Here is a 72,089-nt window from a genome sequence, read left to right on the forward strand (position 1 = left end):
AGTTCACAACTGTTTGGTCAATTTATAATCTCACCACCACCACCACCACCCGACCCCACTTCTCTCTCTCCCCCCCCCCCCCCCCCAACCCAACCTTTTTCCAAAGAAATATAGAAAATATATTCTCAGAAATTGAACTATCAAATGAATTTCTTATTCTTAAAATATTTCAGATTGATGCAACTAAAACAATTTCAATTTCTTAACCAAAAATCCATTTCTTGATTATTTCATGAAATCGATCCAAAATCGAAATAAAAATCATGCCAAAATTGGCCTAAATTTATAATGGGAAAAGGCTAGGTACACTACGTGAGTACCATAAACTAGCACACCTCTCTCCCTCTCTCTCTTCCCCCTTTGAAATTACCCCCTTCCCCTCCTGCATGATAACCCATCTCACACCCCATTAGTGCAACCCATTACTTTACCAAAACATTGCTTTCTTTAAGGCTTTGAATAGTTAATAGCACCTACTCTTTCTGTTATTGTCAACTTTTTCCACCTAGTAATCCAACTTGATGTCACACCCAAGCTTGAGTGGTGTCTTCCCTATCCCATTTTATTCCCTAAAAAAATGCATGATGGTGAGAAAGAAACAGTAATCTACAGAGATGAGCATAATCAAGTTATCAGTAAGTATTTAACCCAAAAGAACAGGCCTAAGTGATTGTCAAACAAAGAAATAAGGGTTTGAGTTTCCCAAGATGCCAGCACAAAATCCAGACTACACTCTGGCATCAGTTCACCCACCAAAAAACTGTAGCACCACCCCCTTAAAATGTCCCATACACTCCCTCCCCTATTTGCTGACTTTCCTGTAATAACCCCCTCCAACACCCAAAACTGCACATGGGTGGCAGAGGGAACCCTGCCCCAAGAAATAATTTGTGGAAAGTTTTAGCAAACAAGCTTTAGATTGCCATAGTTATGGAGCTATGATTATCTTTAAAGTCGTCCTCAAACATGAGAAATTTTGGGAATGCTATATTAGTAGAACACAAAAGTCCCTCTTTTCCTATTAATCACTAATCACCAGCTTTCTCATTAAAAGACAGAATCAGAACATTGCAGCAACAAAGAATAGATAAACTCAAGCAGAATCTTCTCCTATCATATTGCAGATGATCCAGACTTCACTTTCTCCTTCAGGAATGTTCGTATATGTTCACGTTTCCAGTTGTCCAGTCTGCCAAGAACATAACACAATTCAAAGATTTCTAAAGAATGATGAAATATGAGAACCAATAGAATCAGCATTTAACTTAAGTTGACATAAATTTTTCTGTAATACATGTGTGGAGGAAAGATATTTTAAGGGAAAAAAATGCACCCCCATTGTAATAATAAGCACTTCAAAAGGACATTAATCTGGCATGCCAGATCCACCAGGACTAGCCCAAAAATCTAGTTCTCTGGCTTGAGCAAGGCATATAGATAGCTAGTAACAGAATATCCAGGAGCTACTGACGGTTGCTTTTGCAGTTTCACAGCTAGCACTTCCATGGTGATATTTAGTGGCTACCATAGGTTATTTTTTTATGCTTATATCACCAAAACACCATTAAATTGCTAGAAGTGTGACAGCCAAAGCAAATGCCAGTAAAATGGGTCCCATGTTGAGCTACCAAAATAAGACTCTGGCTGTTGTTCAGGAATGTTCCACCTTTTCGGTAAGGAACACAAAGCTTGTTTCTAGGTCCTGACAATAAGGAACCTGAACCTTGTTTCGAAGACAATGGAATACGAGTCTTCAAAACATGGCTCCAGATGGTTATTGAATGGCAGAGCACGACTTGAAACAACCATCATAGCCTGACTTCAGGCTCTTGCAAACAGCCCTTATGTCTTAGTAAATGAGGTTCAGTAACTCATAGGAGCCAGAATAAATGAACAAGAAATACTGACCTAATGGTTTCCTTTTGTTCACCATCATCATCCAACATGATAAGTTTTGGTGGAGAATTGAAAACGCTTTGAACTTTGACAGAAGGAAATTGATCCTTCTCTTCCTCAAGAAACCCTGCAATTTCAGGATAGAATGGTAGTTTCCTCGGGCACACCTCTATTATTCCTCCAGCATAGATAATCTGCAGGTGCACACAGGTGTCTGTCAAATGCTAAGAGAAGATTCAAATCGGGAATGATAATCATAACCACACCTACCATAAAAATAAGTTGTAAAATTAACCAGCTCAATATTATATGCTGCCGATTAAATTCCTTACGAAGGTATCTAGGCAATAGTGTCTACAAATCTTCATGTACTTGCCATTTACCTCTCAAAAAACTCATCCAAAGTACAAAAGATCCACTCTACCCATATCCCAACATTGTTGGCGAACCCTTTTTTCAAAACACACAAACATAACACATGTATTGTTGGTAAGAACCATTGTAGTCCATTATGATTTGATGCTTTGTCAATATCCAGATGTAGCAGCAGGCCAACCCAAGTAGTTGGGAAAGGACTTAGTAGCGTTGAGTATGCGTGTTGAATACAACCTAAACCAATAAGCCAAGGTGTGCAGGGCATTAAAATAGATCGCATTATGGAGTAAACAAGCGTCCTAGGGCAACTATGATAACTGGAAATTAAGGATTTAGGGCTCATATTGAGATGAAATAATGAAACTGCAAGGGAGGGATGTACTATGGTTATGCCAAGTTAGGGTTTACAAGTCTGAAATTAAGTGCACTGGTTAGGCCAGGTTAGGGTTTACAAGTCTGAAATTAAGTGCACAAGTCACAATTGTTCAAAAGAATGCATGACAGTAAGTCTAACAGCAGATGACAACTGGCTATAGTTTTTCTGTTTCACTGAGGGTGGGCCTTGGTGCAACGGCAAAGGTTGCTCCATTGTGACTAAGTGGTCATGGGTTCGAGTCTGCGTACATTATGACCCTCCCCAGACCCTGCAGTGGCGGGAGCCTCGTGCACTGGGTATTGAAATATTTCAATTTCAGCAGGGGGCAAAATAGGGTACCCTGCTGAGATTTTGAACCTTGGTTACAATCTCTTGCACATTTCCCAATATAATAATCCACCCAATCTGTGAATAATAAATTGGAAGCGACATTCCTAAATAGGAAGTCAGGCAAAGCCAAATGCACCACTCTGACATTCCAAAATAGGATACTATATCTTAGTTTTTATTTTAGTACTTTCTATTTTGTTGTATGGCTATTGAGTCATTAACTAGATAGGTACGACTTTGTATTTTCCAGCAGGTTTCTATTTTGAAGTTAGTATCCTTCTTCAGTTTTATTGGCAGCCAAGCAATCTCATCACATCATTGGGAATTGCTATTTTTTGTAATTGATGATAGTTCGTTATAAATAACGGAGGGGCTTCTATTGAAGTTCGAGAAAATAATGGATTTATGCTATTACTGTGAGAGGCAGGTCTGTGGGATGCAGAAACCCTAGTGGGAGACTAGGTGGGTTAGTGGGGTTCTGACCTAGGTTTGAGTGGGAGGCTCAACCATATACTTCTTATTATCTTTTCCTTTGTTTCTAATTGAATTTCACTGCTACAGAGATTTATTTTTATTTTTTTTTGGGGGGGGGGGGGTGTCCAAGATCATCTGAAGAGTGTTATTGAAGTGCGGTTAACACTCAGTTATTTGTTCCATAGATTCCTTTTGTTTCTATTTTTGTTGACCTGCAATAATCCTACAACTGAGAGACATCGAAGTACTGTTTCTGCACATCCCTTGTTGCTGTTGGACAATAGAAGGGTACTCTCTCAGTCCTCCATCAGAACTTGCATTGAAGACTCCATACAAGCCTGCGGCATTTGGAGTGTGGTGTTCTCTGCAGATTCTATTCAGGCCTTGATATCTTCAGATCCGACCACCAATTTCAGTCCAGATTTTGAGGGAGTATTACCCATCTCAGCCTTCTCCTTTGATATTAATTTTTCTCTGATCCAAAGGCTGGATCTGGTTATAGCTTGTTGTTGCTATTTTGTGATCCTACTTTCTAATCCTGAAATCCTCTCACGTCTTTCAATCCAGCCATCAGAATTGACTGGGTTTTTGGAGTATTATTCAGCCCAAAGAGGCCTACCCTCAATAGGAATATCTACCCCATCTGAGTAGATAGTTGCTAATTCTGTTACTACTTAATTTTCTGGTATAAAGAATGCCTTCAAATAACCTGCAGGAAAATAGTAGATAAACTGAATAAACTTCAGATTCTTACTTGGTATCGCAAGGATGAATTGACTAGAGACATCCACGATCAGATCCATTGGTTCATGTTTTTTGCTGATGATATTGTTTTGGTAGATGAAATTAAAGCAGGGATAAACGCCAAGTTGAAATTAAGGAACAAAAACAGAATATATGGATTGTAGAACCCCATATATTAGGGATAAACCTTTTCAACCTGGGATTCAAAAGAATTTAAGATAAGTAGAACAAAAATAGAATATACGGTGTGTAACTTTGTGACAAAAAGGACGGACAATGAGGTAGTGAAAATTGACGAGAGGGAGATACCGCAAAGTGATTATTTTAGGTATCTGGGCCCAATCATAAATAAGGGAGGAGAAATAGAGGATGAGGTTACACAGAGAGTTAAAATACGATGGATGAAGTGGAGAGGTGTGTCCGGAGTGTTGTGTGATCGATGTATTCGTTTAAACCTCAAAGGAATTTTAAAGGACAATCATTTGACTGGCAATGATGTTGGAGCTGAATGTTGGGTAGAAAATATATATTACATAGATAAATTTAGTGTAGCTGAGACAAGGATGTTGAGATGGATGAGTGGTAAAACTAGAAAGGATAAACTAAGGAATGATCATTAGAACTGATTTAGGAGTAGCTCTGATACATGATAAGCTGCGAGAATGTCATTTGAGGTGGTATGGACATGTGCAACGGAGGCCTTTAGATGTCCCAATACGGAGGAGTGATTTGATTCAGATTGAAATGTTGAACAGTGATGGCCATTTGAGAGGAAGGGTGAATCTCTGGACTCTAAAAGTTTTCCCTCAACAGGTTCACCTCCCAGCTCACTTGTTGATATCCTTGGCACTCAACACAACTACTAATATTGTTCTATCTCATGCACAGTCACACAACTACACAGAGCCTAGCAACCCTGACTTAGGCACACACAACTACAGTCACAAATACTGCTGCCAAGAGCTGATGATTACAATGCTGCATGAAGCTGATACACACACCCTGCAACTCTCATTCAAGCACACATTGATGTAGATTCTGGCTAGAGGAAGAGACAGGACCAGGCCCCCCCTTTGGGCCAGAGATGGACCAGCTCGACCCAGCCCAGCAGGGCCAGGGGTCCAAGATGCCCCACGATTGTGACAAGGATCCCCCTTGACTAGTCAAAGATGCTCTCCAATTTTGAGAGGAAGATGATCCACAACTTTGCTAGGATCCTTCGACCAGTCAGCTGGATTTGGTGCACTTTAGTAGTTTCTAATATGTTTTAGTTTCTATTTTGTGGCTGAATTATAAAGCCAAGTAGATTTAGTTAACTTCTCTTTAGTTAGGATTTAGAATTTTCTATTTTAGATTAGTTCTTATTTGGAATGTTTATATTCTATTGTAAGCTAGCCTAAGCTATTAAAAGGCATCACATCTTAATCAAAAATCAGAATTTAGAGAAAAGAATCTTCTGGCCAATTTAGTCATCGAGTATGGGAGTTCCACTTTGCTGCAACAGCTGAGCTAACTGGGTGCCTCCCCCCCCCCCCTTCTTCTCCTACCCCTGCTCGATCTCCATTGCTGCTTCTGTTTGTGTTTACAACAATTCATTAAGAACTCAACCTGAAGATCAGAATCCATTGTCAATTGATTCCAAATACTGCTACTGCTGCTCCTGCAAACTACCCTGCTCGATTCCCTATTGGTTACTGCTGCTGCTTGTGACTGTTGCTGTTTCTGGGGATATCAACTGAAGAGTGAAGACTGCTGAGACCCCCTTTACACTTCTAAGTGCTGCTGCTCTTGTTGCTGGTCAAATAAGGAGATTTCACTCCTGCGGATTCCAGTTTCTGCTACAGTTTGGTTGCAAACTTCAAGGTCCCACAACTCCATAATCCCCCCTCAGTTTCTGCAGAGATTTGGAGCATAAACTCCCCACACCAGGCCTACACTCGATCCTGGTTTGGTGACCAGACTTCCACAGGTTTGTAAGATCTCGACAAACTTTCTAATTTTGATTCCAGTTCATATCTCAGCAACCAGCCATCATAATGGGCTGAAATTTGGAGCACAAGGCCTTCTCCTCATACCCTCCACTCGATCCAAGTCTGGATCCAAACTAGTGGCTGATTTGGTTTTATTTCTCTAAGTTACTAATTTTGATTTCGTTGATATTTTGATGTTCTGCTGCAACCTATCATTGATCCTACTGTAGAGTGGTTCTTACTTGAACCCTTTCTACATTACACGTCCACATACACAATCGTGTGACAGACCTTTCCTCACAATCACAGGCAAGCATACAATTCATGTGGCAAGGTCTACTCAGTGTGAACACCTATCCTACAGACAAGCAGTCCAAAATATACAGACATACATCCATAACACAGAATATACGTGTTTCGACAAATTTCCTACATGCACAGAGTAATGCCCAACAGGGCTCAGCAAATACTCATCACTATTTTCTGATGTAGATCATAGGTCCATGTGTAGCCGCAGAAACAAGCCTCAAAACCAGCCCGGTGTAGTTGTGGGATTCAACTGCTGTGAAAGGCAGCCTGGTCTAATGATGTGGCAGGTTTTTGTTGGTTCAATGGACCATCACATAAGGCAGCCCCAGTCCAGATAGAAGCATGAAGAAGACCAAGACAGAAATTTATAAAAATAAAAATAATAAAAAAGTTATTGTTCACATGAACAATACCCAAGTTACCATTCAGGTGAAAAGGTAATTTGGGGGCACATATGGACAGTATGCATGGAGTACAAGATAAGGACAGCTTTGTTCCTATTTTTATTTAGCTATGTTAGTTTACCTTGTTTCTATTTTTAGTTTCCAGGTTAGTCGTAATAGGAGATTAGATAGTTTCTAAATTCAGTTTTAACAAGTTCGTTAGTACTAGTTTCTAATTTCAAATTTAGAAAGTAGGCTTAGCTTTTATTTAGAAGTTTTTATTTTCTTAAGTTTCTATTCAGTCCTTTGTTTCCTTTTAGTTAGACTTAGTTTCTAATTTCGTTTGGTTTCTATTTTGTAATCCTCCAGTAGCCAAAAGGGGAGTTACTACTTGTAATCATGCCTTAGTTATAAATAAAGGCAAGAGGCTGTATTGATCAGCCAACGATGAGATAAAAAAAAAAAGTGGTTGTTAGCCATGTAGCTGTGAGAGACAGGTATGGTGAGAGGTCGTGGGTGAGAAACCCGGGAGAGAGTGAGAGGTTCAATCCAAAGTATCCTCCTTCTATCCTATCTTCTATTTTTTTCCTCTTTTTTTTTATTGTGTGATCTGCTTACAAGTTCAGTGATCGATGAGTAAATCTGCTGCTGAACATAGTGATCGATCTCCTATTTTGTCCAGAAATTGAATATCAATTTTGAGGATCAATTCTGGCTTATCATCGATCCTACTGTAAAGTGGTTCTTAGTTGAACTTCTTCTACATTATTTTCCCAACATGGAATTAGGAGGCTACACCCAAGGCAAATTTTCAGGCATAAAACCAAGAGGCTACACCCACGGCAGATCAGTTTAGGTAGTACCAACACCCAATGAACATCAAATACATAACAAGATTGGGCTTATAAGAATGCCCTACAATGTAATCCCACATAGCATAGGTCTATGGCAATATAATACAGAATCAAATTTAACAGGCTACAAAGTATAGAAAATCTAATTTAACAGGCTACAAAGTATTAGCCCAATGCCCTACAATGTAATCCCATATAACATAGGTCTATGGCAATATAATACAGAATCAAATTTAACAGGCTACAAAGTATAGAAAATCTCACGACAAGCTCTGCCTCCAGTGTCTGAAACCCCCTGATTTTTTCTTGGTTATCTAATGACATATCAATTAAAAAATTTAAAGCGCCGCTAATACTAACATCATTTGGTAACGCATGTGTGCCATGTTCATAGGGTAAAGATGGATCACCATAACAAGGGGAAGGGGAAGCCATAATAGTGATTGTTAATAGAAAAGATAATTTCCTGGGGGCTAAACCCGTTCTATAGTATCGGTAGGACAAAGGTCCAAACACTTCAGGTTCTGCAAACCAGTGTTTCGCAGGACATCACCACCACTACAGAATATATGGCCATGGAAATCACTAAGATAAAAACAATCATAAAATTAAAACTTCGTACGTCACCACTCGTTAGCGGAGAATCCGTCCTTGAGGGATAGTACCAGAAGATGTGTGTGCAAAGCAAGTGCTATTGATCAAAGAAAAGATCCATCGCTGCACTCAAAGGCGGTAACCCTCATCGATCTACCAATTCGCAGGTAGACTTCTGCTGTGATATGTCGTTGCCGGAGAAGGCAAGGTCGGATAAAACCAAAACAGAAAGAAAAGGAAACTTAAGAATAATTCTTCATATACCTTTACAAAATTACAAGTAGTCGGAGATGAGTTCTCCTCTTTCACTCTGCAGCAGATCGGAGGTCGATCCTCAGTGCTATTCAACGTTCATTAGCAAATTCTATACTCTTGGGGTAGAGTGCGGTTACAAAAGGTGAGAGCGTACTAAGGCTCTGATACCAAATTTCAGAACAGTAGAGAGAGAGGGATAATGGAGATAGAAAGGGTAGAAGGTCAGAGAGGAAGCTAGAGGGTAAGAGGGGGAGCAGAAGAATTCGGTTGTGGTGACCGGAATTCTTGTGTAGCTAGGAGCATGCCTTTGGGTAGGAGATGCTGCTGGCGTTGTCTGGGGTTCTCGTATGAGGATTCCACCAGGACGAGGGGTAGGGAGTAAGCCTGGGGTGGCTTTCTTGCGAGTGCGATGTGGTGTCACAGGCACTTTACCTTTACCTTTATCGGGAGGACGGCGCGGATTCATCTCTGCTAAGATAATCAGCAAGAAAATTGTCAGTTCCCTTAATATGTACAATTTCATAAGAATATTGATTAATTGTGTTGTACCAATTAATTCTTCGGGAATTAGTTTCTCATTGTTAGTTTTGAGAAAATCTCTAACTGCCTGGTTATCAGTGCGAATAAGAAATTTCTCGGGGAGGAGGTAAATCCGAAATCGTTGGATAGCATTAACGATTGCTAAGATTTCCTTTTCATATATCATATAGTTAATTCGAGCTGGGGTAAATTTGCCGGAGTTGTATCCGCAAATTTGCTCATCAGAGGGATTCTTAAGAGGGCATGCTTTTAATACACATCCCCAATGTTCATTGCTAGCATCAGTTTCAAGAATTAAGAGATCACCAGCAAGAGGGAAATAAACAGTGGGACACGAGTTGTGTATCATGTCTTTGATAGCTTGGACTGTCTGTGTGTCAGTGCGAGTCCAGGAAAATCAACATTTTTCTGTAATTTCAATAAAAGACGTTTTTCTAGGGTAGAAAGGTCTTTGATGTAATTACGGCCATAATTAAGGATTCCAAGAAACTGTTGAAGGTGTTTCTTATCAGTGAGTTCTGTTGGGAAATCCCTAATTTTAATAAGAATATGATCTTGGAGTTGGAGTCCATGATCGGTTAAAATTAATCCTAAAAATTTGATTTGGGGTTTCTCTAATTCAATTTTAGTAGGAGATAGGATTATTCCATGTTGTAAGGAATAAGTTTCCAATAATGCGGAGATGCTTGGTGTGTTCGTTGCGGGTTTTGGAAAAGATAAGGATGTCGTCAATGTAAGCCACGCAAAAGGAGAGATTCCCAAAGATAGAGTCAATCCATCGTTGAAAAATCTGAGGTGCAGTACAGAGACTGAAAGGCATAACCTTCCATTGAAAATGGCGGTTAAAGGGTGTGGAGAAAGCTATAAGAGGTTTGGATTCCTCAGTTAGCTTGATCTGCCAAAATCTTGATTTACAGTCAAATTTGCTGTAGATAGTGGCATCTTTGGCTTGGTGAATAAGGACATCTTTTCGAGGGATGAAGTATCCATCAAAAATAATGTTCTGGTTTAAACGTTTGTAGTTTATAACCATTCGAGTTTTTCCACGCTTAATTTCCGCATGATTGCGTACCATAAAAGCGGGGCAAGAGTGTGGACTTGTAGAGGGTTCTATGAGTCCGAAGTTGAGTAACTCAGGGAGCTGTTTATCAAATTCTTCAATATCTGTTTTAAGATAAAGAATAGGTTTGACACGAATGATCTTGTGTGGAGCATCCAGTTTGATAGAACAAAATCGGGGGCTTTTATCCCACCATAAGAGGGGATGATTACTAAAATTTGGCTTTAGAAGGGTGAGAAGCCAGTGTTCCTCAGTAGTGACAAGAATAGGTTCTTGAATTAAACCATTGTCACATTTAGAAGAGTGAGAGGTGAGTAATTTTAACTCAACAGGGCCAGTAGGGTACTGGAGTTGAAAGATACGAGGGAGGATGGTGATAGGCATGTAATTAAACAAAAAATTAGTTCCTAAAATGAAATCACCATGCATAAAAGGAAAACAAGTGATTTTGGGAATAAAAAAATCTCTGTTTCCAAGGGTAATTTAGAGCTTTGTACTCTAAAGTGGTCGAAGGTTCGGAAATGCCACTGACGTAGGCTGGGACGTCCATTTTTTGCCAATAATGGCCAAGTATTGCATTGTGTTTGCAAATACAACCGGTGGCCCCGGTGTCCATAAGGATATCAAGGGTATAAGGCTTGAATCCAGGAAAAGAGAAATGTCCTTGGACATAAGTATATTTTTTCGGACTTTGATGTGTCTGAAAAATAATATCGGAATCTTCAGTAATATAATGGTTGAAGATGGTAATGACAGCGACTGAATTTGTGTCTTTATCAGAAGAAGGTTAATCGGAGTTTTGTGGTCCTTTATAGAACCGAGGGTTAATATAGTTTGGTACATAGTTTGGTACGTACCGGGGTAGGGAAGGTGTAGCAGCTGAGGTTCGAAAAGATGTTGAACCTTGGCCAGACGTAGAGGGTCTATCAGCCGGTAGCATGCTAGGGACAGGTGTTCATCTTTTAAAGTAAAGATTATTACCTGAAGATTGAAGTTCAAACCTTGGTGCTTGCGCTTCACGGATATTTTGAGGAGTATCTAAAATATCAGTAATTAACCATTCGCTAGGGAGTTTAATATCATGCCAGTTAAGCACTCGAGGTTGTATCTCGTGCTCATAGGGACGTGGTTCAAAAAGTTCCACAAACCGTTTATCTGGAGGTGGCAAAAGTTTAGTAGAGGTAACATTGGTTAACTCATGTAAACATTTCCAACTAACCGCAAGATTATGATAGTCAGCTTTCATGCCGGTCCATTGGGTTTTAATCTTCAAAACCACAGAATCACAAACATTAGGGTCATGAATAGAGATAAAGAAATTGGGTTTGAGTTTGAACCAAACCGAACCATTAACAAGGTTGGATTCGATTCTACCTATAAGAGCGTTGAGTGACTCTTGAAGGAATCTCTTATCGAAAATGGCAACAACAACGGGGGTGTCGATACCTTGTCGAAAAATAGCAGTGAATTCAACTTGGATGAGACCAATGTGTATGTATCTCAACTTAGGGTGTTTTTTAACCAATCGTTTGATTTGGTCAGGGTTGAACAAAGAAATTTCAAGACTAACGTCATCAGTAGACTGGGCAGTGGTATTATCACAAGCTTGGTCAAAATAACGCCGAGACCAGAGATTACTAAGCTTGGATAGCTTGTAAACCTCATCATGAGTAACCTCTTTTATTTTATTAAAGAGATTGGGGTCGAAAGAAACGTCTTCTCTCACAAGGTCATTGAGAGCGACAGATTCGAGTTCAGAGGCCGAAATAGGCGTGATCTCAATAGGGATGGATGAGTTTGAAGGAGGTACATGTGTCTCATTTTCCATAAAAATAAAATCAGACTCGTCGTCAGACGTTTGGTCGTCGGATTCAGAGACTAACTCATAAAGAAGTTCAGTGGGGTCTGAAACTTCAGAAAAGAAAATTACCTCATAATTGAATTCGTCACGATAACGAATCATTTTTCGGGCATTTTTGGTTTTGTTGGGACATGCATTTGCAAAATGGCCTTTTTCATTACACAAATAACAGGTGCAATTTGTCTTGTCCCGTGATGATTTTGTGTAAGGGGGTTTTTTCCGAATAAAGCGTTTGTGGGTAAACGTCTTCTTAGGTCTGACGGGAAAGTCCTTGGAATTATATTTTCTCAAGCGATACCGTTTGGTATATCGAGACTTGGATTAGATTTATGAGAACGATGATGAATTGGCTTGGTACCGAATTCAAATTCGTTATTGAGCAGATCTTTACACAAACCTGGGGAGATCTTGTGTTTAAGAGCTTTGGCTGCTCAGGCTTTAAGGCAATGATCCAGAATATGCCTGAAAACAAAATTAATTTTGTTTCCAAGTGTATCAGCGCTTTTGGAGTCATTGATAAAAGCTGGATAAGTAGAATGGCATAATTCATCCCAAGGTGGGGGTAACTTTGAGAAAAACTGGTCTTTCCAATATGCAGATTTTGAGCTATCTAACAGTTGGTAAAGACTCATATTTTTTAGAAAAAGCTTCAAATTCAAGAAGATTGTTAAGCTTGATCTTAGTTAAATTAAAACTGACGTCTTCTGCAAGCTTGTTAGGAGAGTGAAAACCACAAAATTCACTTTTAATGATTTTTGTAAATTCAACCAAAAAATTTTCAAAATTTTTCTGGAGAGTTAACAAGGTGGTTTTAGCCAGTTTGGCTTCTTCAGTTTGATCAAATTTTTTAATAAATTGCAGGACATCTCTTTGGAGTGAACCACTAAGGTATTCCAGGAATTTGTCTGCACTCCAAAGAGCCTTATTATTTGCAATGAGAATGGCGAAAGTTTGTGCCCATTCATTAATTGCTTTATCACAATCTTTAATGGCTATATTGGTAAGGTCAAGGTATGTTCCACCGGAAGCTAACCCATACTTATGAAGGTCATCTTTACGGGTATATAAACCCTCTGTTTCTATGGCAAAAACAGTGTCGTGACCGAAGGTTTCGTGTTGGCCTGTCTGAGGGTGGAAATCCTCATCAGTGTCCAGATGGTCGTTTTGGTCGTCCATCTTACGCTTAGAACTTTCACCGACAGTGGGGGTACTGTGGGGAATAGGTTCTGAGTCTGAGTCTGAGTCAGAAGAAGATGAATCTTTTTACCCCGGACACGAACCCTGGAGTATTGCTGCTGTTGAATGGGGACTCGTAGGTCAACTAGTCTTCTCTAGTGACTGCACCTCTGTCCTAGACCAATTGCCCATGATGATCAGAACGATGGTCATCCATGCTACTGCCAATTGGAGATTCTCAGGTGGACTCGAATTCACCATTACCAGTACTTTGGGATGGCGACATAGAGAATGCTTCTACCAGCCATATCAGATTTAGCACCTCCAACCAGCGTCCTGTTACACCGTTCAGGAACCGGCCCTCATCACCAATGAAGACGAAGCAGCTACCATAGCCAACCACTTCATCCATGCTGATCAGCTGTACAAACAGTCCCTCATTGCTCTACACAAAGAAGCATTGACACTCATCTTCCCCAACGGATGCTCCAAGTACCGTTACCTTGTCTCCGACGGCCGACGAATCTTTGTCACCCAATTTCTTATGGATTACGAGATCCCTGATGAAATTGCCGCCGCCTCCTTTGAGTTAGTCCAGAATCTGCAGACACTCACTCTGTTAGATGTCCCGGCTACTCTCCTTGCCGAAGTCGAAGAAGCCCTGGAAGAAATGACTGCCCATGAACTTGCTGAACAAGTGGCTGCCGAGAACCTCTCTCCAGCTCGCTGCGTAGATTCCGACATCAACCTTGAGTCTGATTAACTGCAGACCCCAGCCGACGTCTGCTTACGTCACCATAGACCCATGAACAGTGCTCGCCGCCCTACGTCACTGCTCACGTCACTATTCATTGACATTACCCCCACGTCAGCAAAGATTCGGATTTTATAAAAATGTTTGAAATCCGACCTCTATATAAGGGAAGCTCCTCTCTTCTCTTAGACATTCTTCCGCTCCCCCTCTTACCCTCTAGCTTCCTCTCTGACCTTCTACCCTTTCTATCTCCATTATCCCTCTCTCTCTACTGTTCTGGCAATACTCTTCTTCTTCTTCTTCTTCCTTCTTTTCTTTCCTTCTCCTTCCTTCCTTTTCCTTTTTCTTTTTCCCTTTTTTCTTCCTTCCTCTTTTCTATTCTTTCTCTTTTATGCAATAAACTTCATCTCCCTTACTGAAATAACTCAAGATAGACTTCAATGGAGTCCATTCAAGCAAGCAAATAGGTAAGGATGGGAGTTAATGCGAACAATCAAGTGGGGAGGAATTTTTGCGATTTTCCGCACCATAGAGGCTACAACCTCTGTGTTTTTTCATTCCCTCTATGTAGAGCTCGTTGAGCTGAGCAATCTGCAATTTGGAACACCCCAAATGGATTCCAAATGAGGGAGATATTCAATTTTGAAGTTCAGCTAATCAGGTTGCTCCAAAGGGAATATTCCTTGGAATATTCAACGGCGTATGGCACGTCACACTACATGGAATCAAGGCAGGCTATCGCATCACAGACCATAGTATTAAACTATGCGCCAATATAAAGTTGCGACCCGGAATCTTTGAGCACATGTATCTTCTCATCCATGCACGGGCGGAACATCGGAGTAGCACCTCTAGAAAGGTGAGTTGACACGTTTTGAGCATACATTGGATCGTCAGTGTACAGCTTCATCTGGGCAGTCGGATCTGCATCCAAAGTTCTAATGTTCTAAGATCCCTTGGATGGGAATATTCCATTTGAATATTACTAATACCCTCTCAGATTAAATCGTGTCCTGTCATTTGGAATCACGATGGTGCGCATAGTGCACCATTGAAACACAGTGTCACATCTCCTTGGGCACCACTTCCATGTGAGATGACACACCGAAGTTCTGTGTCATCAAATCATGTTGCACCAAAGGGAATCAAACTACACTTCATGTTGCACTGGTGCTACACCATAGCAACCACATATGACATCTTTGATTCAATGTTTCGTGGTGTATGATCATCGATACACCTGACCAACCACAGATTTCGCGGAGGAATCTTTCCCAACATGCGTCAACGCATATCAACACATATTTATGCTCGTCAATCTCCACTGCCTGATCGGAATCTTCAGACGTGGCAATATCGTGGCCAACCAAATCTTGATCCAGAAGCAGACGGAATTGCCCCACCAAAGATCACAAAGTATGAGGGGAGACCCAGCCCCAATAGATGAGGATGTCATTGACCTCCTTGTGCAAGTTCCTGCGGTTCAGGACTCAAAGCAGTAGACAAAGAAAGCTAAACCACATATGGTAACGTTTCAAATTTCGCAAAATATTTCAGTTTCGACAACGAAACAATACTAGGTGTGATACCTGGGTCTTACCATGTTTCGGTCAAATTTTGCAATTTCAGTGAAATTTCGACCAGGTTTCGGATTTCGGTATCTTTTCGGTCAAACCCTTACTATAAAGTGCATGTTTCAATCGAAATTGCGCAGTTTCAATGAAATTTCAATTTTCAACCATGTTTCGAGTTTCGGTGTCGTTTCGCTAGTTTTGGCTCCAAAGAGGAAAACTTCCTAGAAAACCTCAGTTTTTTGTGATTTTTCCTTTATCTTTGTAATGAACCATGCATAACATTTGATTACGAAATGGTTTCTAAATTTATGTTTATTTACTCCTAAAGTTTAGTTGTTTTAATTGAATTATTAGTGTTCTAGTACTAAATTTTGTCTATACAACATCGTACAGCATACAACATACACTAGTGACCAAGGGACCAAAGCCAAAGTACCATTTTGGTTGTGTATTTTTACAACCTAAGGTTTCCACTGTGTTTATAGAACATAAAATAGGGTTTACTAGAAGCTTTAGAAGTAATCTGGCCATTTGAGCCTTGAAACTATCAATTGAGACCAGCAACCGAAACCTTCCAAATTTCAACTGAAATATAGCAGTTTCGTGAAATATTTCAGTTCCGATTTCATGAAATATTTCAAGCCTAGTCGAAACCAGGCTTGAAACTGAAACCTTGAACCTTGGGTCCGACTAGAGGGGTAAAGTGTGCAATGTTGTGTTGTGGTTTTATTACCACCGTATACTAGCACATGCCAATGCTAGACAAGGAGGGAAGGGGCCCACCGCATACAAGCTTATGAATGTCTATTTTCCCCAGAAGAGACAGGAGCTCGAGGAGTATATACAGACCTTTAAAGGGACATGGGCAGACTACGGTGTGACTATTATGTGTGATGGATGGATTGGACCTACTAAATAGTCTATCATCAACTTCATGGTTTACTATGATGGTAGGACTGTGTTCCATAATTAAATGGATGCATCCAAGGAGAGGATGATGCCAAGTCAATATACAAGTTGTTGAAGGAGGTGGGGGTAGAGAATGTTGTCCAAGTTGTGACAGACAATGACAGCAACTTTGAGAAGGCTGGGGAGAAATTGATGAGGAACAATTGGTGCTAGCTGTTTTGGACTCCATGTGCAGCCCACTGCATTGACCTTATGTTGACAGCTACCGGGATGAGGTTCTCCCTCAAACAAGTTCGGAATTTCGGATTGATCTGAAATTTCAAGGGAAGATTCCTAACACAATACCTCCTGGAATCCAGTTCATAACCACCCGAAAGAATAACTGAGAAATTAATATTTAATACAGAAAATTACCTGGCGGTAGAAGCAAGACCAGCTGAGATTTCAGACTAGGTTCTCTCAGCAGAAAAGGTTTTAGGAGGTGAACTCCTGGAATTGATGTCACCAATGGTAGGTAAGTATATGCCCAAGGTATGAGAAGAATAGAGGAAGGATGAGGGAGATCAAACAAGTTCGTGAGGGTCCTATAATACCGCTAGAAGCCTAGAACAGGGTAAGTGTGGGTAAGTTTCAGAAATTCAAAAACATGGAAGGAAGAAGATTTTAATGGAATCTAAAGGATAAGAAACAAATAAAGGGATAAATGGATAGCCGAAATCCGTATCCGATCCACGTCCGAATCCGTTTAGGGGCTTCCGAATCCGGAATTTTGGTTTCCGAATAATATCCGAATCTGTCCGAAAGATAATCGGATTGGGATTCGGATAGTTCCATTTCGGATCGGATAATAACCGGTTATTTTTTTATCCGATTATAAATAGGATTATTTTAATATATAATAACATATGATATATTACTATATCACCCCTATTAAAAATTTTATAAACACTTTTTAAAAGGATACTTTGGCAATATCAATCTAATCCTAAGTTCTAACCCAAAGTCCCAATTCCCACACCCTAACCTAATCGAATTCACTTTACCCTCACGGCCTCACAAAGTCAAACTCATCCCTAATTCCAATTTTCATCTTCTTCTCCATTTCTTACTTCTTCTCCCAAACCCTAACCGAGTTCCGCCGCTCTCTCCACTCTCCAGTCTCCAAGCCCACTGTCACAGTGTCACTGTGTCGCTCTTTTCCTCTTCCACATCAATTCATTCTGCCCCAGAGGACTTATCCGCACAGTAAGTGCTGTTTTTTTTTTTAATTTCTGTGTGTTTTTGTGCCATTTCAATTTCTGAAAATGTTGAAACTCTCAGGAAACAAATGTGGAATGCTTAGAAGGAATTGCGCCTTGAAGGGAATCGTCTTCATGGTTGATTGCTTGTTTGAGCCCCCCTGCTCTCTTGCATCCTTTCTTCTACTCTTCTTCTTCCCTCTTCTGATTTCTTCTTCTTCTCTTATTTTTCTGTTTCCTTTTTTTATGCTCCATTCTGGATGGTAGTAGCAGCCCCAGATATTCTGGTTCAACTCCTTCCTCACCAATCATTGTTCCTCAAGCTTTAGGGTTAAGATTCCCCACCTTAGAGCAACTCAAACCCCAAGTGCTTGTTCTGTAAGTCTTCTTCTGCTATGAGACTCGACCCCTCGAAAAACCTTGAAATTGTGATGTCGCCAGATGTGATTTCAGAGCTTCAAATCTCACTAGGATGTTGATACTTGGTGATGCAAAGGCCTGTAATCGGTGGAGAATCGAGTCACTGCCCTTCACCTGAAATTTTGAGTTGATTGGGTTCCTAACAAAGGAGTTCTCTCTATCAAAGCTTGCAGGTGTTTCGATTGTGGGTTCTGCTCTGAGTACCAATCCTGTCGAAGGTACCACTCTCTGTTCTGTGTATGGTATTCAGTTGCAGTTCTCGAAACTTTATTTGTTGCTGGTTTGAAGAGCAAGGCATTTTCTTTCTTCTCTGTAACCTATATATCTGTGACTGCCATAACTAGAATTTTGATTCAAGCATTTTTTATTTATCCCAGCTTTCCTTTCTTTTTTTTTTCCTTGCCCCACTATTATCTTTCAAGTTGAACAATTATAAACAATACTGCAAGGTTCTTTATTTCATTATAGGAATTTTCATTCCAGATCAGCTAAAGCAATAACAAGCAAAAGATAAAATAGCCAGCGAAGGAACTAAACGGATAGTTTTTCGGATCGGATAATATCCGGATATCCGATAAGCAACCGGATTCGGATATGATATTAGATTTTAAATTTCCGTTGGATATCGGATCGGATTCGGATAGGTAATTCGGTAAACGGATTCGGATTCGGATAGTAGTAAATCCGAGCCGAATCCGATCCGTTTACATCCCTAATCGTACCTGATAGGAGGGTACCAGGAAGAAGACAACTCAACAGTCGAGTCAGCCTCTCAACTCTCGCACCCAACAAACTAGACTCAAAACAGAGATCATTCCATCCTAATTGTGTTAGTTACATGCATATATATAAGAACCAAAGACTCCAATCCAAAACAAGAAATAGAAACTGATTCAATCTAGGAAACTGAAAAATGGAAACTATCTCTTATGAATCTACCCCAAAATAAAACAAAGTAAAAAAAAAATTACAATATTATCCTCTACGAACCCCCATTGCACCAAAAGCCAGTTTTGGGACCACTTTGTCTTGGTCTGGGTGTCCAGATTGGGTCATGCTGGTACAGCCATGATAATGCTACATCAGCCACTCAATGTGTTTCCACTTTCCATATAACCTTGTACAGGAAAGGGTTCCCCAGCCTAAATCTCTTGGAAGAAAGATTTTACTTAAAATTGGTCAATACAGCTATTCCTCCAGACCCTGTATCTCCTCCTTCCTAAAGAAAGTCTCATCCAGCTTCAATAACATTGATTCAAGTTCTAGGAATTCAAATCCAGATATATTTGTGTTGCCCATACTCAATTTCCTACCCCTGTTAAAAAACAATTTTGAAGCCACTTTATTCTGGATGATTATGCACAGGAATAGGAGTTGGTTAATGCATAAATAAATGGAAAAGAATAACTCTTACTCAGAAATAATATACGAATTTATTTTTGGTCACAAGATCTCTCAAATTAGGGTTCTGGGGCATCTTTAGCAGAAATGCTTCTATCTAAGGTATATGATACAAAATATTTTTCTACAGAACAAGCAAACAAAAAAAACATTCTGCAATGAACATGAAATACTTATCCCCTCTGTCCACTGCTATCTAATGCACAGTGTACACTTTCTGTTAGTCTGAGATATATATAACAAGTAATATAAACAAGCTATTGACAAACATCTCAAACTAAGACCATAAAATTATAATGATATGCTCATCCACGAACTTGTAAGACAAAAACATTTAGGAAAAAGAAACAACACAGTCAAAACACATGTACTTGGCTACAAGTATGGAACCTTTATCCACATAGGACAATTCACACAATCACACCTTGTTTGAGGCATCATCTGAATCCTCTGTGCAACACTTCCTACAATCAGATACCAATCCTGCAATGAAGCATTCAAATAGATTTAGCAGTCATGCTAGATGTAATATACATTATACTGCACTAAATTAGGATAGCCTATATGCTGTACACATCCACATCCATTTACAGAAATTTTTCGCCAAAAAGAAATTTTAATTTGTGCAGCAGATCCAATTAAATCTGTAGTCAAAACCAATCTTGAATTGAACTGTACTAACATCATTTGGGCAATTCCAGGGGTATAATGACAATGTCTGCCTCTGAATAAGGGATAAGTTTCTTGATTCACAGAACAGAGCACCAACAACCCAATGACTGTGCCCACTCCATTCAATGTTTGTTTATATAGCATACCCAATTTTCAACAACACTCAATTAAAAATACATGGTGCATTAGAGAAGTGTTACTGAAACTTAACTTCCTTCATTCCTCATCTTATTTCAAAGAAAAAGAAACTCTCTAGTTGTAATAACATTGTACATACTCTGATACTCTGACACTTAGTAAATCCCCAGAGTAACCATTTTAACACAATATGACACAGATATGGATATATAATGAAGTTGACAAACCCTACCAATAGGTGTTAGGCTGCAACTCAATACACAAGATCCACAATAGCTACTCAAAAATCAAAATTTAGAGAAATTTAAAAACTTAAGATTCAAGGGTCTGATCATCCCCAAGTACTGGTCGAAGGATGGCCTGATGGGGTGGAATGAATCTCCAAAAGATGATAGAAATCTGATGGCTAGATTAGGCTAGACAAAATAGGAGAAAATTAGGAACTTCAACAACAACAACAACATTTTGTATCCAGAACCCTTCTGTAAATTTCTATATATGAATGCATTTTATTTCCATTTACCAAAAAAAAAAAAAAAAGCAACAAACTCAACCTTATCTCAACTAAATGGGGTCGGCTACATGGATCCTTGCAAAACAAAATTGGAAAAAAATTGACAAAAAGTAAGAGGAATGAAGAAATGAGAAATGAAAGTAACAGGAAAGAGGCACAGCCCAGGAACTCAGGAAAATCTTAGCTAAATGGGGTCAACAACATGGATCCTTACCACCAATAGGCTCTATCCGAGGTCCTACTTGCTACAAGGCTTAGACTACACATGTCATTCCTTACAACCTCTCCTATGGTCATTTTAGGCCTGCCCCCTAGCTCTTTTAGCTCCTTCAATCTGGATCAAATCACTGCTCCTTACTGGGGCATCCCTAGGCCTCCGTTGAACATGGCCATACCACCTCAACCGACATTCTCAAAGCTTGTCATTGATCGGGGCAACTCCCAAATCAGCTCTAATACGATCATTCATTTATCCTTCCTAGTTTTGCTGCACATCCATCTTAACATCCTCATCTCTGCTACACACAGCTTCTCTATATGGCACTTCTTAACTGCCCAACATTCAGCCCCATACATCATAGCCGGTCAGATAACAGTCCTACAGAACTTTCCTTTAAGCTTTAAAGGAATACGTCGGTCACACAGTACTCCGGTCGCCCCTTATCCCAACTAAATGGGTTCGGCTACAAGGATCCTTACAAAACAAATTCGGTAAAACTGACTGAAAGTAAGACGAATGAACAAATGAGAGATGGGAAGTGAGAAATGAGAAAATTAGGAACTTCAATAACTCTTAATCCAGTAGTTAGATCAGAACCAAACTTGGATTGATTGTCTCCTATAGAGTGAGAAACAAACCTTCCAAATATCAGTCCAATCCAAGGGCTAGATGCCCTTAAGTGAAGATTCCTATGTGCAGTAGGAATGTACTCAAAACTATAGTTGTCGCATCGTCACGGCGATCCAAGTCGGTGGAGGGGTGTCATGTCGATATATCGACATGCCGCCTGCCATGGCGATCATCATATCGACCATGTTATATTTTTTATTTTCTCTATTTTTAATGTCATTTAGTATGCTATAATATATAACCTATAACATCAAAAATTAACATGAAAGTGTACTACTAATTTACTATGGTTTAATTCATGAAAGTGTAATATCCATTAGTGTATATGAAATCATGGATTATCAAATAATTGATAGCAATAGTCCTGTTGATAATAAAGTTGAAAAATCATGAGAGTTGAGATATGATTCATATGAAAGTGACTACAAAAGTAACAAAACAAAAAAACAATTACAAGAACGTAATTTATATCGAGTGAATAAAGCTAATAAACTACTCATCTAAATTTTTTTTAAAAATTGCTGATGTGAATATGTGATTGTGTATTAGTCAATAGTGTATTAGTATTTTCTGTTTGATGTTTTTTTAATTTTTTTTATGTTAAGGAAAAAGCATTAAAATAAAAAATGGTTAAAAAAATTTATTGTTAAAAAATTAAGTTTTATAATTTGAAATAACCACGTCGCCCTATATGGCCATATGTCGTGATATGGCGTTCATGGCGGCGCCATGGCGACGACATGGAGGCCATATCAGTCAATATTCTTACATCAACCATATCGGTGGTCAATATGCCACTTCTCTAGCGATATGCCGCCATGGCGACGCCATGACAACTATGCTCAAAACAGGGGTACCAGTGTACCACCATTTGTAAAAACAGTCAATAACTGATGTAAACAATTTCTAGCAAGCTTCCCAATGAATAGATTGATAAATTCTTAGTAGTAGGTTGATGAATCCCAAAGGAAATTAATGAAAGGACTTAGGTATGCAACCATAGGGCAGAAAAAGAAGAATAAAGGAAGGGGATATGATCAGATTTCCCACCTGACCTAGACCAGATTCCCTCCAGTCGATCTCAAAGTCCGACGGAGGTTGATGCCGTCTCCCATAGTAAGCTGAATCTGTCTCTCACAGCTATGTATAGCAAAAAAAAAAGCTAATTTCTTTATTCATAAAAATGTTGGGAACCTTGTGGCTCAAACAACAACTAAATAGAGTTAGAGTTAATAAGAGTCATACTCTAAAAAAAACGTAAGTAAAACATAATAGGAAACCAAAATAGAGTTGTAGAGCTATCCTAACTCCTATTCTGGGCTACCTAAGATGCTTAAAATAACAAACAATATATCAATATGGAACTGGCTTTAATGGGCCAAGCCCATTACTTACAATAAAACAGAAATAAAAGACTAACTAAAGCTCATCAAGGACTAAGTTAACTCAGTTACAGCACTGAGTCAAGAGTGCTTCTTCTTCCTTTGGAACTTTAAAAAGTACCTATCATACTATTTATCTGCATCAGCTCTCCCCGGCTTGAAAAAATTCGTATTCATCATGAATGGATAAGGGGAATGTAGTGCTCATACAGGTCCGGATTGAGACACTTGAGGTCATCAGCGTGTATCCAGGTGCAATGAATTCTTGGACGGGCTTTCCACTTGAGAAGGAAGGAATGGTAACCACCTCCCTTCAGAGTGGTAGCATATATATCATCCACAACATCTTCTATTTTATCCTCAACGGGTGGAGTAAATTGGGGTAATCGTAAGTATGCTCTGTATCGCCTTTGTCCAAGTGGTGACCCAAATACATAGTAAGATCAGTCACATCAACAAGCAATTCCAGCACATAAGCATTTGGTCCTACCTTTTAAGGACCTTATAGTGGCCCATTTTCCGTGGGTGGAGCTTCATGTTGGTGCTAGGAGGAAACCTTTCAAGAGCAATACAAACCATCATAATGTCTCCAGACTGAAACTCCACAAAATGTTGATATGATCAGCCGTCACTTTACAAGAATCATTGCTAATGGCAATACAGGGACGAAAGTCAGCACAGACCTCAGTGCTATGGCGAATAAACTCATCCGCTTCAACACGAATGCGTGTGAGGCAGAAGGGGTACACGATCAACAGGGCACCTTGGTTGAACTCCGAGAACTATCCCAAATGGAGTACAACCCATAGTTCTATTCATCAAATTATTATATGCAAATTCAGCGATGCGATGGATGGAAAGCCAAGTTTTTTCATAGTCAAGAACTAGGCAACATAGCAAGTTACCCAAGCTTTGGTTAAGAACTTGACCTCTGTCTATGGATGAAAGACTATAGGAAATTGAAGCTTTGTTTTGGTCTTCATCCATAGGGTCTCCCAGAAGTAGCTCATAAACTTGACATTTCTGTCAAAGACAATCGACTCTGGCCACCTGTGTAGCCGTACAACTTCCTTGAAGAAGATGGTAGGGATGTGACTAGCATCGAAATTCTTATGGCATGGAACAAAATGTGCCACCTTGGAGAAATGATCAACCACCATGAGTATGGAATCGTGTCGTTCCCGTGTGAGGGGCAAGACTAGCACAAAGTTCATGCTTATATATGCCCATATGTATGTGAAACGAGTAGTAGGGAATATAAACCCGTATTCTACTTAGTTCCCTTGGCTAGTTAATAAATTCGCTTGATAATATGTTCTACATACTTTGCAAGAGGTGTGGCCAATAATATCTGTCGGCGACCTGTAGAAGAGTCTTGTCACAACCAAAGTGTCCACCAAGCCCGTTGTGCAATTCCCGTAAAAGGTGCTGCCATAGGGATGAGGCGCGAATGCAAGTTCGTGTCCCCAAGAATAGGTAACCATCATGGAGTGAGTATTTAGGATCCCTCTCAAATTGTTGCACTATCTGGTAGATGGTCGAGAAATCCTTGTCTGATGCATACTCATCCTGGATATTGGCAATACTCATAGCATGGGCTATGAAAGTGTGTAATGTAAACATTTCTCTACTCAAGGCGTCAGCAACAATGTTCTCTTTTCCAGTCTTATACTCGAGGGCGGACATAAACTCCTGTAGATACGGAACCCATTTAACATGTTGGTTGCACACTGACTTTTGTGAATGGAGATGCTTTAGAGCTTCATGAGATTTGAATACGATGAACTCTTTATCAACGAGATAGTGTCTCCAATGCTTCAATACTTGTATGAGGACATAGAGTTCCAAGTCGTAGGTGGAATAACACTGCTTAGCATCGTTGAGTTTAACATTGTAGAAGGCAATGGGGTGACCTTGCGTAAGTACTCCATCAATACCAACATGTGACGTCAATTCCTAGTTGCTAGCTCGAACACAGAATCAAAATCTATGGCTGAAAAACAAGAATCAGTTATCTTCCGTTTAATATGCCAAAGAGCTTTAGTACCATAGGCGTCCACTCAAACTTCCCTTTGTTTTGCTTCATACATTTAGTGATAGGCACGGTGATGGTACTGAAATTTTTTATGAACCTACAATAAAATGAAGCAAGACAGTGGAAGCTTCGAACTTCGGTGAAGGTCTTCAGTACCGGCAAATCTAAGATACTTTTAATCTTCTTCGGATCAGCCTCAGTACCTCTCAAAGATACAATAAATCCAAGTAATATAACCCTGGATAGCATGAAAGAGCACTTCTTTAAATTTACATATAGCTTTTCAGCTCTAAGTACTCTAATTACATGCCTCAAATGCACAAAATGTCCGTCTTCCTTGTATATTAGTGTATTATTAAAGTAAACATGATATTTGCAAATAAAGGGGCACAATACCTGAGTCATAACATGCATGAATGTGCTTGGCGCGTTGGTGAGACCAAAGAGCATGACTTTCCACTAATACAATTTTTTGTCTTAAATGTGGAAATCCTTTTTTGGTCTTGAGTACATTGCCTGGACGAATGGATATCTGCTGTTATCCACTCTTTAGGTCGATCTTTGAGTAGATCTTGGCACCAGACAACATATCAAGCATGTCATCTAATCAAGGGATCGAAAATCTGTATTTGAAGGTGATCTTATTAATCGCTCAACTGTCGATGCACATATGCCATGTCCCATCCCTTTTTGGTGTGAGGAGTGCTGGCACAGTGCACTAGCTCATATCTTTTTTGAATAAAGCCCATTTTCAGCTCGTCCACTTGCCTTTTCAGCTTGGCATACTTTGTAGGGCTGAGGCGATTTGTGGGCGGATTAGGTAATGTAAATCGAGACTGTGTAAGTCTCAGTATCCTGACTAGCAATAGCACTAATACCGAGATAGGTAAGGGTAGTTTAGGATATGTCTTTTGTTTCTTATTTTCTTATTTCCAGTATGTCCTTTGTTGCTTTTAGTTATTATATATATTGAATGGAGTAGGAGTTTCAACATTAAGTTGCAACTCCCAAGGTTACACAGAACTATCGATTCTCTCTGTTCTCTCTCTTCTCTTTTTCTGTTCTCTTATTGTTTACAAGTAACACTGATCCAGGCACAAAGTTAATGGCGAGCTGGATTTCTCGCATTGGTGGCAGCTTATCTGGAAGTTCCAAAGGTACTAAGTCTGAAAAATCAGTTAATAAGTCCCAAATAGCTTTATGATAAGTGATATCAAGTGACGGAGTGACTAATTTTGTAACCAAAGCCAAAGATAACGCAGGTTTCTTTACTGGTTTGAAGGAACTCTTGCTGAGGTAGTGCTAGTAGCTTGGTTCCACTACACTCTCCTTTTTCCAACTTCTTTTCTTGTTTCTTCATTGGTCTACCGCTGGCTTTTATGCCTTGTTGTGCCATCTACACTGGAACTTTTAAAGCGATGAACATAATTCATTTACCTTTAAATGTGAAGATGCATTGATTTTTCTTTCCTCCAAGCAATACATCATTGTCATAAATCCATGGTCTTCCAAGTAGAATGCCAGTCAGTTGCATAGGAATAACATCACACCAGACTTCCCCATTTGTAGGAACCAACTTGAGCGGAACAGAACACCTTTGGTTGACTTCTAATGTGTCAGAAGAGAAACCATGTAATGTTGTGGATGTTTTTTTTCGTAGGCTAGCCTTATGTGCAAAGGCATGGGAAACTACATTCACACAACTGCCACTATCCACTATTACCTATGCAACTCTGGATCAGCTGGCCATTCGACTATAGAAAATGCAATTAAGCCTCCAATCTTCCCCTTTTGATTCAGCAACCAAAATGGGGATGACTACGTTGATGTTATATGTTTCCATAGCTTCATCATGCTCAACCGCGGGCTGTTCTTCAATGTCTTCCTCTAGGGAAGTCCTTCATTAAACTCAGTTTCATCATCAGCTTCAAGAGTAGCAACAATAGCATTAACACTCCTTGACTTCTTAGGACAAAATTTGGCGAAATGCCAAATTTATTGCAATAATAGCACTTCGTTTCGCTGCCTCCAGTCATAGGAGCTTTTCCTTTATCAACAGTTGTATAGGTGGTGTTTTGTCTTCCCGTATATATGGGTGGTCGAATAGGAGCTGATGGCCTCCTATATTCCCCAGCTTGATTACCATAAAGTCTAATAGGAATCTTCAACAAATCTTCCACTTCCAAAGTCTTTTGATAGCAATCTTGAAAGTCATATATGCTAGTCAGACTCATAGCTCTTCTAACCTTAGACATAGCCCAAGCTTATATCGTGACATCAATTGTATGTCACTTTCTTCAACTCCTGTACGTGCTAATAATAGATCAAACTTCGATGAGATGCATTGCCGTAATATATTCAGCTGATCATGAAGGTGATTCACAAAATATTGTGGAAGATACTTGCCTTTTAACTCATTTTTAATCTCACGCCAAGTAGTAGGGGCGTGCCTTGGTCTTGCATCCTTCGTTCTTGTAGTCTCCACCATTCTCTTACTGGCCAAACTAAACTAATCTTGACTAGTTTCATCTTCCTTGCCTCAGCAATGTCGTACCAGTCAAAGAAATCATCAATAGCATTCAACCAATCAAGGAATGCTTGTGGATCAAGCTTTCCACCATACTCCTTTAACTCCAGTTTTACCTTCTGTGAGTCATCATTGCACCTTGGAGAGAAAACAGTGTTGTTGTCGAAATAGAACCTCATTGATCCTCAAATTATACTGGTGGTGTAGGAGCTCTCTGTGGCATTCTGCCATGGAACCAATGGGAATTCTGTGAAGTGGCTGGTGTTGGATAATGCTCAGCGCTATGATCTTGGAGTTTGTTGAGTTTGTAACATAGTGTCCACACGTTGCTCCAGAGAAACCATACGATCTAATAAGCTTCTGATCAAATCCACAAGTTGTCTCATGCATACTTACTCTTCTCCTGATTCAGAGGGATTGGACCCTAAAGTAGCCATGGCACTGATACAAATTAATGAAATTGACAAACCCTAACAATAGGTGTTAGGCTGCAACTTAATAGACAGGATCCTAAAAAAAAACCAGAATTTAGAGAATATTAATAACTCAAGATCCAAGGGTCTGATCACTCTCAAGATCTGGTCGAAGGAAGGGCTCATAGGGTGGAATGAACCCTCAAAAGGTGATAGAAATCTGACGGTTAGATTAGGCTATGAAAATATGTTTCAGAAATATCAAGCCAATCACCAGAAATTAGGAACTTCAATAACTCTTAATCCAGTGGATATACCCAAAATAGGGGTACCGGCGTACCGACACTTGTAAAAAAAAGCCAATAACTGATGTAAAAAAAATTCAGCAAACTTCACAATGAATAGATTGATAAATTTGTAGTAGGTTGATGAATCCCAAAGGAAATTAATGAAAGAAGTTAAGTAACAAGAGTTGTACTTACTTGCAACTGTAGGGAAAAAGAGAACAGTAAAGGAAGGGGAAATTTCACATTTCCCACCTGATCTTGACCAGATTCCCTCCAGTCGAGGTTGCTATTGTCTCCCACAGTAGCTGAATCTTTCTCTCACAGTTCCATATAGCCAAAAAAAAACAAATTTCTTTATTCATACAAATGTTGGGAGCTTCGTGGCTTGAACAAATAAATAGAGTTGAGTTAATAAGATCAAGGTACAAGGTTTCAGCAAAATTCGCGAAACCTACCGAAATATTTCGGTTTCACAAAGAGTAGAAACGAAACCCAATGTGATCCTGAGAAATGATCAAGTTTTCGACCAAAATTTCGATGTTTCAGCAAAATTTCGGTCCAAAGGTTTGTTTCGAAGATTTCGGCCTAATTGTTACTTTGGCTCAAGTCTAAATACCACATTTTGAACGAAATAGGTCGAAATTTCAACCCATTTTGTTCATTTCACCTACTTTTGACTCAGAAGCTAGGAAAACCTAGTTTTGGTGCTTTCTTGGCCAAATCACTGTTATACAAGGTTGGAACAAGTACTTTGGGAAGTAGAGGAACACAGTGGAAGAGAGGATTTGTTGCATTATTGAAAGGTATGTGCAAGATTCAAACTTGGGGGTTTATCACTTTCTTCAAAAACTAATTTTTTGCAAAAAAAATAGGATAATTACTTGGTTATTGATAATCAATTTTTTATATGTTAAACACCATAACCCGATCTATGATTTCACAGAGCCGGAATTCATTTTCTGTTTTTAAAATATTTTTAAAATTTTCTAGAAAAGAATTGATTTTCCAACAACAAAATTGTGAACAAATAAAAAAAAGGGTTAATACTTAGTGTCTGGAGGTCAATTTTATATATGTTGGACACCGTTGACCATCTTTTGTGATACAGGCGGAGGATAACTTGATTCGGCAACATTCTAGTGGTTTTGATCCGGGCAAGAACTCATTTTGTTAATAAGAATCTAGGACTCTTAGATTGACATAACTGACTTGTTGCTTGTATTGTTGACTCCGCTATATTTGACTCTTTGTAACAAACCATGTATGAACAATGATTTATAATATGATTTATAATTTGACGTCTATTCAAACCTAATGCATATTTAAGTTGTTTTACTTGAATTATAGTATTTTAGTACTAAACATTGTGTGCCATAGGCCATAATGCCATATTAGATAATGTATACAGCATATACTACCAAGTAGCAACGTAGGATCCGAAGTCAAACTACCATTTTGGGTGTATTTTTAAAAATCTAAAGGTTCCACTATGTTTAGAGGGCCTAAAATAGGGTCTCCTAGAAGTTGCAGGACCCAATTTGGCCATTTGGCCCTTGACACCAACTATCGGAACTTGCAGAAAAAAATGCACAGGTTTCGAGCCTAGTCGAAACCAACCAGGCTTGAAACTGAAACCTAGAACTTTGAATAAAAATCATACTCTAAAAGGAAAAGTAAAACATAATAGGAAACCAAAATAGAGTTGGAGAACTATCCTAACTCCTATCGTTGATGCAGGAGCACCATCATCCCAAGCTAGCCCAGCCAACAGTAGGCCTAGCCCCAGCCCGGACTAGACCAAGGCCAACAGGATCAGCCCAGGCCCACAGCAAGCAAGCCTGGTCAGGGTTGCGTGGGTATTTGCTGGTCAATCCCAGTACTGACTCTTTAAGTTCCAGCAAAATGTCTTTAATTTTCTTAGTTTCTAGTTAAAGTTTCTTTTCGTATTCCTAGGTAGAGTTAATGAGATTGTTTTAAGTTGCTAGGTGTAGTAATTGCCTTTTAAATTTCCTAGTTAGCAGTTTGAAAGTTGTAGGTAGTTTATTTAATGTTTTATTGGGTTTATTTTCTAGATGAGGAGAAGCTCAAAAGTCCTTTTGTACTCTCAATGTAACTAGAGGCTTTAGCCTCCACATTTTTTTCTCTATAACTGCAAAACGTAGGGAGGGTTCTCATAACCTCCAGAATTTTGAAATTGCTCTCTTTTGTGAGACATTGCTTGTGGACTCAAGTGGCTGTGGATCTCAGCATTTACATCCAAGGTGGATCTCCTTGGTGGTGGCCTAGGTGGGACTCCTATGGCTGGTAGACTGGTGGGATTCCAGTTCTACATCTATCTATCCATCTCCATCATCATCCATCTTCATCATCACCATCACCAACCTTCATCATTCCTGCACAGCCATTCTTTTCCTAAACCCCCAAAGCTGTAGCCTTCTTCTAGATTTATTCTCTTCCAGATTCGATCTTGGCTTACTTATCCTCTCGGTTTGCATAAATCATGGGCTACCTAAGATGCTTTAAATAACAAACAATATATTAATAGGGCCTGGCCTTACTGGACCTAGTCCACTACCACACTACTTACAACTAAAGTCCATCAAGATTGAGTTAACTCAGTTACAGCACTGGGTCAAGAGTGATTCTTCTTCCACTGGTTGATGCAGATACATCACCAAAAGGGGCTTATTTTAATGGAAATAAGCCTTGTGTTGGGTTATATATGTTTTGGGCCTTTGATCCCATGGGTTTTTAATGTAACAAGCCACTTTTATAAGCCTAAAGTGATGCAGATTTATCACCCAAATGGGCTTATTTTCTTAGGAATAAGTCTAGGATTGGGTTATATACATGTTGGACCTTTAATCCCATGGGTTTTCTATGTAATAGGCCACTTTTATAGGTCTAAAATATGGGTACTAAGGTTACATACGGGATTAGTTAGTAGATTTCTTTTTATTTGGATAGTGGTCATGTGATCACTTAAGTGATAATGTGACTTGGTTAAGTGGTCATGTGACTATTTAATTGTCATTTAAGTTGGGCCGGATTAGGTTCTATAAGTCCAGCCGTGTTTTGAATCTATTTCCTTTAGTATTTTAGTTTCCTAGTCAGTTTAACTTACCTAATAGGTTAAGGATTGGGTTAGGCCTTTCATTTTTAGTGTAGGAGTCTATTTTTGAGTCTTTTATATAAAGTTGTAAGGAGGGCAAACATTGAACACGAATTTGATTAATGAAAAAGCTTTTGATGCTCTTCTTTTCTTCTCCTTTAGTATTTCAGTTTCCTAGTCAGTTTAAGTTACCTAATAGGTTAAGGCTTGGGTTAGGCCTTTCCTTTTTAGTGTAGGAGTCTATTTTTGAGTCTTTTATATAAAATTGAAAGGAGGGCAAACATTGAACACGAATTTGATTAATGAAAAAGCATTTGATGCTCTTCCTTTCTTCTCCATTGAAGATTTGTCTTGTGTTTGATCAAGGCTGGTGGGATTGGTGTTTGATCCAATCGACACCTTGCAGTATGAAGCCCGGGTGATTCGTTTGAAGGAATCGGTGTTTGATCTGATTGACACCTTGTGGTGGGAAGCCCGGGTGGTTCGAATTGGTTATTTGTTTTCTCCATTGCTGTTACATTCAAGTTCTACATTCAAGTTCTGATTTCAAGAGTGATTCTACAGCATCAAGCATTGTTCAAGTCTACAACATCACCTTAAGTTTGATTCAATCTGTTCTTTATCCACAAGTCCAGAACTGAAAACCTGCAACTATTCTTCTTCCCTTCTAGAAGGTCACATGCAAGGTGATTTTCACGAGAATTCTGCCCAGCCAAATCTAACCGTTAGAACCTGCTATAACTTTAATCGAATCTTCCTCAAACCTAAGAGAGACTCGATCCAAATTTCATTACCATCCACCCAGCCGATTGTCTAAAATTACATGTTCACCCCTCTCTCCAATCTCTACTAGGAAACCTACATAACTCCAGATTTAACCATCTGATTTAGCCATAACTTTCAACATATATTCCCCTCCATCCTATCCACACTCAACCTAAATATTAAGCCCATTCAACCACCTGATTTCCTGTTATTATAAACCCTAGATTCCATCATCTTCCACCTTTCAAAACCCTAAACCTAACTTGCTGCCCATCCAAGTTTACACAATTCCACTTATCAAAACATTTCAGGACCTTCACTGATAAACTCCCCTACACCTGCCTAGCATAACCAACACCTCAAACCCTAACCCTAATTTTGACCTAAAACCATATTCTGCCCCAATCGGACTACCAGTTCATATCAGATCCTGTTGTACTGGCTCCTAGTTGGTCTCCTACCAATCTAAGACTACATTATAAAGTATGGGTAATAAGATTGCGTACGGGATTACTAGTTTGTTTATTTACTTAGCTTATTCTTAAGTTGTTTTGGGTAAGTTCAATTGAACCGGTTCTTTGTGGTTCAATTTAAGTTGCAAGTAATTGTTATCAAGTGTTTTAGTTGGGCTGGATTAGGATTCTATAAGTCCAGCCATGTTTTGAGTTTATTTCCTCTATTATTTAAGTTTTGTAGCCAATTTAGGTTACCTTATTAGTTAAGGATTGGGTTAGGCCTTTCCTTTTCAGTGTAGGAATCTATTTTTGAGTCTTCTATATAAGTTTGTAAGGGGGTGTAGCATTGTACACGAATTTGATACATAAAGTTACTACTTCTCTTCTCCATTGGTGAAGAAACCTTGTGTTTGATCAAGGAATCCTTGTGTTTAATCAAGAAAGAAAGAATTGGTGTTTGATCTGATTGACACCTTGCAGTGGGAAGCCCAGGTGGTTTGTGTTGATTGTTCTCTACGTCTTCTGCTACTAATCTATTGCCCTAGAAATCTGATATCAAAGGTTTACCATCAATAAGTAAGTCTGAAACTGAAAACCTGCAACTATTCTTCTTCCCTTCTAGATGGTCACATGCAAGGTGATTTTCACAAGAATTCTGCCCAGCCAAATCTAATCGTTAGAACCTGCTGAAACTTTGATTGAATCATCTCCAAACCCTAATAGACTCGATCCAAGTTTCATACCCATTCAACCAGCCAATTGTCTGAAATTACCCTTTCACCCTTCACTCCTATCCCTACTAGGATTCCTCCATAACTCCAGATTTAGCCATCTGATTTAGTTGTAACTTTCAGCATATATTCTCCTCTAACCTACCCACACTAGACCTAAATATTAAGCACATTCAACCACCTAATTTCCTGATATATAAACCCTACCAATCTGAACCTATCCTTTGGTAAAATATTCTGTTTTGGTTTCTAGTTTGAGCAATTCAAATCTAGGACTTCATTACTGGTACTTTAGAAAGTACCTTTCCTGCTGCTGATCTGCATCAGCATAGGATGGTCCAACATGCACCCAAGGGTCGAGCACTTAGACATGCCTGTGAAGAAGATGAACAAGATTTTTTTTGGTAAGGAAGAAGATGAACAAGAATAAATACCCTTCTTTTGGCACATCAATCCCCATTTCTTACACATTTTTGCCCAGTCTCTACATACACCCATATCCTAAGTATTGGCTGATGGATGGATTCAACTCCCTAGACACATGCCAATATGCAATCCCTGTAGCAGAGAGCATGAGTGTATGTCTTTGTAAAGAAAAAAATACTTATCCCTCCACTCTCTTTTAGCAAAATGAACGATGATACTATGCAATTGGCTGCTGCTTTATATAGATGAACCAATGACCGAATGAAGAGTGGAAATTGAGATTTATTAATCCAATGATATGTTGGTATGATATATAGCATATTGATGTAAATAAGTCGCTTAGAGGGCTTATTCATTGAAAATAAGCTTTGGGTTGGGTTATGTAGGTATTGGGATTTTGATCCCATGGGTTTATTTTGTAATTGGCCAATTTAATGGGCCTAAAATATGGGTAGAAAATAGGAAAACGGGATTTACTTCAATAGTTTAGTTAGAGTCCTATTTTGAGTTTGTTTTCTTTATTATTTCACTTTCTTAGTCAATTTAAGTTACCTTATTAGTCAAGGATAGGGTTAGGCCTTTCCTTTTTAGTGTCTAAGTCTATTTTTTAGTCTTCTATATAAGTTTGTAAGGAAGGCCAGCATGGTACACAAAATTGATTAATGAAATATTGGCTTTAGCCTTTGTTAAAAATCCTGAGATAGGTTGGGTGAGATGCCCAGGGTGAGCTGAGATAGCCATCCCCTTCCCCAACCCCTCCATCAATCTCCAATCAAGCTCCATTCAAGTTTCAATTCTGCCATAGCCGATCTCTTAAAGAAACATATTCAGTTGCTGGAATTTCTCTGCAAGGTTTATGATATTTTCAAACAACAAGTAAGTCTAAAATTGAAATTCTGCAATTATTCTTCTTCCCTTCTCGAAGGTCACATGCAAGGTGATTTTCACGAGAATTCTACCCAGCCAAATCTAACCGTTAGAACCTGCCTAAATTTTGATTGAATCTTCCTCAAACCCTAAGAGAGACTTGATCCAAATTTCATTACCATCCACCCAGCCGATTGTCTGAAATTACCCTTTTACCATCAATCCTATTTCTACTAGGATTGCTCAATAACTTCAAATTTAGTTATCTGATTTAACTATAACTTTCAGCATCACTTCTCTTCCATATAATCCATACTCTCCTAACTTACAAGCCTAGGTCCCATCAAACCCTAACCCTAATTTTACAATTTTCACATATTTGACCTAGCCGAATTATTCAAGAACAAATCCTGGTTATTGGTTCTAGCTGGTATTCTAGCCATCTAGAATTATAATACATATATTCTGATTGGATATAGGTTTTGGTCCCTTCGTCAAACTTTGCCTCTAAGCCTGTGATTATCATAGATGCTTGCGTATTTAATGTAGTTCTCACTCTATTAACACCAATAAGGTTGTCACCAAATAATCCAGGGAATGTGACATTTGTCAATTTGTGGCAATAGATTATTCACACAAACCACCTATTTCTTCCCCATGGAAGTAAATTTGCCATGTAGCAGATCTGAAAGTTGGTTATCTAGGGAATGATATGGATTGGCTATGTGTCAAATTTTAGACTCAAATTCAACCATATTCATGCATTCCTGTATTTTTCAGCTGTCCATGTATTGACGTTGTTAAAGATTATCGAGCTACAGCATGAGTGTTGAAGATTATCGAGCTACAGCAGGGGGGGGGAGCCAATCTCGATCAGGATATCACATCTGCTCGATATCCCCTCCTCATATTTGTTTCCTTCATTTGTTCCAAGAGTGAGGAGTGGTCCTAGTTCGAGTAGGACTGTTTAGTCCTAGTTTATTTATGTTTTTATCTTGATTCCTAGTGTAACTAGGAGTACATAGTTTAGTTCTGATTTATTCATATTGCAACTAGGGTTCCTAACTAAGTTAGGAATCCTCCACTTATTTGGAGTTTCAAGTATATAAATGAAGCATGGGTGAGGGGAACTGTCAAGTTCGATCTCTCTCTTGACAGTTCTCCTCTCTTCTCCACTTCTTCTTCTTCTCTCTCCATTCTCGATTCTGGTTTCTTCATAGTTTCTGCTGTTACAGACATGAACCCTGAAGTCCTGAATTTAAATACTATGTTTTGCCACATGGCTTTCTAGATGGTTGAAACTTTACATGTGAGCAGCAGGGGATCCAGGGTTCCATCTGTCCACAAAATTACAGCCTTACCTGACCTGTCAGTGATAGGTATAATATGTGGCACTGAAACGATCCAATGTCTGACAAAAAAAGCAAGGGATCCTCAATACCTTAGCATATAGCACAGGTCAACCAAACAAACACACAAAAGCACAGAACTTCCATATGATAATTGCTGACATGTACTCAAATTGGAATTAAGCATCACATGTAATGATCTGATTGGTGAATCTAAATGGTAAAAGATGCCCAAAGAGATATTAGACATGTTAAAGTGTCCTTACCAATACATCACTACAAGGTTGTATACTTGTAAGTTTTGCTACTAATCTGGTATTTACGAGAAGGATTCAGTGATTCCATTGGTATGCTTCTCAGAGAGATACTCCAGATGTTAAATGGCCCCACAGAAAGAAGAATTTTGTATCAAAAAACAGAAAGTACTAGTTATTTTTTTATTAACGAAGAATTTATTAGAAAGAAGAAGAGAATGTACAAATAAAGGAGCCCCTCAAAACAAGGCAGGCTCCCCAAAAAAACAGACAAGAAGGAAATAAGAAAATGATACAATTTAATACCCTATCATAGGCAAATTATCCCTAGTAAATAATCTAGGCTGCACAACTCTTCATTTCAACAGATCATCAGCTATATCATTAGCAGACATTTGGCTTCCACTAGAATGAGATATTTGCTTCAGAAGCAAGTGGAATGCTGTCCCTGATCAGAAATCAAACAGCCATGGCCAATCAGAATGTGTTGTCATCCAGCCAATGACAGTAGCACAACCCCCTTCAAGTTCAAAGTCATTAGCCCCGAAGAAAGAGCAATAGAATCCAGCCCGAAAAGTCAGTAAATCAGCACTAATAGAATTTCCTTCAGTAATGGGACCTGTGTGGGCACCGAGAATCCTTCCATCCACATCTCTAAAGACCCCCCAACACCAGAAAGCCCTGGATTACTAGAGAGCAGCCACCAAATTTTAGTTTGATGGACAGCTGGAGAAGAAGCCCACCAGGATCTTGGCTTTAAAAGTAAATCCTCTAAGGTATTATATGGTTTTAATAAGCCTACCCATCTTAAAATCTAACAATTCACACATACCAAATGACTAATTCTAAGAAAATTGATGCATATATAGATTGTCCAACTAGAATCCCCACTTAAATATGAGCAGCATCACTACTTATAATAAAAAGAAAAATGAATGAGCATTAATTATTTGCGGACGCAAGTTAGGAGGATCAATTACAGCGATCGCACAAAACTCAATATAGTTTTCTCTATCCAACTGGATCTGCTCTAAACTCTTAAGTCTCCACAGATTCAGAATTTAAACCGAAAACAATACAGATTTCGTGAATTTAAAAAATGAAAAAAAAAAATCAATTTCTAGGCAAAATCAGTTGATAAAGAGAAAAGTCAGATTAAAAATCGCGAACACTACCATCATCCTTGACGTATTCGGCGAATGTGTTGCAGTCGGAGCAGAGTGCAAGACCAGTAAACCCTAGATCCTCGCATTCCTTCGAACTAAGTTGCTCCCCTGAAACGAAGGGAAGAACAAGAAAGAGAAGTTTTAAACCAAAATTCAACCTCATCTCTCTCTCTCTCTCTCTCTCTCTCTCTCTCTCTCTCTCTCTCTCTCTCGTGTCACTGCAATATTTCAGGCTTCTGACAATGCAAGTTCCGCAACTCCTCCCGAGTTGGGTTCAATGGTGATGGGTTATGGTCTTAATAAGTTCGGAACGGCAATAAAACGGTCATCTACGAAAATTAAACGGATCAAACATCAATAATATTTTTTAAAAATTTGACATAATAAAATACATACGACAATGATACGATACATGTTTAATACACATATTTCAATGGTACAATACATGTTTAATATGCATAACTGGACGTAAAGAAGCTTAATGAGAGAGGTTACGAAAATGATGTTTTATTGCATCTCACGGATAAGCACATGATTATCTATTGGGTAATCTTTCTCATCACTACAAAAGTGAAGTGGATTGCTACCAACAACTGCCTAGCTCAGTTGGTGAGCCGTGGTGCGCTTCATGCCCATGCTCACCAGGAGGTCTCAAGTTCGAGTCTCCTAGCTGGTACCTTATAAAAACTATACAATAATTTCAGGCATAAATAAAAGGGGAATTATTAACATAACAATCTGTTATTTATCCAAATATAACACGACATCAATTACCCTCATAAAACTGCAGTAAACGACTCGATTGTAAATAAATTTACGAGACAAGGGAGTAAAATCACATTCATTGCTCAAAATAGAAATAAAATTGAAGAAAACTAATAATAACTTTAAACAAAATTTCTTAAAAATAGGTTAAATGGTAATTGAACAACCCATATTCCTCAAAATCATCTCCATCACATCTCTCTCACCTCCAATCAAGTGACTGGCAAATACTGCAAATTCCTCGAAGTCCTAGAATGGAGCATTTATTCTACAACAATTTTCTTAATGTTTTTTGATTGATTAGCACCCAGTTATCTGATTACCAAGCATCAAAATACGTAATTACTCCAAATTTTCATAGTGATTTAAAATCTCTTCAGAATAGGCTAGTTGCAAAGCTCTGAAGTGGCTGCTACAAAGACTTGTTTTGAAACTGGTTTTATATTGTGATCAATTACAATTGGAGGCACAACTTCATGCAGTGGTTTCTCTTTTTGAATTAAGAAGGTCTTGTGGGTCTGGTTTGGTTTTGAGATGACAAATCTTCAAATTCAGATCTTCAGTAGAATATCTGTTTGGTCTAACAAGATTCATTTGGTTTCTTTTCTATCACCTTTCTTATCTTGCTTTGAAAATTTAAATAAGGCAGTTTTCCAATTCACTTTGCTGTAGAAAGTTGAAGTGGTGGTGAAAAAAAACTTCAAACTTTGGTGTCAGTAATGCCTCTACTTAACTTTTTAAATAAGTTGTCTAATGGATCAATTATGTGTTGGTTGTATTCTTCTCGTTTTGCTCTGTTAGTCACATGGTGTGCTCAATTAAATCACTCCTTTTCATAGTGATTTAAAATCTCTTCAGAATAGGCTAGTTGCAAAGCTCTGAAGTGGCTGCTACAAAGACTTGTTTTGAAACTGGTTTTATATTGTGATCAATTACAATTGGAGGCACAACTTCATGCAGTGGTTTCTCTTTTTGAATTAAGAAGGTCTTGTGGGTCTGGTTTGGTTTTGAGATGACAAATCTTCAAATTCAGATCTTCAGTAGAATATCTGTTTGGTCTAACAAGATTCATTTGGTTTCTTTTCTATCACCTTTCTTATCTTGCTTTGAAAATTTAAATAAGGCAGTTTTCCAATTCACTTTGCTGTAGAAAGTTGAAGTGGTGGTGAAAAAAAACTTCAAACTTTGGTGTCAGTAATGCCTCTACTTAACTTTTTAAATAAGTTGTCTAATGGATCAATTATGTGTTGGTTGTATTCTTCTCGTTTTGCTCTGTTAGTCACATGGTGTGCTCAATTAAATCACTCCTTTTCATAGTGATTTAAAATCTCTTCAGAATAGGCTAGTTGCAAAGCTCTGAAGTGGCTGCTACAAAGACTTGTTTTGAAACTGGTTTTATATTGTGATCAATTACAATTGGAGGCACAACTTCATGCAGTGGTTTCTCTTTTTGAATTAAGAAGGTCTTGTGGGTCTGGTTTGGTTTTGAGATGACAAATCTTCAAATTCAGATCTTCAGTAGAATATCTGTTTGGTCTAACAAGATTCATTTGGTTTCTTTTCTATCACCTTTCTTATCTTGCTTTGAAAATTTAAATAAGGCAGTTTTCCAATTCACTTTGCTGTAGAAAGTTGAAGTGGTGGTGAAAAAAAAACTTCAAACTTTGGTGTCAGTAATGCCTCTACTTAACTTTTTAAATAAGTTGTCTAATGGATCAATTATGTGTTGGTTGTATTCTTCTCGTTTTGCTCTGTTAGTCACATGGTGTGCTCAATTAAATCACTCCTTTTCATAGTGATTTAAAATCTCTTAGAATAGGCTAGTTGCAAAGCTCTCAAGTGGGCTACAAAGACTTGTTTTGAAACTGGTTTTATATTGTGATCAATTACAATTGGAGGCACAACTTCATGCAGTGGTTTCTCTTTTTGAATTAAGAAGGTCTTGTGGGTCTGGTTTGGTTTTGAGATGACAAATCTTCAAATTCAGATCTTCAGTAGAATATCTGTTTGGTCTAACAAGATTCATTTGGTTTCTTTTCTATCACCTTTCTTATCTTGCTTTGAAAATTTAAATAAGGCAGTTTTCCAATTCACTTTCTGTAGAAAGTTGAAGTGGTGGTGAAAAAAACTTCAAACTTTGGTGTCGATAATGCCTCTACTTAACTTTTTAAATAAGTTGTCTAATGGATCAATTATGTGTTGGTTGTATTCTTCTCGTTTTGCTCTGTTAGTCACATGGTGTGCTCAATTAAATCACTCCTTTTCATAGTGATTTAAAATCTCTTCAGAATAGGCTAGTTGCAAAGCTCTGAAGTGGCTGCTACAAAGACTTGTTTTGAAACTGGTTTTATATTGTGATCAATTACAATTGGAGGCACAACTTCATGCAGTGGTTTCTCTTTTTGAATTAAGAAGGTCTTGTGGGTCTGGTTTGGTTTTGGGATGACAAATCTTCAAATTCAGATCTTCAGTAGAATATCTGTTTGGTCTAACAAGATTCATTTGGTTTCTTTTCTATCACCTTTCTTATCTTGCTTTGAAAATTTATATAAGGCAGTTTTCCAATTCACTTTGCTGTAGAAAGTTGAAGTGGTGGTGAAAAAAAACTTCAAACTTTGGTGTCAGTAATGCCTCTACTTAACTTTTTAAATAAGTTGTCTAATGGATCAATTATGTGTTGGTTGTATTCTTCTCGTTTTGCTCTGTTAGTCACATGGTGTGCTCAATGAAACTAGAATTGGGGGACAAATTTTCAACTGGTCAATGTATATACTTGAATTAAAAAATGTATTTTAGTATATTATTGAGTAACCAGTACTTATTTTTCAGTACATACCAGTCGCAAATAGTCTTGCAGTGAGTCTTCTTATATCAAGGCTCTTGATCGATGACAACAAAGATTGATTGACCTCTTTGATGCAGAAATATTTGACTTAGTCTCCAAGTACCCTGCTGATATTCAGGTACCATGAAACTATAGAAACCTCGATTAATTCCAAACCACTTCATTAGATACCTTTGGTAGATAAACACCGATTTTTGTCACCACCCTTGGCAAGGATGACAACGGGACACGGACGATGGGCGACGCATCCTTCCCCTTTCTGGATCCCCAAAATACCTAGCCCATGGGCCCAAACACCTTCTAAAACCCAAAAATGGCCCAACAAATGAAATGAGGGGGACCACACTGTCCACGGCGCCGTGGACAGTGTCCCACGGCCCCCACGACAAGGGTATACGAAGCCACACTGCCGCGGGGGTTTTCGACGTCAGCCTACTTACGTCAGCCACGGCGCCATGGAGGACTTCTCTGGCCCAGGCTGTGGGGCACCCTCCCCTATAAATAGGAGGGTCCCCCTCCCTTCATTTCATAGAGTTTCTGGGTAGGGAGACCCCCCATGGTGCGGATTTCACCCTCTAGTTCCCCTCTTTCCCCTGATTTCCTCTCTTGAGAGTATTCGAGCAAGTGAGATCTTCACATGTGGGTAGATCCTTCGATTACCCGTCCGATAATAGAGTGATTTCCTTCCTTAGAGTTTGTCATCCTGTCAGCGCACGGATAGCAAGCGATACCCCCCTTTACAGCCGTTATTCTGTCCATTTGCTTACTACCAAGTTACCTAGAAGAGTCATTACTCCGTCAGAAATCGGCGTCAGCCCATTTGTCTGTCTCCCCTGACCTAAGGGAATATCCTCATATAGGTATACGTCTTGCACTTTTATTAATCCAATGTAGCCCTTAGGATTTTACCGTTTTGATGTATATATTGTAAATATAAATTGATTACATGTATTCTATGGCTTTGATATCACACAAAGAGAGAGAATGTACGTCATTTAGTAGCATCTATAATAGAGAGACCGGCTTCAGCCGGGCAAGATGGCTGCCTAACACCTTCCCATACTTGTAACCTGACCCCTTACTCGAACCTCTGACCAGACCATATGGAGCCTCGTAGCCCGACTCCGTTCGTAACGGACAGGGCTACACTTATTGGGTCCTAGGCCCTAACCCTATGTGGCGATTTCATTTTTTTTAATGTATTTTAATGTATGACCACAACCCCATGATGATGTGTCAGAAGACACTCCCCTGTACATAAGAATTAATATTCCATGTCGCCAACGAGGCTGCAGAAACCTCGTCACCACGAGGACCACGGTACTTACAGTGGCGACTCCATTGGGGACAGTGGGTAAACACCCACTTGAGGTCAAGCTTTCTAAAATAGGTGCTACCAACAAATGTACGAATATTATCTCTAAAATTTATATAATAATCTGTGTAGCTAACATTTTCATGTACTAACTACATCATGCATAGTATTCGAAGTGAAATCAAACGACGAGGGTACTCCCTGTAGTGCCTTTACCCCCGGGGAGGTGGGGCACGTCATACTAAGTACTCTGAGATCAGATGATAGCTGCTACCTATACCATTTTCCTGCACACATGCACTACATGGGAACACTTTTACCCCTGTAGTTAGTCATTGGACTTCATGAGCAGTCATGGATAATTCGCGGTGAAGCTACAGCCTTTGATATTTACCATACGAGTTTAGAATCACCAGCGAGGGTATTCACTAGTGTGCTATGGGGTGCTTTAGCCACTCAAAAAAGGCACTAGTCCGATTACTCTAAGACTGTGTGACCTACTCTCCAGGTATATTAAAAGAACCACGTACCCAATTCATGACCACGAGCGATAGGTATATCGGTTCTGTCAAGGATGACCTTTTTCTGTCCTATCAAGCCTACCCATTGCATGCATCATGTAGGAAAATAGACCATATATGATTAGGACACGACACAAACTAACCATTGTTAGCTGTAAGAAGGACCGAGTTCAAGGTCACTTAATGATTGATCTGGCTTCAATACGAGACACCGCCCAAGGTAAGGAATTCCATAGTGTCGCGATAGTCCCTCGATGAAAGATGGGAGTCCACTCCCGTATGATGGAATCCTACATGACCCTCGAGAATGGGGTACCTCGCATTAATTCCAGATATAATCATCAGGAACCTGAAACTAGGCTCTCTTCTTTGTTTGTTTGTTTTTCTTTTTAAACGTTTGGGCGATGACGGCATTCGAAGTATAGTCGGAAAAAATCGTTACAATATCGGAAATTCCGACGATGACTTCGATTACTTGAGCCGAAACAAAACAAAAAATGTATACAATAAAGTTTGTGCAAAAATAAAAGAGCAAAATACAAAAAATAATGGAGGTATTGATTCTAAACTGTCTAGTATGCGAACATTCTCAATTCAATCAATACCTAAATTAGGTCTTCTCCTTTTTTTCGTAGAAGCACAATTTCATACCCGAAAAGATCATTCCCTCCCGTTTGGATCCTGCGAGAAGGAAGATTGATCCGAGCCAGTCCGTCGCCCTGCCCAAATTCTCCGTCTTCTTCTCCTCCTTTTGATTCTTCAACTGAGATATCACTTGGGGACAGCATGGATCCAACAGATGATCATTTATCTGACAGTCACGTCGAGCACCGAGTATATAGGTTGCAGACAGACATGGCCGAAATGCGACAGCTTATGGCACAACTAGTACAATCAGTCAATGAGATTTCTAAGGGCAGATCCACATCTGGGCCAGCAGAGCAAGAAGTCAGAAGGACCATCCCTACAATCCCTAAGACTCCAATCACCATACTGGTGGAGGAGGGAGACGATAGTCGACCTTCGGACCCTCCTGAGACTGAGAGAGAGAAGAAAATGAGAGAGAAAGTGGCCGAATTAGAGGTAGCCGTCAAAGGCAAGGTTAAGGAAAAGGATGAAGAGGATTTGGTGTTCTTCCCTGAGGACTTCAAGTGGAAACTGGACAAATTTGATGGGTCGGAAGACCCCAAAGCTCATCTCAAGATTTTTGCCACCATCACTAGGTCGTGGGGACTGTCCGAGAACCAAATAGGACAGGCATTCTTGTACTCATTAGCCGGGTCTGCACTACGGTGGTTGACCTAATTGGATCATACTCAAACTCAATCCTAGGCATCTGTAGTAAAGGAATTCACTAAACAGTATTCGTACAATACTGAGACTGATATTACCCGAAGAGAGCTGGAGACTCTGAGGCAAGAACCGAATGAAGAGTTTTCAAACTTCATCATGAGGTTCAGAGAAAAGGCAGCAAAAAAGTGGAACCGCCCCACAGAGGAGGAACAAGTCAAGATACTGCTGGAAAACTTATATGGGGAATAACGAGAAAAGATATATTACCAGAATATTAAGACATTTGATGCCCTCATGACTATTGGAAAGAAGATTGAGGACAAAATCTTCATAGAGAAACAAGACCAAGGTGTAACCCGGGAGACTACAGGAACTTACTCCGAAAGGAAAATTTCAAGGGTAAAGGGAGGAAGTGCAACAGGAAGAGGTCACCAAGCAGCAGAAGTGCAGGTAGTAACCACTTGGACCACACCCCTTGTGATCCAAGCCGAGCCTGAACCTCCTAAAAGGACATTTAACTTCGAAGGAATGGCACCCTCACTATTATTTACCAAGCTCAAAAAGGAAGGGATGATTAGTTCAGTTCCCCCCATGCCCGTGGATCTGAATAATCCACCCGCATGGTATAAGCCCAACCTCTACTGTCATTATCATGACCAAAAAGGTCATCACACGAATAGGTGTGCGTTCCTCAAGCATGCAATCCAAGACTTGATTGACGAAGGCAAAATAGAACTTCATGTAAAGTAGCAGCCAAATGTCATTGCCAACCCCCTACCCACTCATGGGGTAAACATGCTCCAAGAAGATTCTAAGCAAGTGGACTCCACCTCATTGATCCAACCAATCGGGAAAAAGAAGAAATTGATGAATGCCCATGCTTATAGAGCAAGTTTGGCGAAAAGGCATAAAGGAAAAAAGAGGTGTCCAGTTCATAAGAAAGTTTCCCAAGAGGTGGATCGTTCGGATTCCCCTTTCTATCATCCGAGGACAATAGGCACTCTATGGGTGGAATACCCAATACCAACATGGAAAGCGCCACAGCCGCTTTTGAAAGGAACTTATTCTCCAGAATCTTCCACAGGGTCGGTAAACATGTTATAAGAGGAAGCATCGATCCAAGACTCGATGACACTAATCCAGCCTATCCCATGGTATTTAGGGAAGGATGAGCAGGCACGCCAGATACGAGCTGAGAAAATGCAGGTTTACATCCATTGTGCAAGAATGAACTGCGATGGAAATGTCCAAACGGGTGGACAATTGTGTGACCATCGCAGGGGCATGGCATCCAACAACCGGCTCCAAAAATTGGATTTCTTAGAATATGGGCTGGAAGGTCTCGATGTAGGGGTACCTCTGCGCAAGTATGGTTTCTCACCGTTCAAAATTTGCCATCTGATCCCTGAAGAAGTAGAACTGGATAATTTTACCCAAATTATGCCCAAGCTTCTCAAGGCTGTATCGGCATTGGCCATAGGTCAAGCTCTGTCAGAAGAAATCTCTCTCATCCATCTAGGGGGAGATATGGATGATAGCGCGGATGAAGTGGATGACACGAAAGTCCAGGAAGAATGGATGGAATATGCTGAAGAAGGACAACCGACTGAAGAAGGGGCCCACACAATGGAATGGGTAAACAACATTGGGAATGATGATAGTGATGATCCAACCAATCTCATCCAACCCATTCTACTGAGTGATGATGAAAGTAGAGATGATGAGGAGATATCGTCCCCGGAAGCCCCGAGATGGGAGCGGACTGTGTCTAGAGAAGATTTTGAACGCTGGAGCGTGAGCATCTTCTATCAGATATCAGACATACTAGACATCTCCACAAATACTCAGGAAATCCTTTACAAGGCAACTTCTCTATTCCCTGATATGGTGTGCAGTAACTTTGCAGCACGATGTGAAAGGCTGGTAATGCCAAATGAGAATGATGTGCTCGCTTGGACCCTCCATGAGTTGAAAAATATGACCTGGTTAGCCAATGCCCTAGCCCATGATCTGTTTGGAGCCCCTCCTGAAGATCTTGTCCTCTACTCAGATACCCTATCCTACCCGGAACCACCAAGGAGAAGTGAAACGTGGTAAGGATGGGTCAATGACATCAATCTGGGAGAATATCACATTGACCCCACCAATAGCATCCTTCCTATAGAGGTTGACAATGAAGAGGACTCAGAAAGTGAAGATTCGACTGAGGAAAATGATAGCGAGCAGGAATCTGTGCCAAGAGAGTCAGACGATGAAGAGCCAGAGCGGGAGGAGGAAACCGAAGAAGAAAGTTCTGGTGAAGGGGAAGAGCCTTATCAACCCAGGACACGTCTTGAAAAGTATGAAAATATTTGTGGGCCAGCGCCATGGGCTTTACCATTTCAGGTGAACAAGATCCACAAAAATGTTGACAAAATTCGAAAGATGCTCGCAAGAATGATGATCATAGATGACAAATACCAAGAAGAACTCCCACAGCTGGAACCTGTTAAGGAGCAGTGGTCACTCTCGCAAGCAGTCTGCCATTTTGAGAAATCTGTGAGATTGACTCTAGCCTTGGCACAAGATTTGTGTGGAACTCCTCCTTCTTCTCCTAACTGCGGAAGCAGGGAACATTATGCATGGTTAAAGGCACATGATGATTGCATTCTCTGTCATGTCAATGAAGAAAGATTGGCCCACGATCCGACAAGGAATATCTACCCAGTCATTTCAAGTCCCGAAGAGAGCTCGGAAAGTTCTGATTCACAAGAGGAAGAGAAGAACCGCCATTTCTACAAGTCCTTGGCGGAAGCAAAGAAAATGTACCAAGCTGCCCTAGAAGCCTTTCAGGCCATAAGCTAGCTGATCCTTGAGGATCCAGTAAGCCCTGATCATCACCTTATGATCCAACAGATTACTAAGAAGCAAGAAACGTTGTCTAGAATCCTAGGCCAAGCTCAGAGATCTATTGCAGGCTTGACGGACAAGGAAGAGGTTAACCAAGGAGCAAAAAAGCAAAGTTATCCCAAAACCCCTATTATCATCATAGATAGTGATATGGAAGATGATAACCTTTGTCCGGTTGAACTAATCATCAAAGAGAGGGTCTCCAAAGTCGTAGAGACCAGAAGTGGCAAAAATTTCAAGAATAAGGGGTTAACGGTGGAAAAGTACCAGTCTAGACCAAGTGACAAACCAGAAAATCGAGTGTTGGACAAACTGAAGAAGGCTCAAGCTAATATCTCAATCTGGGGACTGTTGAGGCCTCACCAACTCACCGATAAGCCATTTTGGAAGCTCTCACCAAAGTACAAGTGCCCATAAAAATGGGACCAGATGAATTATCTCACATAGTAGGGGCAACTGATGCCATCTAGTCACTCTTTTTCTTAGAGGAAGACTTACCCAGGGCACTTTACATCACTATAGAGTGTAACAAAAATCAAGTCCCTCAAGTTCTGATGGACAATGTATCCGCTCTTAATATGATGCCTCTAAGGGCTGCAAAATGCATGGGTTTACCCCTTGACAAATTGAAGCCGTCCAGCCAGACCATCAGGGCATACAATAATTCAAGGAGGGAAGTGATCGGGATTCTCACCAGTAGGGCCTGCCTGTTTTACCATAGATTTCCAAGTCATCGACATTCAGGCATCTTTCAATATGCTGCTAGGAAGACCGTGGTTACATTTAACAGGAGCCTTGGCATCAAGTCTCCATCAGAAGCTGAAGTTCATACATGACCAAAAAGTGATCACCATTTTTGGAGACCCAGAAATGGTACACACCTTGGCCAACATAGAGGTGGGACATGCGCCCTTACCAGAAGTACAATTAGGAGGGTTTGAAATTGGAAACATCTGCATGGTATCTACAAATGAAGAAGAGCCAATCTTTGCGAAGTTTCTAATGACATGGAGCAAGGCCTCTGTAAAGATCATGAAAAAAATGAAGTATTTTCCAAGGCAGGGGTTGGGAAAGAATCAGTAAGGAATCCCGACATTCCAAGAAGTATAGGCCAATGCCAAGCATTATGGCTTGGGTTTTGATCCAAAAAGGAACATGAAGAAGGAAACTTTGGGACAAAGAAATAATGCGGCGGGGAGCGTTCCTTACTTCAAAACTCTGAATGGATACTTCGTGAAGGGGAGAACTTTCCATATTGTGGAAACAGTGAGCCATAATTCGATCAAGAGAAAGGCCAACTTCAGCCAGGGTTTGAGATATTCTTTGAAGATGAAGTCGACTGGATAGCCATGGAACTAGACCAAGTAAGCAAGGATGGAATCCAAGGAGATCAAGGGATTGGTGAGCTATTCGAAGTAGCGGTGATCATTGAGGAAGAACGCAGCTCCTCATACGACTTCTTCTAGGATCCATAGCAAATTGGGCAGTCATGGTGGAAAATTTCCATATTGATGAGTCTAAAGTTGTAGCCAGCTCTAGCTTAGTACTGTTTAAGTCTGTTTCTGAGTCTGTATCTGTGTTCCCGAAAGAAATTGGAAACTTCCAATCTGTTGAGTCCATTTGTACTCTTTCTCTTATCATGAATGAAATTGCTGATTTTGAGTACGGTTCTTCTTCTTCTTCTTCTTATTCCTCTGCGGATGACAACATTCTCAAACATCGTAACTTGCTAGAAAAATTAGAGCAAAGAAGAGCTCAACCCGTCCGAGAGGACACAAATCTCATAAATCTAGGAACTGATCAATGCCCTCGAATGATCAAAATTGATTCTTCTCTCAATAATGATGAAATATCATGAATGACCTCTCTCCTCAAGGAATTCGAGGAATTTTTCACCTGGTCCTACAAGGATATGCCTGGAATTGACCCAAAAATCATGCAACACAGGCTACCTACGTATCCAGACGCTCTTCCGGTTAAACAGAAACCAAGAAGGATGCGACTGGAATGGAGTGAGAAAATCAGGGAAGAAGTCATCAAACAATGGAATGCAGGATTTCTCCATGTAACTCAATATCCTCAATGGTTGTCCAACATTGTCCCAATCCCCAAGAAGGACAGGAAAGTCAGAATGTGTGTTGATTTTTGGGACCTAAACAAGGTCAGCCCTAAGGATGATTTTCCGCTATCCCACATCGACATTCTAGTCGATAATACTATAGGCCATGCCCTATTATCCTTCATGGACGATTTCTCAAGATGTAATCAAATTAGCATGTGTCCAAAGGACAGAGAAAAGACAACATTCACCACACCATGGGGGACATTTTTCTATAAGGTGATGCCTTTTGGATTAAAGAATGCTGGGGCAACATACCAAAGAGCCGCCACGGCTATACTGCACGACATGATACACAAAGAGGTAGAGGTGTATGTCAATGATATGATAGTCAAATCCATTGATCGACAAGGTCATTTTGTAGCTCTAAGAAAGTTTTTTGAAAGAAAAAAAGAATACAAGCTAAGGTTAAACCCTCAGAAGTGTGTGTTTGGGGCAAGAGCAGGAAAGCTGCTAGGTTTCCTTGTTAGCGAAAGAGGTGGACCCTGATAAGATAAAGGCCATCATAGAAATGCCACCACCAAGGACGGAGAAAGAAGTGTGAGGATTCTTAGGCCGCATCCAATATATCAGCAGGTTCATATCACGGTTAACCGTGACCTGTGAACCCATCTTCAAACTTCTAAGAAAGAAGGAACTAAAAGAATAGAATGGTAAATGCCAGGACACCTTTATTAAAATTGAAGAGTATCTTCTCTGTCCCCCTATACTGATCCCTCCTGTATTGGGTGAGCCTTTGCTCCTATACCTATCAGTAGGGGAAGCATCGATTGGATCGATGATGGCACAAATTGACAAAAGAGATGGAGAAGAGCATGCAATTTATGACTTAAGCAGAAAATTGTTAGAGTATAAAACTCGCTATACTCCAGTGGAGAAAACATGCACTTCCCTGGTTTGGGTGACTAAGAGGCTGAGGCATTACATGATATCACATCCAGTCAAACTGGTCTCGAGGGTGGATCCAATCAAATATCTCTTCGAGAAACCAGCATTGATAGGAAGAATGGCCAGGTGGTTATTGATATTGTCAGAATTCGACATAACCTATGTCAATCAAAATTCTGTAAAAGGGAGAGCAATCGCAGACCATTTGGCCGCATTTCCTGGGAAGACTGCTTCACAACCAACAGAGGATTCCTTCCTAGATGAAGATCTGCACTTTGTAGAAGAAAACCTGAATGAAGGATGGCAATTATATTTTGATGGAGCTGTAAATCAAAAGGGGTTTGGGGCCGGGGTATTGCTCGTGTCCCCAAAAGACTTTTATTTACCCATGGCATTTTGGTAGAGTTCGGTTGCACCAATAACAATGCAGAATATGAAGCTTGTGTCATTAGGTTGGAAATGGCCTTGTCCGTGGGAGTGGAAAAGATCAAAGTCTTCAGAGTTTCTTTTTGTTGTGATCTGTCAAACTCAAGGGAAGTGGAGGACTAAGAATGAAAAGTTAAAGCCCTACCAAGTTAATTTGGAATGATTGGCCAGATGCTTCAAGGAAGTTTCCTTTGAATATCTACCCAGAGATAGCAATCGATTTGTGGACGCCTTAGCTACTTTAGCTTCCATGGTGGAATGTGATCCTCAAGATAGAATCCGATTGTTTCTGATAAAGAGAAGGACAAGCCCGGCATATGGAGAGCCAGTCCATGTGCTCACCAAGGATGGAAGACCTTGGTACGCCCCAATAGTTGATTACATCAGGGAGAGGAGGTACCCCGAACACTTCTCAGAAAGAGAGAAGAGGCATCTACGGAAATATGCTACCCAATTCATCCTCCAAGGGAGCCTGTTGTTATGCGTGGATGAGGAGCAAGCTCAAACCATTATGAAAGAAATACACCAAGGAATATGCGGACCACACATGAATGCAAAGATGCTTACCAAGAAGATCCTCAGAATGGGATATTATTGGGCAACAATGGAAGCTGAGTGTGCCGCCTTTGTAAGACAGTGCCATCAATGCCAGATATTTGCCAATGTTATCCATATTCCTCCAACAAAGTTGCATTCACTGAATGCCCCCTGGCCGTTTTCTACTTGGGGAATCGATGTAATTGGTAAAATAACCCCAAAAGCTTCTAACGGTCATCAATTCATGTTAGTCGCCATCGGCTATTTCACGAAATGGGTGGAAGCTCAATCTTATGCAGTCCTGACTGTCGCCAAGGTGGCAAGGCACATACAAGAAAACATTATTTGCAGATACGGTGTGCCTCAACAATTGATTTCGGATCAAAGCTTGCATTTCCAAGGGAAAGTGGAGGAACTCTATACCAGATTCGACATTGAGAGGCATAAGTCCACTACTTACCAACCACAAACTAATGGGGCAGTCGAAGCAGCCAATAAAAATATAAAGGTTATATTGCAGAAGATGGTAGATACGCATAATGATTGGGCGGAGAAACTCCCATTGGCCTTATGGGCATATCGGACATCAATCTGAACCTCTACTAGGGCAACTCCATACTCTCTTGTGTACGGAGTAGAGGCTGTACTGCCCATTGAAATTCAAGTCCCCTCCCTTCGAGTTTTACTCGATAGCTAATTGCCAGAAGGAGAATGGGTAAGGGCTAGATAGAAGAGCTCAATCTCTTGGATGAAAAGAGGATGAAAGCCCTGGATAATCACAAGAAATACTAACAAAGAATGGTTAGGGCGTTCAATAAAGGGGTACGCTCTCAAAACATTGAAGAAGGGGATTTGGTCTTAAGAGAGCAACGGGCCCCGATTCATGATCCAAGAGAAAAGTTTCGGCCCAATTGGAGTGGCCCTTACAAAGTCAAAGCCATATTGTAAGGCAAGGCAGTTCAAGTCGCTGACCTTGATGGAGAAGATCTCTGGGGATTAGTCAACATGGGTCAATTGCAGAAATATTTCGTCTGAGTTTTTTGGAATAACTTGAACTAAGTTTGACCTGATTCCTCTCAAGGGATACGTAAGCAACTCAAGGTATTCGGGTGCGGTCTCAAAAAATAAATAAAAAACAACAACAAAAAAAAGAGAGAGTATATAATGCAAAAAGGAAAAAAAAAAGAAAGTGAAGAGGGCATTGTGTTAGTCCCTTCTGTGATCCTGCCACCCGACATCCCCTGTAAATATGGGTAAATCTCACCATTTGGCCTGCGATCCATTTCTCGGACTTATACTAGGTATAGGATTGCTCAGAGCTAGTTATTAATGGAAGACTCATTCATTTCATGACCTAAAGTACTAACACGATTATTACTACAGGTAGCATGCAAGGACCAAAGAAAGAAGGGCTAGACGAACAGTTGCGCCAATGGACTCTCTGTACGCATATGGTTGGTCCTACACTTCTGGATGATCTCCACTTGACGGTACTAGGAAGAATCAGATGTCTCAAACTCCATCATGGTTTACTCAGAGAAGCGTCAAAATGCTGGGATCCTCAGTTACATGCCTTCCATTTTGGAAAAGTCAAGGTAACCCCAACCATTGGAAATTCTGGGCCTGTATGATGGCACGTCCTCAAAGTGGACTATTCCTCCCGGTCATGCATAAGGGTCGACTTTTCAAGATATTGGAAGATTTCTTCACTATGGACAAAAAGTAGTTAAAGCAGATTCTTATCTATGACAAGGTGGACGCATTGAAGATAGTAAGAATCTTTGGTAATAACAGAGCCGAAGATGAAGCCCAAGTCTGATGCAGAAAGCGAGCGTATCTTTTCTGCATGATCGAAAAATACCTTCTAGCAACTTCAGGGAAGGGAATGTCTCCAATGATCATGGAAGTTGTCATTCAAATAGAGGAAGGGTGTGACATTGTTCCTATAGTTCTGGCAGAGACATTCAAAGGATTTAACCTTATAAGCCAATCTCAGAAGTATGGAATAGATTTTTTCTATGGATTACCAACGGTTTTTCAAATATGGTTAATGGAAAAATTGAGATTAGTGGAACCAATTCCATGTCCTCAACTCTGGCCCATGCATTATCAAGTAAGAAGAGAAACGAGAGAATTCTGCAAGATCCAAGATTGGAAAGAATATCTGGATAAAAGGACAACTCAAGACATACAATGGGAGTGCCATTGGATGAGGGGCAAGGTGGACTTGTTAAAGATGCCTGAAGGCAACTACGTGAGGTTCATGGGCCTGACCCATACTAGCTTTTATATCCCTTCCTTGGCATCTCCGAGACAAGAACCACCCGAGCTAAGGAACTTTTGGGCACCAGAAGTTCTGACCCAAAAAGTGGTAATTTTACTTTCAGAAGACTGGAAGAGAAAAATGTTGTAAACAAGTGATATCCAATTGATCCATCTTCCAACTGTAATTGAATCTATCATCAATAAAATTTGTGCTTCTATAAAAAAAGGAAAAGGAATCATTTTGGTATTGAATATACAAAAGAATATGTACAAATAATCCTCTTCTAACACAAAGAAACAAAAAAAATGATGAGAAAGAATTTGTTCATACAACCAAAATGTGTATACAAAAAAAGGGGGGGGGGGGGGAGAGAGGGAGACTGTCACTCGTGGTCAAGATCGTCCACCGAGATACTTGCCCCTGTACCCTCAGGCGCATCCCGACTCAAATGGAGAGCATTGATCTCAACTCGGGCCTGAACTAACTCCATCTGGTATCTATCCAGCTCGACCTGGCGTCTGTCCAACTCAGCCTGATGAAGCCTGTCCCGCTCTCTCTGAAAAGAAAAAAAGCAACCAATAAATAAACATAAAAAAAAGAGAAGAGAGGTGTGATAGAGGAAAACCCACCAAGTAATGGATCATCTATCCTTGAGAGATGATGACCTGGCGTCTGTCCAACTCGGCCTGATGAAGCCTGTCCTGCTCTCTCTGAAAAGAAAAAAAGCAACCAATAAATAAACAAAAAATAAAGAGAAGAGAGGTGTGATAGAGGAAAACCCACCAAGTAACGGATCATCTATCCTTGAGAGATGATGACCTCATCGAGACTGGCCATCATACGCCGTATGTTGGCGTACCGGTCCGTAGACACTTACGGAAGGCAAAAAGAGATTAGAGGTTTCACTTGATATAAAATAATGATGGGAAATGTGAATAAAAACTTAAACTTACCCCGTCATATGGAAGGGGAAGACTTAGGACCTGGTCTGCTGCCCTAGGGGGCGGCAGCTCGATGTCCGGCATACTCAGGTCGTCGGGCCTGACGAAACATGGACGATAGCAGGGAATATGATCATCCATACCAGCCAACCGCGCATGTGGGACTCCACCAAAAGTCTCCACCTTGGGATCCGCCCTTGTCGCCTGCGAGGCATGAGAAGACTGCCCTCGCCCGAAGCTCCCAGGAATGAGAGGGTGAGCAGGGTACTGCAAGAGAACAAGAGTTAGTTAGCACAATTCCTTCATTATTTTGAAAAAAAAAAAAAAAGAAAGAAAGAAGAAAAGAGAGATAATGTCTTACCCACGGACCCTTTGGAGTCAGGGGAACACAAACTGTCTCCTGATAGAGAAAGGTCGTGTAGTCCCCGACGGTAGTCAGCTACGCGCCAACTCGCCCACCCGCAGGTGCTGGATATCTACCGACTCCAAGAGATGGGGAGTATGCATCTGAGCCGAAGGGAGACATGGGACAAGTCTCTCCTCAGACCACTGCGGGGACACCTACTCTCCCAAATAGAAGGAGAACCCCCATAGACCCTCAAAGAGAATCCAACTAGAGCAAAGGACAGATGCCCGAGTAAAGAGGTCCGGCTCAGGAAGATACTCCAGGAAGTAAGGGCGGAGTGTGCTCTGCCAAACATAGAAGGTGTTAATAAATAAAAGGTGCAAATAATGATGAAAAAGCATAAGAAGATAAAGGGAAATGGTTTCGAACTTACATCCTCGAGCCACAGCTCGTTCAGGAGACCCCGAACGTTCGGCAAATCCTTATGGCGCCCGCTCTTCAATAGAGTCCCTACAGACCAGCGTCGGGCCCAAGGGAAGGTGTGGCCCTAATCCTCCCATCCCTTGAAGAAGGGAGCCCGAAAGGACAGGACCTCATAGCTCCATGTCTGTAAAAAAAAATAAGGAAACAAAAGAAGTTGGCTAGTTTACACAACACAAAATACAATAAAAGAAAAGAAAGAAGGTGGACTAGACGTACCCATATGGCGTAGGAGCACCTGATAAGGTTCGGGGAACCTAGGACCAAGAAGTCCATCATATAGAGGAGGTGGGCATAAGCCGAACCTCCACAGTCAAATCCCGCCGCTGCGCCGAAATCCTCGAAGAAGCAACAGAAGCTGGAATGCCTCGGTGAGTAATTGTCGATCTGGTCATACTACTCCAGTAGGAGAGGCGGTCAGCCTGGTCCTCTGAAGTCAGTACCATGGGCGCCCCTCCAAACGGCAGCCCCGTGATCATGTAAAAATCGAGAGGTGTGATGGTCACCTCTCCTAGTGGGAGATGGAATGTGTGGGCGCTCGGCCACCATCTCTCCACTAGAGCCTGGACGGTCAAGGTGTCCAACTCGCGGACAGGGCAAGCAGCAATGTGCTCCAATCCGGTATGCCTGACTCGGGATAATACCTCCGGGCAAAGCTCTGCATAATACTCCCTCACCTTCTGCGTACCGCAGTACTTTTTCGGTGTAAGGATGGTCTTACCTTGGATGAAACAAGAAAAAAAGAGTTTTAGTTAGATACCAGTCAATTGATAATAAATAATCATAACCATAAAAAAAAATGCAAATTTAAACATGATCAACCCGGTCGTGTACCAATTTACATACCTAAAAATGCCTAAGTTGATGTTTTTGGGTTTTGCCTCGATTTGCATGCCAAAAGACAGCCGATATGGCGTCTGATGGCATTGCCTTGATTTCTAGGCCAAAAGATTATCGATTTGGTATCTGACGGCCTTGTACCAATTTGCGTACCTAAAAATGCCTAAGTTGGTGTTTTTGGGTTTTGCCTCGATTTACATGCCAAAAGATAGCCGATGTGGTGTCTGATTGTATTGCCTTGATTTTTTGGCCGAAAGATTACCGATTTGGTATCTGACGGCCTTGTACCAATTTACGTACCTAAAAATGCCTAAGTTGGGGTTTTTGAGGTTTTGCCTCGATTTGCATGCCGAAAGACAGCTGATGTGCTGATGGCATTGCCTTGATTACTGTGCCAAAAAATTATCGAAAAGGGAACCTGACGGCCTTGTACCAATTTACATACCTAAAAATGCCTAAGTTTGTGTTTTTGGGTTTTGCCTCGATTTGCATGCCAAAAGACAGTCGATGTGGCGTCTGATGGCATTGCCTTGATTTCTGGTCCGAAAGATTACCGATTTGGTATCTGACGGCCTTGTACCAATTTGCGTACCTAAAAATGCCTAAGTTGGTGTTTTTAGGGTTTTGCCTCGATTTACGTGACAAAAGACAGCCGATGTGCTGATGCCATTGCCTTGATTTCTGAGCCGAAAGATTATCGATATGGTATCTGATTGCCTTGTACCAATTTGCGTACCTAAAAATGCCTAAGTTGGTGTTTTCGGGTTTTGCCTTGATTTGCATGCCAAAAGACAGCCGATGTGGCGTCTGATGGCATTGCCTTGATTTCTGGGCCGAAAGATTAACGATTTGGTATCTGATGGCCTTGTACCAATTTATGTGCCTAATAAGTTGGTGTTTTTGGGTTTCACCCCGATTTGCATGCCAAAAGACAGCCAATGTGGCATCTGACGGAATCGTCTTGTTCTCTGTGCCGAAAGATTACCGATGTGGTATTTGACAGCCTTGTACCAATTTACGTGCCTAAAAATGCCTAAGTTAGTGTTTTCGGGTTTTACCTCAAGTTACGTGCCAAAAGACAGCTGGTATGGCGTCGACGGCACCGCCTTAATTTTTTAGCCAATAGATTACCGATTTGTAACAATTTATGTACCTAACGGAACCTAGGAGGGAATTCTAAGGACTTGCCTCGATTGGTGCACCCAAGGATAGCTGATATAGCATCTAAAGACTCTGCCTCGATTTTTGTGTCTAAATAACTAAGTGCTGACTAATAATTAAATATAATAAATAAGGAAATACAAGGCTAAGTAAGAACACTTACCCCGGGCAACCGCCCCCAGATAGCGCAGCAAATGTGGCGGGAGGTGTGTCGAAGAGTCGCCCCAATCGGGTACCAGTCTGCCCAATCGTCTACATCAGTGGTCCCCAGCAGCAAGCCATGAGAAGACTGTCGCGGGTGTCTACGATAGGCCATATCAACTCGAAATACGAAAAAATACAAAAAACTAGCAGAGTTTCATGTTGAAAAAGGGTGAAAAATGAGGGGGGGGACCTCTCCTATATATAAGGGAGGCCTCCAGTGACCACGTCACCGTGAGATACCCTTCACGGTGCCGTGGCCACCAACACCCTACGGCGCCATGGTCGAACAGTGCTGCCCAATTACGGTGCCGTGGAGACCCCCTCACGGCGCCGTGGTTTCCAAAAAAAAAAAAAAACGATCGCGATGTCGTCTCATTGTTACACATTTTCTGTCGCGATGTCGTCTCATCGTTACACATTTCAAAATCGGTCGCAATGCCATCTCATCGTTACACATTTTTCAGTCGCGGTGTCGTCTCATCGTTACATATTTTTTGGTCGCGATGCCATCTCATCGTTACACATTTTTCGGTCACGATGCCGTCTCATCGTTACACATTTCAAAATCGGTTGCGATGCCATCTTATCATTACACATTTCAATATCGGTCATGATGCCGTCTCATCGTTACACATTTCAAAACCAGTTGTGATGCCGTCTCATCATTGCACAAATCCGATCACGACGCCATCTCATCGTTGCACATTTTCAAAATTCAGTCGCAATGTCGTTTCATCGATCTTCCGAGTTGTTTCTTGAGGTTTATCGAAAGATTTCATCGCGTTTTGGCAACTCTGCCGCCTTTGAACAAAGCGTCAGCAGTACATGCTCTTGGTGACAAAATCGGTTGGTCTTTTATCTTTACCCTTCGGCTCTTGGTATAGACCTCGACCAAAGAGGGGCAAACAATAGACACTGATTTTTGTCACCACCCTTGGCAAGGATGACAACGGGACACCGACGATGGGCGATGCATCCTTCCCCTTTCTGGATCCCCAAAATACTTGGCCCATGGGCCCAAACACCTTCTAAAACCAAAAAATGGCCCAACAAGTGAAATGAGGGAGACCACACTGTCCACAGCGCCGTGGACACTGTCCCACCACCCCGTGGAGGTCCCCCATGGCAAGGGTGTAAGGAGCCACGCCACCGCGGGGGTTTTCGATGTCAGCCAACTGACGTCGCCCACGGCACCGTGGAGAAGTCCCCTTCGGTGCTGTGGAGGACTTTTCTAGCCCAGGTTGTGGGGCACCCTCCCTTATAAATAGGAGGGTCCCCCTCCCTTCATTTCATAGAGTTTTCGGGTAGGGAGACCCCCCATGGTGCGGATTTCACCCCCTAGTTCCCCTCTTTCGCCTGATTTCCTCTGTTGAGAGTATTCGAGCAAGTGAGATCTTCAAATGTGGGTAGATCCTTCGATTACCCATCCCATAATAGAATGATTTCCTTCCTTAGAGTTTGTCATCCCGTCAGTGCATGGATAGCAAGCGATACCCTCCATTACAGCCATTATTCTGTCTATTTGCTTACTACCAAGTTACCTAGAAGAGTCGTTACTCCGTCAGAAATCAGCGTCAGCCCATTTGTCTGTCTTCCCTGAGCTAAGGGAATATCCTCATATAGGTATATGTCATGCACTTTTATTAATCTAATGTAGCCCTTAGGATTTTACCGCTTTGATGTATATATTGTAAATATAAATTGATTGCATGTATTCTATGGCTTTGGTATCACACAAAGTGAGAGAATGTACGTCATTTAGTAGGATCTATAACAGAGAGAATGGCTTTAGCCAGGCAAGATGGTTGCCTAACACCTTCCCATACTTGTAACTTGACCCCTTACTCGAACCTCTGACCAGACCATATGGAGCCTCGTAGCGTGACTCCGTTCGGAACGGACAGGGCTACACTTATTGGGTCTTAGGCCCAAACCCTAGGTGGCAACTTCATATTTTTTTAATGTATGACCCCAACTCCATAATGAAGTGTCAGAAGACACTCCCCTGTATATAAGAATTAATATTCCATGTCGCCAACTAGGCTACGAAAACCTCGTCACCACGAGGACCACGGTACTTACAGATGTTTATATAGATGAGGGGTCCTCCCCAGGGCTACGGTGCCTAGACGTATGGGAGTAGAGTGCATATATAATGTTGGGCTACAGTGCCTGAGAATTTGAAGTTGACTACTACCCTCAAATGTTTGTGCACTATGGTAGTTCACTAAGTGGCCAAGACGTGTTCTAATTTTATAAAAAGTGATGTTTTATGAGGTGTTATGTATGTCTCTATTCCATTTATTGTTCTTTTGAATGCTTGTGTGTATAAGATCATTTGTACCTCACTGGGCGTAAGTTTATCCCTATATATGTTGATTTTTTTCTTTAGATGATGAGTCAGGTGTGGAGTCTTATACAACTCCAAAGTATTTGAACTATGTGTAATGTTAGAAGGTCAGAGAAAAATATTTTGTGAACAAAGTTATTTCAGAATATTTAATGTTGATGTGAATGAACAAAATATTTAGTTGTTCGGCTTGTAGATAACCGCCAACAGTGTATACATTTGACTTGAACTATTATTCAATATATAATACTTCTGCTACGTTGTAAGCGAGACTGGGATTTATTTATTACTATTAATATAAGATTGTAACCTAATGGACCAACACTTGCAAGAGCAGTGCCTAAAATCTTGACCGAGTTTGGGATGTTAAACCATTGGCTCTTACCTTGACTTTAAACCCACTGTTGATGCAAAGACAGCCCCTTTTCACGATCTAGATCAAACCAAGCATCCCCACATGAATTTGGGATTGTACACACCCCTCTACATCTATAAATACACCCTCTCACATTGAGGAGGGTTAGACAAAGTTTCCATTCAGTCCCTAGCTCAATTACCTATTGTTTGGTGCTTACTTGCTCCAATCTCAACTCCCCTATTCAAGAGATATGAAGCCTTAGTCTATGACCCCTTACTTTACCTTAACATATTGCCTCTCCCCCCTCTTGAGTGCCACCATCCACTTGAGACTTCAAGATCAAACCCCCAAGACATCCACCCGGTGATCTCGGCTTGACAACGAAATATCGCATACGAAGAGACTAGAGAAGCCACCACAAGCGGCGATACTTGCTCAATGTGTAAAGACCCTGAGTTAGAAATGGAAACCTCCATACTTATGTGTTCTTCTCCATCTTTAATTTTTGTCTAAAATCCATGTTTTCAATCACTACGTTTTGCATCTCTGGAAGAGTGTGATCCCATCTCTCTAGATGGTGATCACACATACTCCTTACCTTTCTCCTTTCTTTCATGTTGCATTCCATTTACATGCATACATCTCTCCATGATCCCCATCCCCTGTAGTCTAAGACTCCCCTATGTTGGCATTCATATTATTGACTTACATGTTTCTTCTTGCGCATGTATTAAATCACCGTTTTCATTCTCATACACCTATCGTGTTATCATGCTTAGATTAGAGTCAATCATGCCTAGGTCATTTAGGTTTTGAGTCATATATTTTACATTCTTGTATACTAACCCTTGCCTTACAGCCGAACCTCTGGGTATGTGCTTCTTATCCATCTTTGTATTTTGATTTCTTACAATTTTTGCATTTTACATTCTCCCTAAAAGCATATTGTAATCCAACCTTGCCTAGCAATAGAAAGACCGGCATGTCCAGGCGGACTGGGGTGCCTAATACCTTCCCCGGATCGTAACTTGACCAGTACCCAGACCAACGGACGAGTTGTCCCCAAAAGGGTGTAGCATGTGAGTCATTATAGTACAACTTTTGGGTCCTAGACCTTCCTCTAGGTGGTGACTCCCTACATTCAATTCACCCCCCTCTCTCTCACGTTGAGGTGAAGGACACGTGGCGACCACCCGCCATGTCATTGTCCTTACAATGGCGACTTTACAGAGGCTCCATTATGCTTATGAGTATAGGTCAGACTTTTGATATGCTTGGCAAATATGCTGAACTGTTAACATGCTTTTCTTTTATTGTATGCTTATGGGTGCTAAATTCTATGCACTAGCTTGCATCATAATGTGCATACACTATCACACACTATTGCTCATGCCAACAACACATGGTTAACCTCGTTATTTATACCTCGTAGCGTAACCCTTAGCCCGGTTTGTCGACACAGTTTACCCTTAGTGAAATTACAACTCTTTATGCCATAAGGTTTGGTATATCAAAGAAACATTTGATCATCTTACTCGTAGGAGTGGTAAAAGGTATATAGGAGAACCTTGCTAAGGGAACCCTTTTTCGGTCCTATTATCCTTTAACCAGCATGCATCATGTAGGGCTCTAGAGCCCAAAGCCTAGATCACAACACACTAACTGTAATCTTGTTTGAGAACCGAACCGACACTTTGTTGACCCTGTTCTTAACCGGTCTGATCAACCCTGATCTCGTCATGGGCCCGCTTTACCAATATGTGGCCCTCGACGTGTGGGCCAACCTAGAACTTGATCAACTTAGTACCCACACTTACTAACCTTGTTTGGATTGGCGTGTTTGTGGTGAACTTGTTTGCGCATCATCTTGCATATTATATGTTTTCTAGGGTAACACACTTGGGGTACAAGGTTTATCATAGGCCTAGGTTCTTCTCAAATCCCTTTTTGGTCTAATCGTAACCCTATCTAATTAGGAACCATTACTTCGGGATGGCAGGATACCGGTTCTGCGAATAGTTGGACTAGGATCAAAAGAAGGCTAGTTCGTGTTTCGAGTCCCCCTAAACAAGATGGGTGATGAAAGCAATCGTATGGATATGGAGGAGCTCAAGGCTCAAATGCAGCTCTTAATAGGCTTGGTGACCAAGATGGCAACAAATGTCACTACACCAATAGTACCACAAGCTAGTTTGGACCAGAATCGCACACGACTCCATGGAGGTTCTTTACTTGACCCTAATATGGCCTTAGAGGATGAGGTCATCACATTTGGGTTACAACCCACGTTGACTCAATCAAGACCCAACTCCTGAAGCAAAAGGTTGAGAAATTGGAACATGCTATGAAGAACGTGAAAGGGTTAGAGGATGAGATGATTAACTCTGAGGGATTTTGATTCTTCCCTGAAGAACGCTTACCCAAGGGTTTCAAGTGGAAATCCGAAAAGTTTGATGGAACTGGTGATTCACAAGCCCACCTTAGGGTATATGTAGACTAGATGAGGATAAGGAACTTCTCTGAACAGCAAATGGGCCAGGCATTCCAAATGTCTTTGACCGGGCTTGCCTTAAGATGGCTCATGTCCTTAGATTCTTCTCAAACCCGTAGTTGGGATGACATGGTGAAGGCCTTAAATAACCAATACTAGTATAACATTGAGATGGAACTAATCCGTCGTGATCTAGAGACCACTAAGCAAGAGGCTCCTGAAGGATTCACCCAATACCTGATGAGGTTCAGGTCCAAGGCAGCACTGATGTGGGACCGGCCCAAGGAGAAGGAACAGGTCAAGATGATCATTTAGAATCTCCAAATGGCCTACAACACTAATTTCTTTTCCCAACCTTTGACCACCATTGAAGCCTTGTTTGAAGCGGGCCAAAAATTGAAGATGCCTTAAATCCTCTTGACTTGACCCAGGGAAATTCTAAGCAAGGTGTGATATTGAATAACCAGCAAACTGAGGCTGGTAAAAAGACCTTTCCAAGCATAAACACCGAGGTGAAAGTGGTGGAACCAACAATAGAGGCCCTATTTCTGATTGAGAACAATGTCCCAAGAGCAGGTGCGAACCGGCAGAAGAGACAATTCACGGATGTAGGCATGCCCTTGAGCCTAGTCCGTAAAAAGCTAATTCAAAAAGGACTTCTTACCAAGATACAACCGGCTAACTTTCCAAACTCCATTACCAAAATGGTACAAGCCCAACCTCTATTGCGAGTACCATCAACAAAATGGGCATGCGACTGATGAGTGTTACCAACTGAAGCATGCGGTTTAAGACTTACTTGACGAAGGAAAGTTTGCAATTCAGTCAAGCCAACCCAATGTACAAACTAACCTCCTTCCACTACATGATGGAAACCTTAAGTCCATTAACAACCTTGAAGAGGAGTATTGACCCATTAACTTACAAGGCTTGATCACATTGGTCGAGGACCAACAACAGCCCTCTGCCATAAAATGGACCGAAGAGCTGGTCCAGGCCCTAACTACCATCATTCTAGAGGAAGCCCTTTCTGATGATGTCATCATGATAAACATAGGGGTTTATGAGGATGAAGACTCTCAAGACTCCAATGACGATCATTCCTATCATCAGGATGAGGTTCCCATGGAGTCCATACCTGAAAATCTATAAGAAGAAGAGGACCATGGCAATAGCATTGTTGACATAGCTGTTGAAGTAGTGAACGGCTTGATAGCCTAGCCGATAGCATGTTTGGAAACAATTAACCGCTTGATCAGATCCAAGAAAGGGACGAACTTGCTTCAACCGCCCAACAATTAAGATATCCCATTATAGCACTTGCACATGATCACCAAGATCAAGATGAAAGTTTGTACACCACCGTAGGGGAGACCTACCAGATCATCAAAGAAGTTGATGCCTTTATCTAGACTTGTTACCAGTGGTCCCAACCCGTTTGGATCCCATAGTCAAGGAACGTACTAGCAATATGAGTGGGTCGAAGACATAAGTTCCCTACTAGGAATAGCACAAGAACTCAAAAATCTAGCCCAATTCATCGGAGGGCATGCCAGGGACATGGTGAATTAGTGGCAACACATGCAAGCATTTCTCAGGGAGCATCAAAACTAAGGCAGAGACTTGAACCTCATGAGCCGGAACATAATAGCAGTCTAGAAAGAGCAAGTTGAGACTGCAAAACAAGAACCAAAGAATGGATGAGCGATATTGGTGACTATGGGATAGGCACACAGAACTTTGGAATAGTGTCTGAGATCAGATCAATGCCATCAATGAACTAATCCAAGGATCCAATGCATACATTTGCAGAAATGTGACTGGAAGGCTGAACTTAAGTGCAAGGCGATAAACTAGCTTGCCATTCCTTTTCCATGAAGACGAGATCTTTGACCATCTCCATGATTTGGATGAAGAAACACAAGCAACTAAGGCTTTAGTGTGGGCAATTTGTGACAAGTTTAAAGAACTTACTATGAACACTGATGAACCTGAAATCAACATGATCATCGTCAGTAATGGGGAATCGGACGAGTCGGATCAAGATGTTGACCACCTTTTGGCCCAGTTCTATTCCAAGCTCTACTTCCCTTTTGATGAGGAATGTAACAATGCAAACACAAAAAGTGGGAAGAATTTCAAGCCAACCCGGTTCAATGTTGACAATCCGGCAAAGTTGGCAAGAAACTAGAACCATACTACAATTGAACCAGAAAATGAGGTTTTGAAGCAACTCAAGAAGAATCAAGCCAACATTTCAATTTGGGGTCTGTTAATCGGTTCCTGAACCCTTAGGGAGGTCATCCTAAAAGCATTGGCTAGCGTACATTTGCACATTAAAACTTAACCAGCCCAACTAGCCAACATAGTAGGAGCCTTATATGTGATCAAGACAGTCATTTTTTAAGAAAAAAGATCTTCCAACTGAAGGATCCAACCATACAACGACACTCTATGTCACCATCGATTGCAACGGAAGTTGAATCCCTCAAGTCTTAGTGGGCAATGGCTCAGCCCTGAATGTCTTCCCACTACGAACAGTCCAACACATAGGATTGACCCCCAATAAAGTTACAACCCTCTACACAAGGAGTGAGAGCTTACGATAATACTAAAAGGAATGTCAATGGGATTCTGAGCACCAAAATTACCATGGGCCCGACCAAGTTCCAGGTCGAGTTCCAAGTCATTGACATCCCTTCATCTTTCAACATGCTCCTTGGAAGGCCATGGCTTCATGCAGCCGGGCCAGTATCATCTTCTCTCCATCAAAAGCTCAAGTTCATAGTCGACGACAAAGTCATTACCATTTTGGCCGATCCTGGGGTAATAAACGTGCTAGCCAACGTTAATACTAAAAGGAATGTCAATGGGATTCTGAGCACCAAAATTACCATGGGCCCGACCAAATTCCAGGTCGAGTTCCAAGTCATTGACATCCCTTCATCTTTCAACATGCTCCTTGGAAGGCCATGGCTTCATGCAGCCGGGCCAGTATCATCTTCTCTCCATCAAAAGCTCAAGTTCATAGTCGACGACAAAGTCATTACCATTTTGGCCGATCCTGAGGTAATAAACGTGCTAGCCAACGTCGAGACCAGTAAAGAAATAGATTCCCAATTAGCCAGATTTCAGTTCGATACAGTATGTGCTACATACCCGACACAACTCCTAAAAGAAAAGCTTCCTTTCACACATCTGAATAGTCACAATGTAGCAGTCTCAAACATTCTCACAAAAATGGGGTATTTTTTGGTTATGGGCCTTGGAAAGTCTCACCAAGGAATGTCAGAACTAGTGCTACCCTCTCCTAACAAAGAGTACTATAGTCTAGGTTACGCCCCGACCAAAGAGGATCTCTTCAAACGGTTCTAAATAGAGAAACAAAAGAAGTATGAGGCTTCCATGAAGTAGCTGCACAAAGAGGACCCCAAAAAGTACAAGAGGGTAAAGAAGTAAAAGAGCATGAAAGCTTATTTAAGTGTCGTCACACCTTACCCCAAAACTCTCAATTGATATTTCATCAAAGAAGGGGATACCCTCCCTTATTGTGGAACAGGCCATGACATGATGAAATATCTCAGAAACTAATGCCAGGTCTTGAAATCTTCTTTACAGATTAAATGGACTGGTTGGAGATCCTTCGAGAAGATCATGTGGACTCCAACAAAGGCTTGCAAGATGAAGCGGCTTCTTTCCACATCAAAGACCTGTCCGAAGGAGTGATTGCTGCATTCGGTGACATTGAAGATTGGAATCGAAACCTACAAGCAATGATTTACCCAGTTGAAGGAGCAATACCTAATTGGACCCAGTTTTTGGAGTACCGCTTCTACGAAGGCGTCGACAGTCCTAGTGCTAGTTTTCATTTCAGCTCTTCTAATTCTAGTTCTGAGTCGAAGTTCGAGTCTAGTTCTTCTAGTTCTTTTGAGTCCATGTTTGAGCCTGATGTAGACGTTGAGTTTGATTCCAATGAATTACATTCTTCCGATTACTTTGTACCTCTTCTTTCTTACATCAATGAGGATAAAATGTTCAATCATCCTCCACTTGATCTCCTACAAATTATACAACAAAATGAAGAAAAAGAGCTCAACCAATCCCTGAGAGTTTTAGAATCATCAACTGAGGATCATCAAAATTGCCAAGAGAAATAAAAATCAGCTTAACTTTGAATGAACAAGAGGTCCAACCTCTGATTAAACTTTTGAAAGAATTCACGCATGGTCATAAGATGATATGCCTAGCATTGATACCAACATTGTCACATACCGTGTACCTTTATACCCAAGAATGAAACCAATAAAGCAAAAACTTAGACGGATGAGACCGAAATGGATCTTGAAGATCAAAGAGGAGGTTACTAAACAGCTTGAAGCAGGGTTTCTAGAAGTGACGGAATACCCTGAATGGTTGGCCAACATTTTGCTGGTACCCAAGAAAGATGGATGAGTACGAATGTGCCTAGACTTTAGGGACCTGAACAAAGCAAGTCCAAAAAATGACTTTCCCCTAACTCAGGGAACAACTAAATCAAAATGGCACCAGAGGACATGCAAAAGACGTCCTTTATAACTTAATCAAGAACATACTATTACAAAGTAATGCCATTTGGGCTCAAGAAAGCCGAAACAACCTACCAAAGGGCGGCAACCACCATTTTACATGACCTAATGCACAAGGAGATCAAGGTCTATGTCGATGATAAGATCATCAAGTCAAAGGAATGGCAGAGACACGTTGAAGCCTTAAGAAAGTTCTTTGAAAGAATTAAGACATACAAACTAAGGCTAAACCCCCAGAAGTGTGTATTTGAGAACACAACTGGAAATCTCTTAGGGTCTATAGTCAGCCATTGGGGAATTGAGGTTGACCCTACCAAGATTAAGGCAAACATGGATATGCCACCATCCAAAACTGAAAAGGAAATCAGGAGTTTTCTTAGGAGAATCCAATACATCGGCTGATTTATTTCTCGGTTAACTGTGGTGTGCGAACCAATCTTCAAGCTACTCAAGAAGAATGAACCAAAGGAATGGAATGAACAATGTCAGGCCACATTTGATACAATCAAAGAATACTTGGCTAACACACAGATATTGATACCTCCGATACCTGGCAAACCTCTGTTACTATATCTGTCTGTAACCGACACGGCCATGGGAGCAATGCTAGAACAACATTAGGAAGATGATAGGACAAAACAAGTCATATACTACCTAAGTAGGAAGTTTGTGGATTATGAGACCAGATATACATCATTGGAGAAAGTTTGCACGGCTCTGATCTGGGCCACAAGGTGGTTGAGGCATTACATGATAGCCCACCCAGTATTCTTGATCTCGAGGATAGATCCAATCAAGTACCTATTCGAGAAACTTGCCTTAACAGGGAGGCTAGCACGATGGTTGCTCTTATTATTAGAATTTGATGTCAAATATGTGACACAAAAGTCAATCAAAGGACGAGCGATCACTGATCACTTATTAGCATATCCAACCCTTGAAACTAGACAGTTAGAAGATGTATTCCCTGTCGAAGATATTGCACAATTGGAACCAGAAAATACCAACACGGTCTAGCACTTACTATTCAATGGAGCAGTCAATCACAAGGGCTATGGAGCCAGCATATTACTAATCACTCCTGACGGAACCCATATGCCCTGGACGTTTAAGCTAAATTTTGAATGTACCAAAACCATGGCTGAATACGAAGCTTGCACCATAGGACTTGAGGCCGCCTTATCAATACGACTCAAGAGACTGGAATACCATAGGGACTTTTCCTTTGTCATATGCCAAATGTAAGGAAAATGGAAAACTAAGGATGAAAAGTTGATACTATATCAGGAACATGTGGATATGTTACCTAAGGAGTTTGAAGAGATCACTTTCTCCTATCTGCCAAGAGAGAACAATCGGTTCCCAATGCACCACCAACTTTGGCATCTATGGTTGAGATGGAATCCGAAACAAAAGTACACCCATTCTCGATTAAACTAAAATATCAACTGGCATACATCAATCACATCTATACCTTGACGGTTGATGGAAGACCATGGCATGCAAGCGTCGTGGATTTTATCAGGGAAGGGTTAGACCCCAAAGATGCTATGACCAAAGAGAAGTGTTTCTTGAGGAGATATGCTACACAATCAGTAAAACTCATTGTAACAATAGCTTAAGGAACTTCTTCACTCATTAATTTTATTGTTTAAGGTTGCTACTTCCTTTTATGAGTTACAACATTTTTTGTTTGATCTATTAGGTGTTTTTTTTCTTATGAGTTATAACCTTTTCTTTTCCTTTGACACGAGATATGATGCTCTACCATCATAGCCAAGACCCTCTCTATCTTGAGGGCTTTTGTGTTGGGATCCCAATAATGCATCTAAGGTATTTTGACCTTCGGTGAAGGTGTGTAGGGTGGAGATCAATTTTCATTCTCCATTTCTAATTTCCCTATATGGGAATTCAAGTTAGTAATTCTATTGTTTAAGGTTGCTACTTCCTTTTCTACGGCCCTTTTTTTGGCCTCTACTTTAAGGTTGTCATTATACAGAGCTTCAAAAGCCCCTTGGAGATCATCATCATCCAAGTGAATATCATTTACTAAATTTACACTATTATCCAGGTGCATGCAGTCTTTGTAATTTCAAATGCATGTTTTCCTAGGCATTTACCAACCAACTTATAATAATTTTTTGTCAATGTAAGGAGTCTTTTGGCATCTCCTAAGGACTATATAGTCTTAGGATGAATGCAAAAATGCTATGCTATGCAAGTGGTGCAAGTGTTCTACCTTAGATTAAGTGCACTCGAACATCTTTTACTTCACTTCTTTGACCTTCCTTGAGCTTCCATTTTCTTCACTTCTTTGACTTCATTCTTTGAGCTTAATGCCTTCAAACTTTGGGTTCTTCATGGATGTTCCCTTCTTGACCTTTCTCTTTCAATGAAGACATTACAAAGCATGATACTCAATGCAGTGGTTAAATACATTCATTTGTTTGTTATCATCAAACATATTTAGGAGGTGGGCATTTTCCCAATATATATACCAATTGTTGAACAATGGCTATCATTGAGAGGGGGTGAATAAGTGATTTAAAATTTTTTCCCTTTTGTTGCATAGTTGATTTAACAATTCTGCCTTGGAACACATTGAAATATGCTACTCTGTCAGTTAGTCATTTACCTTCACCCCCGATATTCATTCACATTCAAACACAAATCATTCTGCAAGCACACCAACCATGACTCACAGTCACTTGGTTATTAGGCCAGTGACCAGTCCCAATCAGGTGGCGCAATAATAAATAAAAGAGCAATTTACATGTACCTTTGCTATAGTTTGGTCCAATTACAAGAAACACCCCATTGTTTGAACAATTACATCCGCACCCATGAAGGCCGATGGTGTTAGTGAGATGTTAGTTTTGAAATATAAAAGACAACTTTCCCCTTCTTCTTCTTCTTCTTCTTCTTCACCTTCCTTCTGCAACCCCACCCTAATGTCACTCTTGCAGAACTCTTGCATTCTCATCACCAGAATGAACAAAACTAGTGCACCAAAGAACTCCCGCATTCTCATCACCAGAAAAATCTGCTTCTGATGCGGGGGAACTAGTGCTCCAAAAAGTTCTTCTTCCTCTCTCTCTCCTCACAATAATCTCTTTGAGAATGTCCATTTCCTCTGCATTAGAATCAGATTTTTCTTTAACTATCCTCTTATACTGCCTTGCTACCATCTATATTAATGCCTTCTCCTTTTGCAGGCGCAATATCTTAGCCATGGCTTCATCAGTAGTAGTTTGAGCAACACTTCTTCCCTTTTCAAGTTCAAGGTATAGAGCAGCACAAGCAGCTTGATCTTCTTCAAGTGCTCGTTCCAAAACTCTAATAACATTTTGTTCATTCCCATCAAACCCCTATAGGTTGTACTTTCTAAAATTCGGTTTAGAGAGAGAGAGAGAGAGAGAGAGAGAGTACTGTTTTGCATATGATAATCAACTATAAAAGTGAGATTCAAGGCATGCACATTGTTAATTGGATCTGGGTCTTGGACCCAATCCATGGCACCCATGAGGGCCGGCCTGACCCAACCCGTGAGCAAGGGGAGGGAGCCATTCACTTTATATGAACGACTCCATCTCCCCCTTTCCTTATTTGAGTGAAAGACTGCAACGGGGGGGGGGACTTAGGATTTTGGTTATAAATAGATGCTCTAACTATCACGCCCCTATCCCAATGTAAGATATTTTGCCACATAGGGGTATGACTGGGATAATCACACATCATCCCAACACCTACCAGGATTACAGATGCAGTGTCCCGAACCACAGTCCACCCTGTCATCACATTATGATGACAGAAAGGAATGTACCAAAAGGAATAAATCATTCCGATCACAGAGTTAGTGGAAGCGAAATTAAATTAAATTATGTGAAATTATAGAGCATCAGTTCTCTAATGATAACACATAGTACAATAACAGTGTTCGTAACCATTCAATCTCTCTTAATAATTAAACATACAGTTTGTACATGGTTGTGGAAGGAATACAGAAATTAAATAAATAAATAATTACCCCAAGGGCATAAATCCTCGGGTGTACATCTACATCCAAGCCACGGCCATCAACTCCACTTGATTCGCATCCAACGGTGCTCGTCAATAAGCTATCTGCATATAAACTAAAAAGTGGTTGTACAACGGGGTTAGCTATACTAGCTAGTGAGGGAGCAAAGGGGAATGCGCATACATCACACAAATAATATCAAGTAGAATGATGCATGCTAATGTTAGATTCATTTTCCACCTAATACACAATTCTATCGGTAAAGTATATGCTATTGTGATAACTCGGGAGACACTAAGGGTCACTTATCCTATCGCCCCAGTGAAACCTTAATTATCACAAGGGACCTATGCTGGTAGAAGCCATCATGGCCACCCAGTGGCAAACCCCGATAGCCATCACTACCCCTGTCCAGGCCTCTCCCACCTCCACAGACCACAGGTGCTCAGGCTATCCAACACGTAAACCCCTGTTGGCAAGGGTCGTAGCATAAGGGAACAAGCATCCTAGTCACAGATATACTATATGCAGGTCCTAATGTCCCGAGAGGTATTCCGGGTATATCAACGTCCCATTCCATCTAGTACCCGGGTACCAGCACGACACGGCACATACAGATCAGGATGACATATAATAGTTTTCATAATTAAATAAATTAGGATTCCGGTACTGGCACACCCGACACTGTAGCCCGACACATTGTTGAGCATACTATCATATTCATACCAGTTCATATCTGAAATAATCAATGCAATGCGCACGATGCTTATAAATATACAATAGCATGCTTAATACTACCAAATATACAATAATCAAACCCAACAAAGTCACTCAAAACCCACTCACCTAACACGGGTGTAGCCCGGCGTGATTAGCATGAATCTCCCCGGGCATCGGGTGTCATCCGGCATGGTTCACATGAATCTCATCGGTGCACCAGCCTAAACATACAAAAGAAATCATTAAAGCAGGTATAGAAGGGTCTTATGCTAGGCCCTCAAGCTTAAAATCAAGTTTCAACCAAGACAGCACGAG

At 40.6% G+C, this 72,089-nt stretch overlaps 1 protein-coding gene across 1 annotated transcript; it reads right to left on the reverse strand.

Moving 5' to 3' along the window:
• Positions 1-967: 967 nt before the first annotated feature.
• LOC122656881 (selenoprotein F) lies at positions 968-37,678 on the reverse strand. Its single transcript, XM_043851569.1, has 4 exons — positions 37,446-37,678; positions 19,918-19,976; positions 1,909-2,090; positions 968-1,189 (listed from the first exon to the last, which is right to left on the reverse strand). Exons 1-4 carry the CDS (start codon positions 37,597-37,599, stop codon positions 1,114-1,116), a joined length of 471 nt encoding a protein of 156 aa, XP_043707504.1. The 5' UTR covers positions 37,600-37,678; the 3' UTR covers positions 968-1,113.
• Between the last annotated feature and the right edge of the window lie 34,411 nt (positions 37,679-72,089).

This window comes from Telopea speciosissima, chromosome 3 (assembly GCF_018873765.1).
Source record: "Telopea speciosissima isolate NSW1024214 ecotype Mountain lineage chromosome 3, Tspe_v1, whole genome shotgun sequence".
Lineage (NCBI taxonomy): Eukaryota > Viridiplantae > Streptophyta > Magnoliopsida > Proteales > Proteaceae > Telopea > Telopea speciosissima.

Coding starts and splice junctions, on each gene's coding strand:
- LOC122656881 (XM_043851569.1), bottom strand. CDS start 37,599: ATGAGGTTGAATTTTGGTTTAAAACTTCTCTTTCTTGTTCTTCCCTTC. Junction 19,977..37,445: donor CGAATACGTCAAGGATGATG/GTAGTGTTCGCG, acceptor GCTTCATTGCAG/GATTGGTATCTGATTGTAGG. Junction 1,190..1,908: donor GAACAAAAGGAAACCATTAG/GTCAGTATTTCT, acceptor TGTTCTTGGCAG/ACTGGACAACTGGAAACGTG.